The sequence below is a fragment of the Cibotium barometz genome, chromosome 33 (genome assembly GCF_041138505.1).
Source record: "Cibotium barometz isolate CiBa-2024 chromosome 33, ASM4113850v1, whole genome shotgun sequence".
Classification (NCBI taxonomy): Eukaryota; Viridiplantae; Streptophyta; class Polypodiopsida; order Cyatheales; family Cibotiaceae; genus Cibotium; species Cibotium barometz.
Window position 1 is genome coordinate 25,981,703 of NC_141078.1, and position 72,089 is coordinate 26,053,791.

A 72,089-nucleotide genomic window follows, 5' to 3' on the forward strand; every position below is an offset into this window, starting at 1 on the left:
TAAACAAGATCAAGAGAGCCTGAACCAAAGGACCACATTTGTTACCAATGGCATCCTATGGGTAACAAAGATCAAGAGGCTGTAAACCCAAAGAACAATCTGGATAACATATTTCTTTGCTTGAGAATGCATACCGTTGTATAGTTAAAGGCCACTCAAGTGTCAAATTAATTGCATTTCAAGGAGGGATTTAGCCTAGATAAAGACAAAGACTCTTACACATGGGCAAAGTGAGGCATGAAAATTGAGGTCTATGTGATACTTAGATTTGCACAAGCACCAAATTAATTGGATTTCAAAGAGGGATTTAGCCTAAATAGAGACAAAAACTTACACATGGGCAAATTTCAAAGAGGGATTTAGCCTAAATAGAGACAAAAACTTACACATGGGCAAATTGAGGCATGACATAAGACTAAACTAAGCTAATGTTAAAATTTTTCATTAAATTAAAATTTTAGAGAACTCCTTCTTTTGGGGAGATTTTATAACAAAGTTAATGCTAGGATTAGTCATATTGAATAGGGAAAAAAAGTTCTAATGGCTTAATACTGCACATAAAAACCACTAACCATCACCTATAGGTGCACATTATTAAGCACATGGTTGCCAATACCAACTAGCAAAGGCAAACACATCAATACCAAGAGCAGCAACAAGGAGATAGATTATGGCATCCATGGATGGTGGACACCTGTGTGATAGTCAAAGTGTTGCTTTCGCATTTCCTACTTCAAGAGAATGTGGCAACAAGCTTGTAGAGATTCCTAGTGAAGTTTCTTCATGAATGTATTATGAGAATTGGCATTGTAATCATACAAAGCCATAAATGAGTTAAAACTATATATCATGAGCACCCACGATGGACACACTTTAAATGTGTAAACACTTGTGGCCTTGTATATATGTAAATTTCTCTCATAATATAGAGGAGCCTCCATGAGTGTAATTAAGCCTTGCTCTTGTGCTTAACCATCTCTTGTTAGTCACTTTCTTAAACCTTGCTAGTGTGCATGTGAGAGAGAGTATGTGTGTGACAGGTGAGGAGAGAGCATTACCAATGGAGATGGAGTATTGCACAATAGATACAAGGAATGAAGAAAGGATCTCTTCACATGTGAGGGTGGCATCCCTTGATCTTGGCTCAGGAGATCAACTTATCAACAACCAATGTCCATATGACACTAAGGGATTAGAGGAGAGGAGTGAACCTTTTGTAGATGCCTCTTGTAGATGATTCCACTGGCATCAACTCTCTCACAGCTACCAAGAGGATGAAGAGAAGAAGATGAAGAGGGAGTCTGCCAAGGACTAGTCTCTGTGCTATTCAACTAGGGCTACCTTGATATCCACATCTATCATGATATCTATTACAAGAAAGATCTTCTGTTCTAGAGTCCATCGGGATGGGGGAAATAGTGCTCAACAAAGATCTCTCCTCACCTTGGGAAAGGGAGGGGGATGTGTGAGCCTTGAGTAGCCTACCCTAGGGTGGCCATGCATGTTAGGAGTGCACACATGGCCGTCGATGGACTTGGTAGCAATCGGAGAAGTCAGAGGGCAGAGGTGAGGAACGCGTAGAGAGCTTGGAAAGCATCAGCGATCATGATGACCAATGAGGTTAGAGAGCATTGGCGATGATACGGTTGGTAAGGTCGAGAGCTCAGTGAAGATGGCAAAGACAAGAGGATTGAGTGTCAAGAATGTGGCTAACCATCTACATCTCTTTTTTTCTAAACATGCACGGCCAGTAGGCTTCTTTTCCTTTGTTCTTTCATCTTCTTGGATATTTTCATATCTTGGTGTTGTAAACTAGAATGCTTGGGTACCCTTATCCTCTTGATTGCTTGCACTTGTTCGTTTTTGTCAACATACTTTGTGTGTCCTTCTGTTCATGTATAAACATCTTGAAGCGCTTGAATGAAGATGGACACTGTAACCCATACCGTTTCTGCAGCACATCTTCTTCGTATGCGTGTCTTTCTCAAGTCTATATGAATAGCTTATAGAGCTCGAATGAGCATGAACATCAGGCCTATGATTATATTCGACGTGAGGAATCAATGGACATTGACAGAGATTTTAAAGTACATTGCAAGGAAGATAATTCCAAATTCATTTACCACATTTGAATTTGAGTTACACGTCATTCATCAAGTTATAGGATTTTTGTGCTCGTTTGTGTGAGTGAAGTTAAAAAAACCATACATAAAGTATGGTAGGGGGTTGGCACAGTCCTCCCCAAAATTTAATAAACATAGGAGAATGTGCCCTTCTTCTGTTTCCCAAATAGCACTTTCGATATTGAAAGTGGATTAAAACACCTTAAGTGTTGAAGGCGGCCATTAGTCTTACGTATTGATTCATGATACAAAACTCATTTTCAAATGTGGTAATGAATTTGTAATTTTTTAATTTGCCGAGGTACTTTTGAATCCCCATCGAACATAAGAATAAGCTTCAAGCTCATCAATTGGCGGATGTCAGTCTAGCATTGCTTCCAAGTATGCTTTCAAATTCATGTTTATTTGAGCATTTCAAATATGCTTTACACTACACGAAGTATGCTATCCAAGCACTCACACAAAACACGGTAAAAGAAGGTTTAAAAAAAAATCTTATTTTGCAAGCTTCAGAGCATGGAGTGCACCTAGTTTTGATGTGTGTGTGTGAGTGAGAGAGAGAGAGAGAGGGAGAGAGAGGGAGAGAGAGAGTGCATTGCAAGCGTGCTTTAGGCCAGGCTGCGAGTGCCCTTTGATGCATCCACTTGCCTTTGTTAATGGGTGCCTCTCCAACTTGCTTGTAGCAGTAGAGCAGACGGCAATTGGAGTCTTTCTTTCCACTCCCTTCTCGCCATTGTGTAGCAGCAGACGGTAGACGACAGTCCTCTCTCTTTGCATTAGAGTTTGTTTTCTTTGTTTTTGATCAATTTTTGCTTATAGATGTGTATTTTTTTTTAAATTATGAAATAAAAGACTTGTTTAGAGCTGCATTTTGCATTAGAATACCATAAAAATGATGCACTTAGTGATTTGTTTCATTTCTTTTTCATGTTAAAGCGTTTACGTAGAATTCATATGCTTATTTTTTTGTGTTTTAATCACGTTTATGGTGTTTTTAAGTATATAGAAAAGTTAACAATCTATTAAACAACTATAATCCCCAAAAAATCCAAAAAACATTAAAACTCTTAATTTTCACTAATCTCTCCTAATCTTCTTGTGTTTTCATTAGTAGAGCAATAAGGGAGGCTAGAGAACAGAAAATCCATTAAAAAAGAGCTTCAATCAAGAGTGAAATTGTGGTAGTTAAAGCATTTAGAGCACTGTGATGAGAACAAATCCACGAAAAACCCAAAAATGTATCTCGAATTAACTAATTTTAGTGACTTTTTAAACCCAAATATAGTTGCTTTTGGGAGTTAATTAAGGGTGCATTAATCAAGTGTTTAGTGATGGTAATTGCTAACAAGCAACAAGATTAGTAATTAGATTGCTAAATCTTCCAAATTGGTGGCATTAACTGATTAAATTTTTATTAATTGATTAGTTGCCCAAAACCTCTTAATTTGTAGCTTGTTAGCAAAAGCACTTAATTCTTTGCTAAACTTGGAGAAATCTTTGATTTATTAGGCACCCCTAACTTTAGTGGGAGCCCCATGATTGAAGATGCAACCCCACCCTTCTTCTAAGGTTCCCCCATTTTCCCTCTTTTTCTAACTACCTAGTACCATAACCTATCCCACTATCTCTTTCTAGTTTTAAAATAACCCCCCTTTTTTCATTTTTCAATTGCACCTTTTTCTTCCTTAAATAAAACAAATCACCCAAAAAAAGGATCTTGTGTATATTTCTCAATTTGAAAAGCATATTTTTCAAAAAAAGAGCACACATGTTTTTTACATTTTAATTGTTCTTTATATATGGTTACCTTCTTTTTTATTCAAATTGAAAAAGGATAAAAACTGAAAAATATAATAGAAAAATAGAAAATCCCCTTAGAAACTACAAAAAGAGAAAAAGCACAAAAATAAAAACCTAAAAGCCCAAAAGAAAAAAACTAGAAAAACAAATCAGAAAACCAAAACGACCCCCTAAAGGTTGCAACCTACCCTCGAACCCCCTAGGTGTAGCCACTACACCCCCCCCTAAATCCACACACATATTGACATTATACAGAAAACGACCCCCTTGCACCATGCACTTCCTGTGATGATGTCCTCTCGGCATGCCCAATTTTCGATTAGCCAACCCTTCACCTTCATATTGGTCCATGCCCCACTGACCTGGGACACCACCTACTCCATCTCTCTCCAGGAACCACCTCGGTCCTCCACTCCTTCATTGTCTATTGTTGGTAGGCTACCCATGTCATCCTTGCACATGTGATTTCATAGCTCTTGTCCCACCTCTTGATCTCCAGATGGAACTTTTGTTGGTTCATTCCCCACATAGGAAATCTCGTCCAAAATTGTGAATTTTTTGAGATTTCATAGTTAAGAGGGATGACATTTTTTATGACATAAGTAGGGAATGGAGTTTCTTAGCATTATTTAGAGAAAATCTTTTGAACTAGTGAATTTTTTAATGGAGAATCCAACACCTACCTAGAGAAATAAAATTTACTATGTAGAGAATCCAAAAGGTACACCTAGAGAATTAAAATTTACTATGTAGAGAATACACTTTACTTATGTAGAGAATCCAAAAGGTACACCTAGAGAATTAAAATTTACTATGTAGAGAATCCATTTTACTATGTAGAGATTATGGTAATGGAGCATCTATTGTGATTTAATTTGGAGCATTATACTTCTAAATATTCAATATACTTTTGTATATTAAGAAAATAATGCCCTAGCTTATGTTGATTAAGGGGAAATTGCAGAGGGGGGAGTTTAACACCAAAGATCTACTCTCCATTAAGTGGGAAACTGTAGGGTGGTGACTTTAATAGCAGCAGCTAAGATCTATTCTCCATTAAGGGGGAATTATAGAGAGAGGATTTTAACACCTAAGCTGTATTCTCCATTAAGGGTAATTGCAGAGTGGGGGAGTTTAACGCCTAAGATATACTCTCCATTCTCGATAAATACCATGATAGGGCCTTTTTTATAAGGCATAGAGCTGTCTATGTCAAGCCTAAATTAGCTCAACTAGCAAATCAACGGAATTCAAATTGCACTTAACTAATCTAGATTTAAAAGCAAAGATACTTCCATTTTCATATTGTAAGAATAAGAGCTTTTGTCTCTTCAATGTGCACGTGTGTGCAGACATACTAATGCTCACATATTTTCTAGCACACACACTGTTGGCGGACAACCAACCCGTTTGGCCCACTGCCCACATCACTGTTGGACTGACCATTGTGCAACAAACCAAGCCTTCTTGTTTTGTAACAAACTTGTAACAGCTTCTTGGATAAACGAGTAGTACACGTGGTTGTAATGAAATAAAGGGGATTAGTTGGATAAGGGGATAGAAGAGTGAGAGTGGATCTAGTCTACCCAGGTTGAGATTATAGAAGTAAGTGCATTATTGTCTGGATAGAGAGATTCATGTTAGGTCTACTCATGCCTCTTGCCTTGAGGAGAGGAACAGTACCGAATAGGACATAGGAGAGTTGAGTGAGTAGTTCATGAGTAGAGTTCTTCTAAGGAATTGTACTATAATACTCAAGAATGGATTGGACCTTTTCTTATTGTTACTTTCTATCTATTCATCTCTATTTATTTTGTGTTCAATCTTGTGTTAAGTCATTCCTGTTTTGATGTGGAAGACTATTTGGAATTGGATAGCTATAGGAACTAACCCACTTGCACTCATGCTCAAGCTCCACACACTTAGGTTGGTAGCTCAACGTCCTGGCATTGGCTTATTACATTGGGTGCAGTTGCATTAGTTGCTACTCTTCCGAAAGAGCTGCCTAGGTGGTCTGGAACCACGTAAGTGCCAGGTCTTGACCATACACTGACACTCTTGGCGATCTTACTAGGGAACTAGTACGCTAGGTTGGGGAGGTCAGTCTAGCATAGTTAGTCAGGAGAGTTAAGCTAGTTGAAATAAATTGGGAAGGGGAGTGTGCACACATTGGTGTTAGGAATCTTCAAGAGAGAGTTATAAGAGTACACTAGAGTATGCATGGAGAATGAAGGTAGCTCAAATAGAGCAATGTGGCACCGCTGCCCGCAAACAGGCCGAAGCTGTGGAACACGAAGGACAACTACATCGTCCAAGAAGACTCATAGAAGGGATTCCATGCCAGCTGGAAAGAAAAATTTAAGAACCACTGAGAAATCAAGAAGGAGATCACTAGGGGCCACCAAACAAGAAGCAGGAAGCTCAAGAAGAATAATAACTGGTAGTCATGGGAAGGATGTCTCTTGAGTACCCTAAGTTCAAGGGCAAGAGTGAGGAGGATCCAGATGCCCACATCTTTGCCTTTAAAACCACACTCCTGGCCACACCAGAGCTCCGTTGGCTGCAAAAGATAGAGAATTTTTTGACAACGTTGGGTGGAAAGGCCACCAGCTGTATGCACAATATGGCCTAGAGCACTTCCAGACATTTGAAGAATTGAAGAAGGTCTTCCTAAAAAGGTTCAAGAAAGACAAGACCATAAAAGAAGTGCTGGAAAAGCTGCAGAGGTTAACTCAAAAGAAGAGGCCAACAGAAGACTATGCAGCTGAATTTCGAGCAATGTTAATGCGTCTGGATCAGCCCACCGACCTACTCCAGCCATGTTGAGCCAATGATTTGTGAGAGGACTGAGGGAAAAGCTCCTAATAGCAGTAGCCTTATATGACTTGGATGCGGTGGTGGTAGGAGCTACCAGAGCTGAAGGGATCTCAAGCAAGAAAAGACCCTAAGAAGAAGAAGAAGGACAAAAGGAAGAAGAAGGAGGAAGAAATTTTAGAATTGGATTTCGGAGAAGACACCTTAGAATCAAAGTCCAGTTAAGAGTCGGATTATGCCGAAGATCGAAAGCCTCAAAAAAAGAAAGGTAAGAAGCAGGCAGTAAATGTTTATGAAGAACTAAAGACCGTCCTAGCCAAGATTTCCAAAGGACATGTAGGATCTGGACTCAGATTAGACGTCTGGTGCACAAGGCGCAACAATCAAGGTCACATGAAGGAGGAGTGCCAGTTAAGGAACAGGAAGGGGATTGATCCTAGCTTCTACCAATATAAGATCAACTCAAAAGAGGATGCAACTCCTATCTGACAGAGCATATATAGAATGAACCCCAATTATGTCAAATAAGTGAAGGAGGAGATTGACAAGCTGCTAAGAGTTGGGTTCATCTATCTAGTGGTGGATAGGGTGCAGTGGCCTTCACAAATAGTCATCGTCCCGAAGAAGAACGGGAAGCTGAGAGTCTGCATCGACTACCGTAAGCTGAACAACTCCACCATATCAGATCCGTTCTTGCTACCATTCATAGATTCCTTGATGCTAGATGCGATAGTCGGGCATAAGACGTACTCCTTCTTGGATGGGTTCAACGGGGGTACAACTAGGTATGGATGGCCCCAAAAGATAAAGAAAAAATAGCATTCATGAAAGAATGGGGGGCTTTTTTCTCCAATGTAATGACGTTCGGGCCGAAAAATGCTCTTACTACATTCCAAAGGATGGTTCAGGAAATATTCTAGGAATATATGAGCACCTTCATGAGGGTGTTTGTGGATGATTTTAGTGTGTTCAGAAAGAAAGAAGACCACATAACACACCTCACAATGTGCCTGGAGAAGTGCAGGAAGGCCCGACTGAGCTTGAATCCAGCTAAGTGTGCCTTTGTTGTAACAAGTGGATCCCTCTTAGGGCACATAGTATGTGCAAAAGGGCTAGCAGTGGATTCAACGCCTTGGAAGCAGCAACACCAAGGCAAGAGGGAAAGGAGGCCAAAGCCAGTGGGGGGAAGTACCAACAAGGAATAACAGCTTTGCAGAAGGAAAACGAGCAGCTAAAAAACAAAGTAGAAGTCTGGAAAAGGAGATTCGCTCTCTTGAAAGGGGACAAAGAAGGTATCTGCATAGACAAACGGGAAGGGGAAAGAACTCGTAATATACAAAGGATCATCGATGGACCTAATCCCCACGAGGAGCTAAAAGAGCATGCATGGGTAACACACGAAGAAGCTGGAGGAGAAGGATAATGATGAAACTGCACTCAAGGCACAAATCAAAGAGCTGGAGGCCTTGATGGAGGAGTTTAAAGAGGAGCAGAGGCAGGACAGGTTGACAAGAGAAAGAGGAGGAAAAATGACAATCAAAGAGCAAAATGTTGCTTTGAAAATAGCCCAAACTGATCTCCAGAAGAGACAAGAGCAATTGGACACCATGAGAAGGGCGCATGTAGAAGAGGCACAGAAGAGACAAGAGAAGATGGACGCTATGAGGAGGGTGCACACCAAGGAAGTCAGAGCCAAAGATAAGATGATTGAGGACGCGCCTGCATGACCATTTGACATTTACATCATTGGCGGGTTTGGTAGTAGCTGGCACCAACATATCTTCGCCAGAGATTCTACAGCTAGACTACACCAACTAGTCCACACCTACCCACTCCACTTAGCGTATTCACATTATGGACCGCTTGTATATACTCTATTATGTGTGTTAGTCACTTTATCTTCTTGGTAGATCTCTTTCATTGTGTGAAGAAGAAGAAGAATTTTTAGCCTCTCACCTTGTGTGCTCTCTTCTAGGGTTTGTGTGAGTGTGTGTTTGTGCTTGCAAGAGCTCAATCTCTCTTCTTCCCTGCATCTTTTCACTATAGAGAAGGGTCCATGAGGAATTGGGCCAAAAGAGCATGGGAGTCTGGAAGGACACTGCCCTTAAATGTATGCATACTTTAATTCAGACAACCCAATAGGTAGGTGCCCTAAGACCTTCCAACTGGGAGGAGATTGTAAAATTTATGAACCAATTGGAAGCGTTAAAGATAGAAAGATAGGTCCAAGGTAGCTCCCAAGAAAGGGCATCAAGATAAGGAAGAAGCCCCTCCCCCGGGATCCAGAGCAGTACATGTTACCATATTATAGTAGTGATGTGTGTGAACACACTTAGGACCGCCGGGGCACTTTTTCCCTCACTAGGAGGTTTTTTCCCCCGTGCATTGTATATACGCCTATTATCTTCTAGGGCTGGTTATCTTTCATTTTTGGCACTCATAATACACTACTGTGTTGTGCTCAAGCTTCCTCATCTTCTTGAAGTTGTGTGTGCATTCCTGCAACCCTAATTCCAACAATTGGTATCAGAGCAGGCTTCCTCCTCCCGGGCAGCATCACCGGCACCTGCCGCTTCATCTCCTCCGATTGCAACGAGGTTTCACGAGCGTCTGCAGGTTAGTATATGCCGTGGGATAGCCCGTAGGGCTAGTTCGTTTCAGAATTTTGATCTGAAGTCATTTCGCCCTCCGTTTTTGCATTCCAAGTACTGCGCAGGCAAAATCGTCCTACTGTGCAGATTTTCTGTCAAGATTAAAATCTGCAGGACAGGTGCCCATTCGTCTGTTTTGGGCTGTGCTATATAGCACAGGTCGATTTTATACAGGTTTACCTCTTACAGACAGCATTTACATCTAGTAGTACAGTCATTGGCCATGGCTGACAACAATGATGTATTCCGCATGTTGGCTGCTGAGGATAAGTTGGATGGCACCAACTATCCATTGTGGGCATATATGATGCGACATGTATTGGTAGCAAAGGGGTTATGGAACATTGTGCAGGGTATTGATGCACGTCCTATTGTGGCTGGGAATGCTGCAAACACATCAGAAACAGGTACTGTTGATGATGGTGCAGGCACAAGTGCTGTAGCAGCTGTTTGAGAACCACCACTTTCAGCAGAGCAGATTCGTTGGGATGGTAGAGATGCGCAGGCTCATGCCTTGATTGCGCTGTCTGTCAAACGTACCATTATCCCACATATTCGCTCCTGCAGGACTTCTAAGGATGCTTGGGATGTACTTGCCACATTGTATCAGGCAAGAAATGAGGCTCGTGTTGCTTATCTCCGAAAATAGTTGGAGAGTGAGCATATGAACGAAGGTGATTCTATGGATAGCTTTTTGACAAAGATCAAGGATTTCAAAGAGCAGCTCATTTCTGCAGATGAAATCCTGTCAGACAGTTCACTTGTGCAGACTGTTTTGAATGGTCTACCAGATTCTTATCAGGGTTTTGCTTCCACTCTTCGCTTGATGATGAAAGGCAATCCCAATGCCTTATCATTTGAGGAGTTAGTTTCTGTTTTGCTGCAAGAAGACCAGTCAAGGCAAAACAGGAATATTATGCGTGTCGCAGATCAAGCTTTCGTTGCTAGTCAGAGAAGCGGGAAAGGTAAAGCTGGCTTTTCTTCTAGTAAGCAGAAATCTGCAAATGCTGCGCAACCAAAGAAGGAAGACAAAGATGAGAAGAAGGGTGACAAACAGAAGACATTTTGCAAGTACTATAAGGGAAATGATCATGTCATCAAAGCGTGTCCTAAGCTGGCTGCGAAAGAGGCTAAGAAGAAAGAGGCTGGTATGGCTGTTGCAGATGCCTCTCCTTCTAACAATGAATCTGCTAATGTTGTGCTAGATACAGAATGGGCATTCAATGCGCAGTGCAGTTATGACCCATCTTTGCATGACACATGTATGTCTGCAGTAGATTCAGATGTATGGTACTTTGACAGTGGTGCCACTAAGCATATCACCTCGCAGCGCAGTTTATTCACTTTCCTTGAGTCTGCTCCCACAGGGAATACTGTCACTTGTGCCAATAACTCCTCTTATCCCGTTGAAGGAGTTGGACAGATTGTGCTGAATGTTGCAAATGGCAACACCTTTACACTTTTTGATGCATTGTATGTGCTAGGGATCAAAAAGAATCTGCTGTCAGTCTCCGCATTTGCCAAAACAGGTTTGGTTGTAAAATTTGTGGATGACAGATGTACTGTTCATGATCTCTCTTGTGGTGACATCATTGTAGCATCTAGTTCACTATGTCGAGGGCTGTATAAGCTCAATATGGATGGCAAATGTGTAGAGGATTCAGCATGTGCTGTTATGGATACGCAGGCTATTTCAAATGCAAAACTGTGGCATGCACGTTTTGGTCATCTGAATTTTGCAAGTTTGCTGCGCCTGCAGAAATCTGAAATGGTGTCTTCTTTGCCTAAGCTTGAGGCACCTGTCAAGCATGTTTGTGAGGGCTGCATATTGGGTAAAATGCAGCGTGCTTCCTTTCCCAAAGATGGATCAGTGAGAGCTGAACGCAGATTGCAGCTTGTTCACAGTGATGTTTGTGGTCCCATGCAAACTCCATCATTTGGAAACTACCTTTACTTCGTGACTTTCATTGATGATTTTACCAGGCATGCATGGGTATATCCTTTGAAGGCAAAGTCCGAAGTGTTTTTGTGCTTCAAACAGTTTTTGGTTATGGCTGAAAATGTGTCAGAAAGTAAGATGGGCACCCTCCGTTCAGATCGAGGGGGGGAGTATATGTCTTCAGAATTTAATGCATTTCTGGCTGAGCGTGGGATAAAACACCAATGTACAGTGCCGTATACACCACAGCAAAATGGTGTGGCTGAGAGAAAAAACAGGTCTCTCATGGAAATGGCAAGATGTATGGTTAAGAGTCAAAGTCTACCACATGGTTTTTGGCTTGAGGCTGTCATGTGTGCCACTTATGTACTAAACAGGTGTCCCACCAAAGCATTACAGGTTGTCACTCCATATGAGGCTTGGCATAGCCGCAAGCCATCTGTTGGCCATTTACGTGTTTTTGGTTGCCTGGCATATGCATTAGTGCCTGTGCAACATCGCAGAAAATTGGATGACAAAGCTGTCAAATGTATTTTTGTTGGATATAGTGCTGAGAGCAAAGGCTATCGTTTGTATCATCCACAGACAAAGCGCATTTTGGTTAGCCGTGATGTTGTATTTGTGGAAGATGCAGTTCAGCCCTTGGTTTCATGTACTAAGGAGACAAATATCAGCTCACGTGATGTCTATGATACATTGTTGCCTCTTTTCAGTGGTGCACAGTCAAGTGCAATACCTCATGAGGCAGTTTTTCAGCCTATGCAGGTTTTAAATGATGGCACAGATCAGCCTATATCTGATGCAGATGTGCATGATGCACTTGAGGATGAGAGACAAGAGATTGAGGGCTCTAGGAACATGCCTAGATGGCTGGTGCAGACTTTGCGTGACAGCAAGTTGGATGCCCCTTTGTCTAGTCGCACTCGTTCTGGCTCTCATGGTGCCTCTTATGCGTCAGATTGTTATGCATTGGCTGTTTCTAGTATGTGCGATGAAAGTGAGCCTGTTTCATTTGATGAGGCACAAAGTTCAGAAAATTGGATGGCTGCTATGCAAGCAGAATACGATGCTATTATGAAGAATGGTACATGGTCTTTATGTGACTTGCCCCCTGGCAAGAAGGCCATTGGCACTAAGTGGGTATACAAATTGAAGCGTAAGCCTGATGGCACAGTGGATCGCCATAAGGCTAGGCTTGTTGCAAAAGGTTATGCTCAAGAGAAGGGCATTGATTTTGATGAGACTTTTGCTCCCACATGTCGTATGACCACTATTCGTAGCATCTGTGCATTAGCAGCTCATAATGGTTGGAATGTACATCAGCTGGACATAAAGACTGCGTTCTTAAATGGAGATTTGCATGAGGAGGTGTATGTATCGCAGCCTCGTGGTTTTGTTCAAAGAGGGCAGGAAAACAAAGTGTGCAGGTTAAAAAAGGCTTTATATGGTTTAAAGCAAGCTCCACGAGCTTGGTATGAAAAAATACATGCATATTTGACTGCACATGGGTTTCAGAATAGTCCAACAGAAAGCACTTTGTATGTTAAACGTGTGGATGGTGTACATCTAATCATTGCTCTCTATGTCGATGACATGCTGCTCACAGGACCAAATGAGAGTCATATTGCTGATTTTAAGGCTGATTTGAATGCCTCTTTTGAGATGTCAGATTTGGGGCATTTGCATCATTATTTGGGGATACAATTTAAGCAGTGTGATGGAGGTATTGCTTTGTGTCAGACAAAGTATATTGAAACATTGTTGCGGAGATTTGGCCTTGAAGACTGCAAGCCTATTGCTACTCCAATGGAGACAGGTTTGAAGTTGAGTCTTCATGATGCTGGAGATCACTTTGATGTCACACTCTATCAGACAGCTGTTGGTTGCCTCATTTATGTATGCATTACGAGGCCAGACATTCAGTTTGCAGTCTCACAGGTGAGCAGATTTATGCATAGCCCAGGCATTAAGCATTGGCAGGCAGTGAAGCGTATCTTTCGCTATTTGAGTGGTACTCGACATCTTGGGTTGTTTTATCCCAAGGGGGGATCATTGCCGCCAGATTTACATGCTTTTTCAGATTCTGACTGGGCTGGTTGTTATGACACACGCGTGTCCACGAGTGGTTTTTGCTTCATGCTTGGAAGCTCATGCATATCATGGTTGAGCAAGAAGCAGCCTACTGTGGCCACTTCTAGTTGTGAAGCTGAGTACAGGGCAGCTTTCACAGCTACGGCTGAGTGTGTGTGGCTCAGACGCCTTATGGCTGATTTGGGTGTTGGGCAGCCATCTGCCACCACCATCTTCACTGACAGTCAGAGCGCATTGGCAGTTGCGCGGAACCCAGTGTTCCATGCTCGTACGAAGCACATTGAGGTGCACTACCATTATGTCAGGGAGAGACTCTCTGCAGGAGAGATCAGTTTGGCTTATGTGCCAACACAGGATAACCTTGCAGACCTTTTCACAAAGGCTCTGCCTCGTGAGAAGTTCGAAGCTTTTCGCAAAGCTTTGGGCTTACTCCCTTTTGTGGATTCGTCCACATAGCTAGACACTTCCCTATACATGAGTGCTAGCTCTTGTTCACCGCATCACTCCAGGGGGGATTTGTTACCATATTATAGTAGTGATGTGTGTGAACACACTTAGGACCGCCGGGGCACTTTTTCCCTCACTAGGAGGTTTTTTCCCCCGTGCATTGTATATACGCCTATTATCTTCTAGGGCTGGTTATCTTTCATTTTTGGCACTCATAATACACTACTGTGTTGTGCTCAAGCTTCCTCATCTTCTTGAAGTTGTGTGTGCATTCCTGCAACCCTAATTCCAACAGTACATGGAAGTAGCACTCTCTTATTATGACTTCGTGGATCCATGTGAGGAGGCAACAACTCATTTAAAGAGTGACCCTGCTAAAGCCCCTTGCCAATGGAGCCAACAAGCAAAAAGGAAAAGGGAGGTTCTTAAGCTTGAACCTACGGGAACACCACCTATGTGTGGAAATGGAGTTGGGGTGGGCAGAGAAGGCCAAAGGAACCAGAGTAGATCGTGTTTGAAGAAGACTGCATCACCCCAGAACAAATAGAGCCCCACGCCTTCGCAATAGGCATGGTTGTCAAAGCAATGCATAGGGCAAGGGCAAAGCATCCGGAGGCACGGCCCATTGACGTGTAGTTCTGGAAGGCCGACATGTTGAGATATCGAGCTCATCTAGTGAGGCGGTGGACACTGATGACCCACCTAGGGGATATGCCCCACACTTACACCACTGGCATGGTTGGTGAGAGCATGGGTGATATGCGGTAAGTGGGATGACAGGCTGTGTGACAGCCATTCTTCATACTGTGGAGAAAAAGAGTATGTCTGGTGAATGACTATGCAATGAAGAGAAAGGGTATTGTGGAATCCCTTGCATCTATTGGTGTTTCAGTAGATGATGATGACAAGGTGGAAGTCTGTCTACGTGGTCTCGGGCCACAATACAAGGCGTTTCAAGATGTCTATTTAGACTCGAGAAAACATTTCCAATTTTACAGATTTGGTGTCTATGTTGATAATAGAAGAGAAGAGCTTGGGTGAAGACCAACAGTCTTCACAAAACAAAAACAGTTCAGAGCAACAGGCCTTCTACACAAGTTCAGGAAGAGGGCGAGGTAGAGGAGGCCATGGACGCAGTCAAGGAGGTGGCCGAACAGGTAATCATAATTATGGCTAGTAGCAGCAACAACAATAGTACCAGAATTCACAACAACAATAACAACAACACGCAGGTGGAAGAGGCCAATTCAGAGGCAGGGGGAGTTAAAGAGGTCGTGGAAATTAGCAAAGGCAGTATAATGATACACGTGGATGCTTTTACTGTGGTAAGCCTAGACATGTGCATGCAGATTGTTATAAGAAGCAGGCTGACATGCAAAATAGAAAATTGCAGCAAAACAACTATGCATCCTCGAGCAAAAACAATGAGGATAATGAAAGGTTGTTTGTTATGTAGAAACAATGCTAAACATAGGATTTGGCCAAGGGGAAAAACCCAATGGGAAAAAGTGTCCTGGCTTCTAGTTCTTATTAAGAGAGTACAAGTGCTAGTCTTGCATTGGGGGTGGATGTATGTCTGCATTCTCAGGTGGGTGGACATCAATAGCTTCAGGATGTAAAGATAACCCAGAACGTAATCCTACCCATGGAGAAGATGGCAAGGGAAGAAGTGCATCTTCACTAACATATGGTATGGGCACAGTAGGAAGGCTAAAGAGGCACCTATGGTTTTGAAACCGTTCTAAAGACTCACTCACATTGAGCCAAAACTGACATGTAGATTCATGGGGAAGAAGAACCTGCAAAATGGGAGGGGTTAGCAAATGAAGGGTGTCCTCGCGCCATGTTTGAGGTCTTTCCTCTTCTGGGAGTCTTTGTTGGTTGGGTCCACTGCGGCATCATAATTGCCCAGAGATTATGACGTTGAGGTGTGACCCCCATGATCTGCTGCAACATACCAGTGCCATAGCGAGACGGAAATATGTGCGACATTGCCAACATATATGGGAAGCATTCCCCAATACCATACGAGCACAATCGCGACAGTGTGGAAACGGATGATGTTGCTGGTAGTATAACTCCACAAATTGTCTTCCACAGCAATCCTCACCCACTGGGGCATAAAAATATCGGGAGTACGTCTGAAAAGGTGCAATGCTGTAGCCCCCTTGATGGTCAGGGCTATCTAGGTCCAAAGATGGACTGCATGTGTCCAGCCAAGTCTCCATTTGGTTATTCTACACAACACATAAGTAAGTGTTCAGATTTTTTTTTTAATGCAAGTTGAACAAAGAATGCTAGTATGTACAGGCATGACGAAAATAGAGCTAATAGATTCGATAGATGAATTGCCAAAAAGTAGCTTTTGTAGCATGATAGCTCTTTCAAGAATGAGTTTGCTATTGGATGTAACATTATGCAAATTGTTTGTGGGGTGTTGACGTATGGCACAGGTTCCTTTTTGTTGGACTCTTTTTGGTACCCATTTCAGAGTACGTGCAAGAGATTGAAGTTTAGTCAGTGGTGAGATTTTAGCGATAGGCATAGGAAATGCATTGGGACAAATAGGAGGAGGTGTGAATGGAGATGTTTGAACACTACTGAGCTTTGGCAACCATATGGCAGCTGTGTTCTTGCCATCCCATTGGGCTTTCAAAATTTTCTTGGGTCTTCAGAGTGCCCAACTCTAACACCTATGCCTGTAGACTTATGGTTGGTAATGTAATTTGATTAGGGAAAGAGTAGAATACCGACGACATTCCAAATAGTTGGAGTTGTAGGAAGAACGCTCTTTCCTTGATAGTCAGGGAGTCTACTTGTGTAGGAGCCTGATTGAAAGTTGTCGGCTTTGTAAGACAAACTTTGACATTGCTTGTGTTTTGAGGAATAGACTCTGAACTTGATTCGATTGCAATATCCTCCTTCTGATGTGTTGCCTCTGAGATAGAAGTGAGTAAAGGTACCCACTTGTCTTTTTCTTCCCATGTCAGTTTGGAGTATCCCTTCCTATCCGAGACCTTCTGATGATGTCCGATTGACGCGTCAGCTTGTGTTTCCACCTGGACTCTTTCAGGCTTGGTAAGGCGTGGTTTCCAGTATTGATTTGGTTTTTGTAAGTGAGGTGGTATTGACTGCTTTTGTTCTTGACTAGATTCAGGAACATAATTATGTTTTGCTGCAGTAGTCCCTGCATTCTTCTTTGGTAGCCACAAGGTAGTAGCACCCTCGTAGTAGCCTTGTGCTTGCAGAACCTTCTTTGGGATCCACCGTTGTTGAGTGGTCTTGTTGGAGGTGAAATTGTTGGTTCTGGTGAACCTCCTCTTTAGCTTTGTATTCCTTGGATGTTCCTTGGCAGCATTGGGTCTTGGCTTGCGAGCTGCTTTAGGTAACCAGATTTGAATTCTAAGTGCTTCCCCCCTTCCGTAGCCTTGTGCATATAAGAGAGATGTTGGCACATGCCATCCTTGAGTATTGTCATTGTCATTATTCACCCAAATCATTGGATCTTTTGAGGTTGTCTCTATCACAGTAGTGATGGTTTCCACCTTTTGAAAAGATAGGAGTGCCGAAGCACTTGATCCTGTAAGGTGAGTAGAATTTACCAACAAGGTGTATTGTCGTGAGTTCCAGTCCATACCGCATCTGGTGGTTCTAATCCATGATCTGCCTAAAACAACATCCACCACTGCTTGGCTCTTGTTAGCAACATAAAAAGTCACGTGCATAGATTGATCCTGAATGGACATATTAATACAGCACTTGCCTAGGGCTGGGGTTTCATCACCAGAGAAACTTTGGAAGTTCAATGATGCATTGGTGAGCAAAGGTTGGCCTAATGATGTCCACGCTTCATAAGACAAAATATTGCAATCGACTCCCGAATCTATAAGTGCAGACACTGCAAAGATTGCTCTTTGAGTAGGGATCCTTATGTCAATATGAAAGGGATCTACAAAGTCTTAATCATCATTCAAGTGGATGGCCATGATAGCTGCCTTGCGGCGCTCTCGTGCTAGTGCTACTCTAGCCTTAGCTTCTTCTTTTTCTTGACTTTGTAACAAAGCTTGAGTTTTTTTACGTGTCTGACTAGCATGTATGCGTATCAGCATATCATCTGTTAGAGGTTCTTCATAGCGCTTCAAGCGGCTACCATTGATGAAGTTAGTCATTGGCTCTCCATCTAAGGTTTCCAACCTTACTGCACCACTCGCACTATCGTTGATCACAAATGGACCAAGTCCTCACATTTTCAGCTTGCGTTTTTGTTTCTTCAATGTGTAAAGCAACACTAGATCACCTCTCCTGAAGCGACCTTTCTTCACATGCGTATCATGCCAACGCTTTTGGCGTCATTTTTCAGCATACATGCCAATGACTGCCAATAGCCTGTCTTCATCTAGCCTCTCCAATTCATCGATCCGTGTAGAGAATTCATGATCCGTCCACTCAAGTTGTTCTGCAACTCGAAGTGTAGGTACAATAAATTCTATCGGAAGGATAGCGTCCAATCCAAAAACTAGATTGAAAGGTGTTGTGCCTATGGACGTTTTGTAAGCAATTCGATAAGCCCATAGAATTGAGTGAAGTTTTTGTTTGTGCTCTCAGCTTGACCATTTGCTTGCGACGGGTGATAAGGCGCTGACCTCTTATGGATGACCATAAAGTCTTCCAAAAGAAAGGTAATGACTTCATTGATAAAATGCACACCTTGGTCACTCACAATCTCGATAGGTAAACCGTAGCGTGTAAGCACATGTTCGTATAAAAACTTTGCAGTGGTCCTAGCATCGTTTTTTACTGTGGCTTTTGCTTCTACCCACTTCGTAAGATAATCTGTGGCTACAATGATATACTCAGTATGTGTATGGTGTGCTGGTGGTTTAATCGGTCCCACAAAATCAATTCCCCATTTGGCAAAAGCTCTAACCCCCATAATTGGTCTCAATGGCATGTCCTCATACTTGGTAGGAGGTTTGGCTCTTTGACATTGGTCACATCGTTTGACATACTCTGTTGCATCATGAAAAAGTGTAGGCCACCATAGTCCTAACCATAGTATAAGTTTGGCAGTTGTTTCTCCACAGAAATGTCCACCCCCAACTCTACATCTTCCGCTTCAGTACCGCAACTGACAGTCATACAATTAAGTGCAAACAATTCTTCACCAACCAGTGCTTTAACAGAAACAGGTGAACTCATGCCAATCTCTAATGTTTTTTGTATTTTTCTTGTTGCTTGATTGTTTATAAATTTCACTTTACTAAGCATGGCAATATGCATCTCCTTTGGTCTAGAGTAGGGATAGCATTTTAGTGGCTTTAGACTTGATAGTGTAAGTTTGACCGTAATTGTTTTTACCCGTTTAGCAATACAAAGTAATTAGTGTTTTGTGCTAAAGGTAGAGTTCTAGACCTAGGACAAAGAGACTAAATTAATCATAGGACTGTCAGTGGATATCTTGCCCTTACTAGGACATTGCTTAGGGACAATCTAATAAACCTTCCATAACAAAAATTGGCATGACAAAAAAAAAAAGAGTGTATATGTTTGTGGCCTATTGCCTTGTTATTCATGGTAGGCGAGGGAGATCTATACCTTTCCCAGACCAATGCCTTGTGTAGTAAGGAATAGCCATACCGCGGGTGCGCAAACATACTCTTGAAGAGAGCCCTATCAAAAAAAAAAAAGGACAGAAAGGCACCAAGAGAAATGCTTGTCTAATCCAGGATGGTCGCCGTTGTGCTTAAAATATTAAACCAAAACACTAAGCAATATCAAGAGTCTGCCACTACATAATTATGTTAGATTTATTAGTGTTGAACCGACATCTTTGACTTAGCATATGCTCAGTATACCACTTAATAGTCCCTCGATTAACTGTTGTCTTTTGCCTTCTAGGAAAAGAACAATACATTTGGCATAAAATATTCTTTACTTTAGTTAGCTGCAGGTAGTAATTATTAAGGCTTGAACTAACCTAATCAATCTCTACACTGCTTCAATGTTTCCTTCCTCTAGCTAATTGGACGTTTATTGCCATGTCTTATTCAGTAAAATTGCTTGTTTTGTTATTGTCTGTCAGTACTTTTGCTTTCAAAAAAAAAAGAAAAAAAAAGAACACACAAACCACCTATCGTTTTGCTTGCAGGTACACACTGGAGATGCTACTCTTCCTTGGCATCTTTGGCATCTACGCGCTCGAGGACATGCACAAAATAGGAAGGGGGGAATGTTGCGTGACGAGTGGTGATCAATGCAAGGATGCAACACAAAGATGGAAGCAGGAAAACAAGAGACTTGACATTCTTATTTAGGGCTCTTGTAGAGAGTTCCAAGTTGTAGGTGAGTGTGGGAGTGGGCTTGAGAATAATCTCACATGGGAAGTTTTGGGAGTTTTAGGAGTTTTAGTGTAAATAGTGGCTCATTTGAGAGCTCACGGATACATTGGGCTGAACTCATGCTTGAGCTCTCTTGAGACTAGCTCTCCCTCTTGTTCATAGAGGTGCAAGCTCTTCTCTCTCCCCATCTACACTATTGTATGAGCAATGCTCTTCTAATTCAATGTAATGAGATGATGTTTTTCTCTCTTCTCATCTCTATTCTCTAGTGTGCATGCTTCTTTGTTTATGCTTGTGGGTTCTCTATTAGGCTTTGTGTGCTAGTGGATTCAAGCTTAAGCTTCTCCATAGCTTGTAGCTTATCCATGGGCAAGGCATTGCTTGAGTAGTGAATGAGAATGCATGTTTATTTCAAGTTCCATTAAGTTTCAAGGTGTGTGTGCATGCTAGGGAAGTAGGTGCTTAAGAATGAAGTGTGCTTTGAGCTTGTGTGCTTATGAGTGAGCTTGTGTGTGCATTAGCTTAGCTTTCTTCTTGTATTGGATGCATGAATGAGTGGGTTGATGAGTGAATGAGCTATGGCAAGATTGAGCTTGTGTGTGTAAAGTCTATGTCAAGGTAGTGGTGTTCATAGCATTCTCTCCCGAAAGGGATAAGCTTCCATGCACCTAATCGGGTTGAGTCCCCTAGCAATGAAAGGAGTGTTTATCATTTCATTGGTGAGCTAGGAGCGTAGTCTACTTGCCCATATTGCATACGTAGGGAGACGACCGTCTTTCCAATGTATGAATGTGGATGTGGATGTGAATGTATGAATGTGGATGTGAAAATGGATGTATGGATGTAGATGTGAATGTGGATGTACGAATATGGATGTGTATATGGAATAATGAATGCAAATATGTATGTGAATGGATATAAAGTCGATATGAGCGAATGGATGAGATGAGATGTTATGTGAATCAGAATGTGAATGAATAATATAAGATGTGAACGAATGAGATGTAATGAGAAATGGATGTGATGAGCCGTAATGTAAATTAAGAAAGATAGGAATGGATGTTATGTGAAGTGAATGAATCTGATGTATCTGGTCAAGAATGGAAATACATATGATTTGGATTTGGGTTAAGTAATATGGATTGATGTGGAACAATCTGGAAAGACGTGAGTTCATTATAGAAACTGTATTTGTGAACTGTTTGTAAATGACTGTTTATGTCAAGAATGCTGGGGAAGCATTTTGACTGTCTTGAGAATGTGGTCGTGGAGACCTACTTGATAAAGTTGCAACAGCTGACGGAGAGTCAACGGAGGACGTCTGGCGTAGCAAGGTCGGGGTCTTGACCAGCCTCGATTTAAATGGTGAGCTTCCGGTACGGTGGAGGAGGGACCAAGGAAGCGGCCTATGAGTGAAGCGCTAGGTGACCTGCGAAGGATCCTAGAGGGTGCTGACCATACGGTGCTTGGGCTCTGGGTCGCCGATGATACCCACACGTGCGTCGTGGAAGATATTGGAACAAGGAGTAAGTTGTTTTCTGAAATCGGGCATGGATCTAGTTGACCTTGCTGGTCCTCATGACCTCCTTGTGGATAGAACCTCAATCTCCTCCATGCCAAAATGGAAGTATTCATCAATGTTACGCACTGGAAGTATCACATCAAAGGAGGGGCCCAAATAGCTTAATGGTTCAACATTGGATCAATATAGTTCTAGATAAGTAGGTTCCTTCATCACCCTTTCTATCCTTTCCCTACTTTTAGCTTGGTTTTGAGTGCTTTGTGCATTGAGCCTTGTGCCACGTGAATGAGTGACCTCTATCAACTCTGTGATCTTTATCACTCAGGGGAGGGATTTCCAAAATACTCTGTGTGCATAAGCAACTAGAAGGTAGCTATCCTAGAAATACTTGATAAGCCAATCCTCAGGAGCCTCCAAGCAACCCAAGGCAGATCATAGATGGATTTGACCAGATGTTGAAATGTGAGCTTTGGAATTGAGCTTTACATGTGCCTCCTTTCGTAGTTCCTGGTGGAGAACGTATCTATGTTGCTCATACCTCTGAGTTCTTATTAACCAAAGTGTGGGTATGTTTTTATACTGTCGTACCTTCTTAGCTATCTGAGGATATTTGGATGATGAGACCCTTGCGGATTGCTTTGTATGCGCGCCGTACCTTCTTAGCTATCTGAGGATATTTTGATGATGAGACCCTTGCGGATTGCTTTGTATGCGCGCCATCTATAAAAAAATCCGGACGGATAGATGTTCAGTCTTCTCAATATAGTATCTAGGAAAACTTATTAAATAAAAATCACTACAATGCAATAAACAGTCATCGCATGCAATTAATTTCCCTCCTTGTGTGTTATAGACAAAGAGCTATACTACACATAATAACTGATCTACACTTTTAAAAGACCTATCACTATGTAACATGCACCACAAATCAATACAAAGTGACCCAAAAATGTGCAAGGCAACCACCTCACATTGTGCTATTCCTACCCGCGCTGTGAAGGAGTTTATTCATGACTTATGATAATTTGACATGCTAAATATTGAAGTATAAAACATGCTTAATGTAGACATGATCCGATTTAATACACCACGGTGATGGAGTCTCCAATAAATTGTATAGCCTAGCATGCGTTGTATTGATTTCGCACCATAGGGTCTATGCAAAGGTCCTCCTGCTTTGTTATGAATCAGACCATGTCTACTAGCTAAAGTGAATGCAAAGATCATCCTGCATTGTTTTGTGAATTGGATGCTTGAGTTTCAAAGCATGCATTTAGGACATGAAAACTTACCCACCATAGCAGTAGAGTTGGCATCAAGGCAGGCACGTGCAGAAGACAATCACGAGAGCTCATGCGTGCCATGTGTATGGATGGTTTCACACATCATAGTACTCCCACATGCATTATTTCTAGTGTGATTTTTAGAAACCCTTGCTCTTTTGTAACCGATCATGATTTACAGACACTTATTGGAGAAAAATCACTATAATGTGATTAGAGCAGGCATCGCGCACAAATAAGTCCCCTCCTATGTTGTACTGATTTCTCAAACAAAGAGCTATAGATCACATAATAACTCATCTACACATGTAAAAGACCCATCACTATGTAACGTGCATTAAATCAGTACAAAACTTAGTACAAGGGGGTAACCCAAAAATGTGAATGGCACTTGCCTCGTGGCCGTGATCCTACCCATGGGGGAGATTTTTCACGATACATTTGACATGTTAAATAATGAGGTATACATGCTTCAAGCAAATAGGTTTACTGTCTGTCCCTCTCGTAATCTAACCTAAATCGTTCGGTTTAGTTCTAACAAGGATTTTCTTCATATAAACATCTATTTTTGGATAAATACCAATTTAGTGATTTAACCAAATAAAATATCCAGAGATATTCTTTCTACCATTTAATTTCACAACCTTAATTCCCTAGGTGGAATATGGTGAAAATTCCTTTTTTGTCATTAAAAATTAATTCAAATCTTTCTCTACTTAAATATCATAAAAATTCTTCTTTTAATTAAATATAATTATCCATTTTTTTAAATAAGCTTTAAATTCCTCTTTTTCTCATTTAATGAGTGCAATCCAAATGTCACACGAATTCCTCTTTTATCATAAAATAGATCTATCTAAAATTTCTCTTTAAATTAAATAAAATATTCAATATTTCAAATATACCAAGAACTCCTCTTTTTCCATTTAAATGATTGAATTCCAAATATGATGGGAATTCCTCTTTTATCATTTAATTTTTTCTTATGCATAAAAATAAATTTAACTAAAATTTCTCTTAAAATAAAATAAAAATATCCATTAACTCCATTATACAAAGAATTCCACTTTTCTCATTTAAATTATTGAATTCCAAATATGATGGGAATTTCTCTTTCATCATTTAAATTTATTCATGCATAAAATAATTTATCTAAAATTCTTTTTTAATTTTAAATAAAATAACCATTATTTTAATATTCCAAAATTTATCTTTCTCCATTGGAATACATGGATCTCCATTATCATGGGAATTCCTCTTTTATCCCATAAAAATGAAATTACTAAAAATTCATCTTTTTCTCTAATTAACTATTTATGCATGAACATTAAAAATAAATTTTCCATGGATATGATGAGAATTATTCATTTAACATAGGATGACTAATCCTAGAATATGGTAGGAAGTCCTCTTTTCATAATATGCATAAAAATGATTTATGTGTTGATTTCTAAAAATTTTACCATAGCTCCGTTACTATTACTGATAATTTTTAATAATTTTGAAAAGCATAAGACTTAGTAATACACTTATGATAGATTAACTATATCAAATAGATCTAAATCTAATTTATGGATCTAAATCATAATTTTATCATAATTTATGTAACTTCCATCGGCTGTATATTTTAGGGCCTCCACTAGTCATCTTCTTTGACGAATGAGGATTATTCTCTGGTGTTGGTGAAGATAGAAACCTTCTTGCTTTAAAAACCCTATTGTAAGGTTTCTTTGGGATATCCCTTCCATCCTTAGACCTTTTTTCTTCTTTTTCAATATTTGCATGTTCACCATGCAAACCAATGTCTGATAGAACTTTCTCTAGTGCTTTGATGGATTTAATCATTGCTATATTGGGCTATAATGTCCACGCAAAACATATGTATAAGAACAAAAATTTTTCAATGATTCTGTAGAGAGAATGCATTGTACAATTGTGGACTCTCGACAATGGAATATTGAGAATTGGCTTGAAGTTTGGGTCTCTCATGTGCCTATCGGTGCCTTCTTCCAATACCTTTATCAAGAACCTTTGCACTACACATGCAATATAAGTAGGGCCTTTTTGAATTGGCACCATTTGACACATTGTACATACATTGTACATACATTTCAGAGTTTTAAGATCACCTGCCATATTCCACTCCACCTTGTATTGTCCCTTGTCTTCCATATCTAAGATTTTGCCATTTCTTTGCTCGTTGTGTGATGATCTTGGTTATATATGTCCTATGAAAAACTCAAAATGGAGAGAAAATATACCAAACTCATTTTCATCTTATTTTTTAGACTTTTTGGATTCTCTCTCTAAGTTGAGTAGTTAGCACTTCTATGGGCCCAAACTTGAGTGTAAAATTTTCCTATGCATGGCTGGAATAGGCACCCAAAGCATGGCCAAACAAGATTGGGGAGTATCTTGTTACCATTTGACTTTACAAATTTTTCACTTTATGTGAAAAAGACGGATAGAGAGATCATGCTATTAGTCATTTATGTGGATGTCTTGAATATTACCAAGATGATAGTGATACTAACATACATGATGTTAGGAGGCTTTTGAAGTAGAAGTTTGAGATAAAGGATTTGGGTGAGCTACGGTATTTCTTAGGTTGTGAGATCACCTCATAGAATTTTATTATTAGAAATGCAGTATGGACACGTTATCCAAGTATGGTATGACATGTGTAAGCCTATTTTAGTGCCATTGGAGAAAAACAAATACAAGTGAGCTTTTGGAGGACCCTAAGTTATGTACAGGCGCATAGTGGGTACCTTGATCTACATAACCATTACTAGGCCAAATTTGAGCTATGCTATTGGAATTATGAGTCAGTTTATGCAAGCCCCTAGGAAGCCACACTTGGATGTGGCTAGACGGATTCTCAAGTACATATTGTCCACATTATAGATTATGGATTTTTCTAGGAGCCTAGCATAGAGATATAGCTACATGGGTACATAGATGCTAATTGAGTTGGTAGTGTCATAGACAAGAGATCTACCAACAGATTTATATTTTCTTTGGGAGTGTTGTTGTGAGTTGGAGCAGCAAGAAATAGTCGATAGTTGAAATATAAAGGCAGAGTACAGGGACGCTGCTATGGTAGCTTGGTTTCAAAAGCTACTTGGTTGTATGGGTGAGCCCCTAGGTAGGGCAGTTATCATTAATTATGACAACATTAGTAGCATACAATTGGCCAATAACCCAGTCTATCATGCTAGGACAAAGCACATTGAGGTGCATTATCACTTTATAAGGGATAAGGTTCTATAGCAAGTGATGTAGATTTGGTATATGTCAGCACAGCGGAACATATGGCTGATATCTTCATGAAGGCACTTGTTATAGAGAATCTCCATAGGTTTAGGAACTTACTTCTTATAGAGAATCTCAAGGGGGAGTGTTGAGATATCAAGCTGAACTACCAAAATGCATGATCAGAATCAAGCATATTACTTCGATTGGAACGAGACTGCTCTTCCTGAAGCAGGAGAGCCACCAACTCATAAAAAGTACACAACTCTAAATTGCTCTTGATTATAGGAGGTGGAGTGTGGTAGAAAATCCTTGATATGATTCAGATAGGCCATTGAGAACGGTAGAGATAAGAGAACTATCCGGAATAACCTCATCCCAATACTGATCAGTTGTTCTCGCTGCCGCAAATCCTTGGCACGGGTCAAAAATGTATCCATAGATTCACTCTCTCTCAGATGCTCCAAGTCGAGCTTTTTTCAAAGATAGGTAACTCGGGCTTCATTGAAGATCTGACATTAGAGAGGCAAGGACATCCCATGCACTCTTAGTAGAGGAACATGATTGGATGTGAGGAATAACTTGTCATTTATAGGAGAGAGAAATAAGTGCATACGCATATGCATCTTTGGTATCCCATCTGAGTTGTTCCGGTGTAGAAGGAACGAGTGTAGGCTATACACTGCCACTAGAACCAAATTCAGTGGTTCCAATAGTAGATCCAAAGGATGTGCTGACAGTAGACGTAAGCCTAGAAGGCCGGATGTCAACACCAGATATATATACCCACAGGTCCTTTGCCACACCAGAAAATGACACATCATATATACCCACATGGGATAGTTGGTTCCATCCAATTTGTCCTCAATGAAGAGCATGCCAAACAATTCATTGGTGTTTTTGGACATGCTGCATAGAAAAGGAATTTACACAATGAAGTGTAGAGCTGACACACAGGAAGGACCTACAAGGGAGTCAAAGTACTTCAAATGTCTGTAGGGGAATGTGCAAACTTACCAAAAATAGGTTTTGGAATCAATAGGTGTGGAGTCAGATTGGAAAGTGCAGTAGGTTAGAATCAGCTAACCGAAAGCTGACATAAAAGCAACAGGTCTGATGATGATGTAGAGACAATAAGTTTAAAGGTGATGTGGCATCAACATATTCAAAGATGACATGGAGTCAGTAGGTCTGATGTGCTCATGTGGAGTCAGCAGGTCCAAAGGTGATGTGACATCAATAGATCCAAAGCTAATGTGGAGTCAGTAGGTCTAATGTTGACATGGAGTCAACAATTTTGAAGCTGACATGTCGTCAATAGATCCAAAGCTGACATGGAGTCAGTAGTCTGATGCTAATGTGGCATTAGCATATTTGAAGTTGACACGAAATCAACAGATCTAATGTTGACTTGGTGTGACAACAGATCGGAGTCGGTAGATGTGTAATTTGACTCTGTTGGCCAAAAAAGTAAACCTGGCTAGAAAAGTAAACCTAGCCAATTGCTAAATTTGGAATACAAAGTGGCGACTCTACTGAAGATAGAAAATCAAAGACAGAAAAACAAACTTCTAAATGTACACCAAATTGTTGAATGCTAAAAGCCGAGAGCCATGTGCTAAAAGCGGATAGCGAAGTGCTGAATGCTAAAGACTAAAAGACAAACACTGAATGTGGAAAGTGATGAGTGTTAAATGCAAGAATCAACATCATTAGCAAAGTGATTAGATGATGATTAAGATAAGATTAGTGAGCAATTAACTAATAGCTTAATGTAGGCATGGATACTCAAAAACCAGCAAATTACTCATTAGGCCAATGCCTCAATTTATACAAGTTTGTTGTCCATGATCTACTCCACTGATTTGTTCCTTGATTTGTGCCACCTCCCCTACATCTGGGCGGGGGGACACCTTATCCTTGATTCACTCCACCTCTTTTGCTTGATTCTCTTCACCTCTTCACTTTTCCCAGAATATCTCCACACATCCTAGAACTTCTCATGCTACCCTTTATTCTCTCCTAGTAGATACCTCTCACCTTTTCACTACTACTCACTCATTTACAAACTCTCTTTTACAGCCTCTTGCTAAGGGCTTGTTCCTGCACACACCCATTCACTTGTACATTTCAACACCTCCCCTCAAGTGAATAATCCTAGCACACCTAGACCCTATACAAAGTTTTCCTCTTACTTGGTAGCCTGCGACTAGTGCCTCAAGTCCCTAACTCATAGTCCTTGACACACACTCTCTCTCTCTATGGTGGGGCAAGTGAAGGTCCTTCCTCCTCCCCTGCCTCTTCCTCATCCTTGTCCTCAACATGAGAATCCTCCTTGGGTGAAGAATGCTTTTTCCTCCTCAGCTGTTGAGTCCACCCCTTTCTTCTCTTTGACCTTGGTCTCTTGCTCTAGTAGAGCTCCTTCTATCTCATGTAGCTTCAATTCAGGTACATTCTTTAAGGTTGCCACCATGATATTTTCATATTCACCTTTGTCCACACTCTTTAGAAGCACTGCTAGTGCCTCATCATCCTCTACCTTCTTACCAATGGCTGCCAGTTGTTGCTTAATGCTTTTGTATCTGTTCAAGTGTGTGATTAGAGGTTCACTTTCCTTTATGTCAAGTTTGTAGAATTGCATTAACAGATTTATCTTTGAATTTTTTGCTTGAGTGCCAAACAATTTATTGAGTTCATCCCATGCATCTTTTGCCCATTGTATCCCTGTGATGTGATGAATGATTTTATCATTTAAACTGAGTGCAATGAGTCCTAATGCTTTCTCATTCCTGCTCTTCCACTCATTTTCCCCAATTACCTCTGGGCATTCATCTCTTCCCTCAACTAGCCCCCACATATTTTTCCTTCATGAGCAAATACATGGTTTTTGTTTGCCATATATAAAACTGCTCCCCATTAAATTTAGCTATTTCTTGTGCCGTGCTCATGATGATGTGAAGGGGGTCTTACCTCTTGATCCAATTCAAGATTCATGGGCAGTGTCTACCCTTTTACAACTCAAATCTGGTGTTTCAATGATGTTTACAACAAATTTATCAGCATAAATTCACCAAAAATTACATAAAGCCAGGGGTAACAAATCTGTACTGAGAATGGTTGGAGTATCAAACCATCTCCGAATTGTAATCTGAAGTTATAGGGATCTCTATCAGACACCAATGGTAAATTTGAACCCTCGATTGTGAAAAGATGCAGGGGAGAAGAGAGCTTGAGCTCTTGCAAGCACACACACACTCACAAAACCCTAAAAGAGAACACACAAGGTGAGAGGCTGAAAATATTCTTCTTCTTTACACAACACTCAACACACCATATATAAAGATAAGAGTACACATGATATGAAAAGGTACTCAACCAAAATACATACTAGAGTTCTCTATAGTGTGAACCCAACTAAATGAGGTGGCGCTATAACTATGCCAGTCTCTAGAATGGCTGTCACATAGCCTGTCATCCCACTGGCCGCATATCACCCATGATCTCACCAACCATGCCAGTGGTGTAAGTGTGGGGCCTATCCCCCAGGCGGGTCATCAGTGTCCACCACCTCTCACTAGATGAGCTCGATATCTCAACACTCCCCCCTCGAGCAGCTCAACTCCATCTCATGTACACCAAGAGAAGCCCTGAATGTGTGGAGCTTCTCTGTACCCAATGCTTTGGTGAAGATGTCAGCGACCTGATCCTGTGTGCTCACATAAACAAGGTCACTATCTCCTGCCAAAACCTTCTCTCTGACAAAATGGTAGTGGACCTCTATATGCTATGTGCGAGCATGAAAAACTGGGTTCTTGGCCAACTGTATACTACTAATGTTGTCACAGAAAATTACAACTTGTCTATCCACTGATAGACCCAAATCTGCAAGTAGCTTTCTCAACCAAGCTACCTCATATGCTGCCATAGGCACCTCTGTACTCGGCCTCCTCTGTGTACTAGATAGAGCAACCGTAGGCTGCTTCTTGCTGCTCCAAGTCACAGCAGCACTCCCCAAAGAAAACATGAATCCACTAGTAGATCTTCTATCTGAGATCTTCTATCTGAGATACTACCAGCCCAATCAGCATCTGTGTAGACATGTACACATATCTCTGTCCCGGTTTCATAAAATAGTCCACAATGCAAAGTAGACCTCACATACCTCAGTATGCATCTCAATGCATCCAAATGCGGCTTCCGTGGAACCTGCATAAAAAACTGACTCACCAACCCAACAACATAGCTCAAATTCGACCTGGTGATCGTCATGTAGATCAAGCTTCCTACTATGCGCCTATACATAGTAGGATCCTCCAAAATCTCTCCTGAATCTGCACTCAACTTGCCATTCTGATCCAATGGCACTGAGATAGGCTTACAGCCTGTCATACCATACTTGGACAACATGTCCCTCCAAGCCATACTGTCTCTAAAGTAATCCAATACCATGTGGTGACCTAATCACCTCAATGCCCAAGAAATATCTGAGCTCCCCCAGATCCCTCATCTCAAACTTCTGTCTAAGCAAGATCTTTACATCAAAGATCTCTGCATCATGGTCCCCCGTAATGATCAGGTCATCCACATAGATGACAACAAACAACCCCTCTATCACTGTGTCTCACATACAGCGAGAAATCTGCATTGGCTACATGAAAGCCAATAGTGACAAGATATTCAAAAATCTTGTCAGACCATGCTCTTGGTGCTTGTTTTAAGCCATACAAGGCTTTCTTCAACCTACAAACATGCTCGGGGTGACTCACATCCTCATAACCAGGTGGCTACAACATATATACCTCTTCCTGCTGCAAATCCCCATGCAAGAATGCATTCTTTACATCCATCTGATGTAAAGACCATTGCTTTGATGTAGCCACTACTATCACGACTCTCACTGTTGTCATCTTGGCAACTGGGCTGAAAGTTTCCTCATAATCAATGCCATATGCCTACGCATATCCTTTGGCTACCAATCTAGCCTTGTACTTGCTTATGCTTCCATCACTGTTATGTTTTACTTTGTACACCCACTTGTACACCCACTTGCATCTAATGGCTTTCTTGCCTTCAGGCAATTGCACTAAATCCCAAGTCTCATTTCCATATAGTGCATCCATCTCCTCATCCATAGCTTTCTCCCAACACACATTTTCAATAGCCTCATCAATGCATGTGGGCTCTACAACCTGTACAACTTTTGCCATGTATGCATAGTGATGTACCACATAACCATCATAGGTAAACCTTTGCACAAGATTCTTCACTCTCCAAGATCTTCGCAGCTTTGCATTCATGGCTTCCATAGCCTTCTTTACACAAGGTGTTCTCATAGATGGTATCCCTGAGCCACTAGACTCTCCATCAACATGAGAATGCCCTGTAGAAATGTCAGGCATATTGAGGGACTCAACCACTTTCTCTTTGCCTTTATGTGATGTACTAATCACATTTGTAGGACTAGTATTATGACGCAGCCTACCACTCCATGGTATATCAACTGAACCACTAGATGAGGACTCTCCTGGTCCACTCAAAGACTGTGATTGCTGACTTGCATTTTGGGCAACCTTATTTCCACTCACATCACTCCATTTCAGCAGCATACCAGCTACTCATCTCATCAAAAACAACATCCCTGCTTACTCTCAACTCATGTATAGCAGGGTTATAACACCTGTATCCCTTTTGCTCAAGGGAATATCCAATAAACACACATTTTTTCAGCTTTTGGATCCAGCTTAGTTCTTAGCTCATCTGGTGCATGCACATATGCAATGCATCCAAAGACTTTCAGATGAGACAAATCAGGCTTTCTGCCAGTAAACCTCTCCTCTGGAGTTACATCATGTATGGCTGCAGTTGGAGTCCTGTTCATGATGTAAACTACTGTAGAAATAGCCTCAGCCCAATAGCTATACGGCATATTCTTCTCTCCCATCAATGCTTGTGCAATCTCAGTAATGTGCGTGTTTTTCCACTCAGCAACTCCATTTTGCTACGGAGTGTATCTGCATGTAAACTGTCTCCGAGAATACCATTCTTCTTCAAAAATTTAGAGAATTCATTGGAGAAGTACTCTCCCCCTCCATCTGACCTTAGGCACTTTACATATTTCCCTGTTTGCTTTTCAACCATAACTCTGAAATTTTGAAAATGAGTGAACACCTCACTCTTCTCCTTCATGAAGTATACCCACACTTTCCTTGTGTGGGTCATCAATAAATGTCACATAATACCTGCAGCCTCCCATAAACATGGTCTTCGTAGGACCCCATACATCTGAATGCACAACATCTAGTGCATTTCTGCTCACATTTCTGTTACGTGGAAATACATGCTTTGTTTGCTTTCCAAATTGGCATGCTTCACATATTTTCAGCATACCTTCAACTTTAAACTTTGGCAGCCCTGTCACAATTCCTTTAGTCTGCATAGACTTCATTCTCTGCATATTCACATGCCCGACAAGGGTGTAGTCGCCAACACAAATAGGGAAGAGTAGATGAAGCCCTTACCCTTGTACCGCTTCCTGTGCTTCTCTTGCTTGCAGCTCAGCCCTTAGCATGAACCAGGCTCTGATACCATGAAAAGATGCAGGAAAGAAGAGAGCTTGAGCTCTTGCAAGCACACACACACTCACAAAACCCTAAAAGAGAACACATAAGGTGAGAGGCTAAATATCTTCTTCTTTACACAATACTCAACACACTATATACAAAGATAAGAGTACACATGATATGAAAAGGTACTCAACCAAATATATACTAGGGTTCTCTATAGTGTGAACCCAACTAAATGAGCTGGTGCTATAACTATGCCAGTCTCTAGAATGGTTGTCACACAACCTGTCATCCCACTGGCCACATATCACCCATGATCTCACCAACTATGCAAGTGTAAGTGTGGGGCCTATCCCCTAGGCGGGTCATCAGTGTCCACTGCCTCACTAGATGAGCTTGATATCTCAACAAATTACACCAAAATACAGTGATTAGTATTGATTAATCATTGATTAATAAAATAATCACTGATTAGTATTGATTAATCACTGATTAGTAAAATAATCCCTTGTTTTGTGTGCAAACAACAGTGTGCGGGGAGGCCAGATATGGGGCCTTAGAGTTCAAATGAGCTCAACTCCTTTCAAAGGCATCAATAGCAGTTAGTCTAGTAGAGGATCAAGCCAAGAAACAAAAGATTTGACCAAACATTGAGTGCTTAATCTCTGTTTTACCAAAGTCACCTGCAGATTTGATGCAAAGCTTAATGCCACTTTTCCTTGACAAATCTGACATCACCAACATGTAGAGCACCCTTGAAAACCCCTAGGCCTAAGAGAAATTAGACCAATTGCTTCTGTGTAAGTGTAGATATGAGGTTTTCTTCAGAAAGGAGGCACCTGCAAATTCGCAAAAATCAGGAGCAGTCGGCGGCGGTTTGATGATTTGACACGATGGGCTAAAGCGTGGGGATGTAGCTAGATGTGGCTAGTAGCTTGTTGCCTAATGTTAAGCCTGGAGGGAGATCAAGCCCCTCCACTAGCTGGGGATGTAGAAGGCTTGTTGAAAAAGACTAAAAAGTGATTATCTCTTAATCCTAATTAATAGGGTGATTAGCAAGATAATAAGCTCATAAATTGGATGGATCCTAAGCTAGGCTCTGATACCATGTTAAAATGCAAGCAAAGTGATGAGCTATGGTGGATCAAATGCAAGAATCAACATCATTAGCAAAGTGATTAGATGATGATTAAGACAAGATTAGTGAGCAATTAGCTGATAGCTTAGTGTAGGCATGGATACTACTCAAAAACTAGCAAATTACTCATTAGGCCAATGCTTCAATTTATACAAGTTTGTCCATCATCTGCTCCACTGATTTGTTCCTTGATTTGTGCCACCTCCCCTACATCTAGGGGGACAACTCATCCTTGATTCACTCCACCTCTTTTGCTTGATTCTTTCCACCTCTTCACTTTTCCTAGAATATCTCCACACATCCTAGAACTTCTCATGCTACCCTTTATTCTCTCCTAGTAGATACCTCTCACCTTTTCACTGCTGCTGCTAATCACTCATTTACAGACTCTCTTTTATAGCCTCTTGCTAAGGGCTTGTTCCCGCACACACCCATTCACTTGTATATTTCAACAATGAGCTGAGCTACATATAAGACAATACTGACTTACGTAGTTAAATGGGCTAACAAAAAAAATCAACTAATGCAAAAGTAAAATGCTCAAGAAGAATGCTAAGAAGCTGACAATTCAAAGCCGACGAACGTAGAAGTCCAATGTCAAAAGAAAGTTGAATGATTGAATAATAGCATCAAGAGTAGTACCAGTTGAAAACCTCTGTTAAAAGCTGAGTGAAGAGCTAGTGTGGGGGTGAGTTTTGAATGTACGATAATATTAACAAAAATAACACCAATGTACAATCCATCTAAGTTATGCTTGACTTTATATACCTACTTATATCCAATTGTCTCCTTTTCCTTATAGGTAAAGGTACTAACTCCCATGTTGCATTTGCATTCAATATGCTACCATCTCCTCATTCATAACATGTTCCCACTTTTTATTTCTAAGTGCCTGCTCAAAACAAGTGGGCTCTAACTCCTAGATTACTTTAACCAAGTAAGCATAGTGATAGGCTCTATATCCACCATTATATCTCAATCTATTAATAGAGTATCTAACCCTCATAGACACTCATACACCCAGATTACTGCCAAAACAGCCTTGGTTCTCCTTGCACCAAAGAGCAACCACTAATGGAATTCCAATCTCCTCATCAAGGCTATACTTAGAGCCACTAGAGTCACCATCTACATATGAATGACCTGCTAATAGATCAAGCACAAAAAGGTTGACCTATCTTTTCCTGCTTCCCTTTATGTGAGCCAAAGAGGCTGAGGTGGTTGGTAAAGAAATCAAAATGAAAATAGCACAGTGTGCTATTACTATGGCAAACTAGGGCATAGGGCAAAGGATTGCTATAAATAGCAATATGATACCAAAAGTGAAAAGTTTCCAACAAGGCAACTATGCATCATCAAGTAAATAGGGTGATGGCAGAAGTGAGCAGTTGTTGATGCTGCAGCACATGCTCAGTTTCTTAATTAGAGATGTCTCAGGATCATGAGATATTTTCTATGTGGCTTCTGGCATCTCTAATCACATGGGTAGTCATAGAAGAGTGGTTTATAGACATGCGAAAATGAAAAAACCAAGTTATGTAAATACATGTGATGATATTGTGCAGCCCATTGTGCATGTAAAGTGCCATTGTCTATGCAAAATGGCAAAATAAAGTACTTGAAAAATATACTTTATGTTTCAAAAATTATAAACTTTGTTTCTATTAGACAGATGGTTAATCAGGGTTTGTAAGTGAGGTTTAATCCTTAAGAATGTTTTGTGGTGGAAGATTTCAAAAATGAGTGATGCTTGGTTACAAAGGTAGTAGAAATGGCATAATGTTTACTTCGGACATAAACATGCTTGAGATTAAGGTAACCATGTTTGCGCATGAAATATGTATCAGATATTGACGTATGGAACAAGCACATTGCTTATGTGAATATATATAATGGAAAATTGAAGTCTATGTAAGCCCAAAATATTGTTGCACGTGTGTGGACGTTTAAGGTTAATAATATGCATAAAGTATGTGAAGCATGCCAGCTTGGTAAGTAGGCCAAACATGCTTTCCCACATGAAAAGCACATCAGTACAAGGCCATTAGACATTATACATTTAGACATATGGGGATCGACCAAGACTATAACAATTACATATTGCAACAAGTATTATGTTATATTCATTGATGATCACTTTAGAAAAGTGTGGGCTTATTTTATAAAGGAGAAAAGTGAGGTGTTTGCTCACTTTTAGACTTTTAAAGCCTTGGTTGAGAAGGAAAAAGGCATGTAAATAAAATGTCTGAGATCAAATTGTGGGGGAGAGCATTTCTCCAATATGAGTTTATAGATTTTTCTTAAGAAAGCAGGGAATCAAGGGACAATTCACTCCATAACAGAATGGCATTGGAGAAATGAAAAATAGGTACATTGTAAAAGTGACATGTGCATTGATTTCTTAAAAGAATATGCCAGGTTATTTTTGGATAAAAGTTTACATTATGAATAAGACCCCCACTACACTATTCATGGTATGACAGCTAAATAGAAGTTTACATGCATAAAACCAGATGTGTCTCACTTGAAATTGTTTGGGTGTATTGTATATGTACATTCCCGATGAAGTGAGAATGAAGTTAAATCCAAGGGTAGAGAAATGTATCTTCTTTGGTTATGCTTTGGAGCCGAAAGGTTATAGATCTTATAACCCTACCACTCATGAGATGCGAGGAAGAAGAGATGTTTTCTTTGATGAGATGAGTAGCTGGTATGCACCAATGAAGGAAACATAAGATGCAGATATAAGAAGAAATGATACTGCTTCGCATGTAGAGTAGCCAATCATAGGTGCTTAGTAGACCTAAAGAATCCTCTAATAGTGGTTCCAGTGTTAGTCCATGGTCATGCAGGTTGAGGATAGATGTAGGTACACATGTATGTGGTGTAATGAAAATGAATGTGGATGAGATGTGAAGTAAATGGATGTGGATGTGAATGATGAGATGAGAATGAGAAGAGAGGATATGTGAAAGGGTGAGATGGGAACTAAATGGATGTGGATGTGTATGTGATGAAAATGGATGTGAATGTGTATGTGAAGAATGGATGTGGATGTGTACGTGAAAGAATGGATGTGGATGTATGTGAAAGAATGGATGTGGATGTGTATGTGTATGTGATGAAGATGGATGTGGATGTGTATGTAAAGAATGGATGTGGATGTATGTGAAAGAATGGATGTGGATGTGTATGTGAAAGAATGTGATGTGATGTAAAGAGATGTGATGTGACATGAATATATGTGGATGTGAAGTGATAGATATGAATGTATGGATAGATGTGGGTAGTCGTACATATGAACGATTGGATGGATGTGGATGAATGAGACATGATATGGATGTGATGTAATGTGGATGGGATGAATGAGATATGATGTGGATAGATGTGATGTGATGTAATGTGGATATAATGTATGTGATGGGATGGTGATGAGAATGAATGTGATGGATATGAATGAATGTGATGTGATGGATGTGAATGGATGGAGGTGATGTGATGCGAAATGGATAGATGTGAGTGAATGAGATGTGATGTGAATCGGGATGTGAATGAATGAGATGTGATGCCATGTGAATTGGGATATGAATGAATGATATGAGATGTGAATGGATGAGATGTGATGTGATGTGAATCGAGATGTGAATGAATGAGATGTGATGTGAAATGGATGTGATGTAAATTGGGATAGATGTGAATGGATGTGATGTGATGTGAATGAATGAGATGTGATGTGAAATGGATGTGATGAGATGTGATGTAAATTGGGATAGATGTGAATGGATGATATGTGATGTGAATGAATGTGATGTGATGTGATGTGAAACGGGATAGATGTGAATGAATGAGATGTGATGTGAATGGATGAGATGTGATGGGATGTGAATCGAGATAGATGTGAATGAATGAGATGTGAGGTGAAATGGATGTGATGTGAATGAATGAGATGTGATGTGAGGTGAAATGGATGTGATGTGAATGAATGAGATGTGAGGTGAAATGGATGTGATGTGATGTGATGTGGATCGGGGTAGATATGAATGGATGAGATGGGAATGAATGTGATGTGATGAGATGAGGATATGGGTGGATGCGAGTGGATGCGAGTGGATGAGATCTGATGAGGATAAATGAGGAAAGATGTGATGAGATGGAAAATGATGTGATTGGATGAGAATGGGAATACATATAAAATGGATGTGGATTAAATAATGTGGATTGATGTGGAACAATGTGGAAAGATGAGAGTTCGTTATAGAAACTATATTTTTGACCTGTTTTTAAATGACTGTTTTATGTCAAGAATGCTGGGGAAGCATTTTGACCGTCTTGTGAATGAGGTCGTGGAGACCTAACTCATAAAGTTGCAGTAGCTGACGGAGAGTCAATGGAGGACGTCTCGCGTAGCAAGGTCAGCTGAGGTCTTGACTAGCCTTGGTTGAATTCAAATGGCGAGCTTCCGGTACGGTGGATGAGGGACCAAGGAAGCAGCCTATGAGTGAAGCGCTAGGTGACCTGCGAAGGATCTAGAGGGTGCTGACCATACGGTGCTAGGGCTCTGGGTCACCAAAGATACCCACACGTGCGTCGTGGAAGATATTGGAACAAGGAGTAAGAGTTGTTCTTTGAAATCGGGCATGGAACAAGGAGTAAGAGTTGTTTTTTGAAATCGGGCATGGATCTTGTTGGTCCTCAACGGACGAGTCCAACCCTTTTTTATATAGATCTGTTGGTTGATCTTGCTGATCTTCAACGGAGATTCCATTTTTATTTTTATAAGTGAATGTATTGCCGGGTACTATGAGCTAGGAACTATCAAAAAGGCCCCTGAGTGGATAGGTGGTGAGCGTTCTGGTTGCCAATGATGCCATAGGTACACCGATGAAGGAATGATTGGAAATTAGGATTGAACCAGATATTTTGGAGCATTATGATTGGAAATTAGGATTGAACCAGATATTTTGGAGCATTATGATCAGTGACACTATGGTTTCATTAAATGATTATTTTAAAGATAGTTGAATCTGTGAAAAAGGCAATTTCATATTGGGTGTGTACGTGGTGTGACTAGTTTTAAGTTTGCATGAATATCTGGCTAAGGGGCCTGGGAAGTCTTTTCCCTGGTAACCGGGACAAAACCTAACCAAATTCCTAATTGGATCCCATCACTACTATAATGGTTGGGCGGTTGGCTAACCCATAGGACTGGATGGGGTTAGGTTGGACTGATGGATCCCTAAAATAAGACTCAATTCTGTTATGGTACAATAGATGAAGCAAATCCCGAATAAAAATTATTCTATGGTGGAAAAGAATCAACGGCTGTGCCTCTTAATGAGGAAAAAAGCGTTGGTCTCTATGATTCAAGTGCAAGTTTCTTCCTTGATCTGACCAAGTGTCTTTATAGGTTTGGTCGGATTAGTTTGGTTAGTGATGACCTTGACTACGTTAGAGTAAAAATATCCTGGAGGAATCACCCGTGCTTTTCGAGCGAGAAAAGTTTTTCTAGGTTCGGTTTTAGAAGAACCGAGGGATTAGTCTCTTGTCCGGATATCCGTGGTGGGCGAGGCCCCGAGTGAGGGACCCTGCCCCGCGCAAGAAGTGCTACTTCCACTGCTAGCACCCTAGAATTCGTTGCGCGGAGGGGACAGGGATCTTTCAGCTGCTGCTGGTATCAGAGCGAATTGGCTAAAGTGGATCAAACGAGAAGCAAAAAATGTCAAAAATTTATGAAGTAACAGTAAAAAGTTGAAAATGTGTGATTAAATTCATACAAATTGATATTCAGACTAAAATTCATAAATTAGTAATTGGGTCTTCAGATGGAGCTACCGCAATTGCATGGAATCCCTAACTTGCTTGAGGCCTAGACATGATGGTATTTACCTTATAATTCCAAGGACCATGACTACCCGTATATACCGAGGGGGTATAACTGCAGCTCTTTACTGGCAGTATATAAGTAAATCTAAAATCTTGAAATTATAAGCGAAAATGCTATCTAGATGATGAATTCGAATGTGGTTGATATGATTTTGAAACTCTGGTTGAGAATTGATGAGTTGATTTGGATTCTGATTGAAAAATGATGATTCTTGAATTTTGGTTGAAAAGCGATAAGCTGAGCAAAACCACAATGAGGATGAATGGGACGAGTCCCTGTGATGATGTTCGTAACTAGAATGACGATAATGACTTCAGCAAATCACGATGAGATTAGTGGATTGTGCTGACAGATTGCTACTGCTAGCACTTGACCCAGTGGATCAAGTCAAGGGATGACAAATTAAAAATCTGTATAATTGAAATTCCCATGGAGGACTGTTCAAATGGAAATTTCGGTCTAATGGACCATTATTGTGTTAAAGATATGAATGATACGATTTGAATGAATTGTTATCTGATGATGAGTTCTATACAAGGGATCTTTATCCCAGGATTCTGTTGGGTTGACCAGACTATAAGGAACCCCAGAATCAGTTGGATCTTAAGGGAAAGAGTTATCCTCTAGTTTGCGCGAGGAGATGAGGATATCTCGCGTTTTTTGAGTGGGGTAGGATGTAAGATTCCTCCCTGTAGCTTTTGACATGTACAGGTGTAAGAACCTCCCCTTCTGATCTTATAATTATTCCCCTCTCTGAAATAAAAGAAAGATCCTGTTTTACCCTGTTTTGGCCTAGAGAGAGAAAATGTCTAGAGGGAGGTAATCCAAAATTGAGATATTTTTGGATATAAAAATCCTCCTAGTGTCTAAAATGGTTTCCCCTAAAACAAAAATTCAAAAATAACTTTCCAATGTGCAATTGGAATTAATTGAAAATAGGTATAAAAGACCTTAGCCTAAGGGTCTAGATTTTTAGAAATTTTTGGATTATGGTTCAATTAAGGTTCCTATGGACCAATAGGATCAATCCAAGTGTGGGGAGGAGATAAATCCAATTTATAAAAGAAAAATACCCAAAAATGAGTAAATGCCCACATAAGATGAAGAGTTGACTGAGTACAAGGTTTATTAGTAAAAAACTATGAATATTACTTAAAAAATGAGATATTTTGGGTATAATGATACATTTTTGACACCTTGGTAAGGAGAAGGGGGCTCTTCAAGGAGGCGCCTATTTCACATGTATGGAAGAGTTTTAAACTCAAAAATAATAAGATATTTTTTTCTCTCCTCTTTCCTAGATCAAACCAAATAAAAAGGGAGCCAAACTAGGTCCAAATCTTGTCCAAATTGAGCCAAACTGAACTTGGAAAATTCTAGAAACTAGTTGGACTTGGTTAGAGGCCTCCCTCACCTATAAATAGATCCTTTGCCCTTTGTAAAAAAAATGTGTGAACTATATCATGCAAGTATTATACTGAAATAATGATATTTTATATTATCCTCTAAAAATCCTCTACAATTTGGAGAGAATGGAGTTTCTCTCTCTCTTCAACCTTCTTAGGAGTCTTCATCAACATACTAAACCAATTGATTGGTTGGGGGCCTCTCCTTAGACTGAAGAATGAAGCAAAATAAGAGGTAAAGTGTGATTTATGGTCTTTTTCTTAATCTCCAAATGTTTCTCACTTCTCAACCCCTCTCAAGCTTGAGAAGTATTCAATTGAATTAATGCAATTGAAGGTCTCTAACGGATTTTAGTGATTAAACACATAAATTTTTCATTTATGCTTAAATTAAAATGTTTTTTTAAAGCATATATCTCTCTCCCCCCCCAAAGAATGGTCATTCCTATGACCTATTCTATATTCAATTAATGCTTCTCATGGAGAAATTCTCTATTCACAAATCAAACTCTAGGCTTGTGAAGCTAGAGGTTTTCTTATACTTATATGCTTGAAAAATATGGTAATATTATGGGATAAATCAATAAATTAGATTTAATGCTAAAAGATAGTTATACTATCATAATTATTTTGCTATGTCTTATTCTTTTCATAAAAATTAAAAATTGCCAATAATACCAGTGGAGCTATGGTTAAATTTTTAAGAAATTGATGCATAATTCATTCTTATGCGTAACGTGAAAAAAAGGACTTCCTATCATATTCTAGGATTGAATATCCTTGGCTAAAAGAATGGTTTTTGTCACATTCAATGGAAAACTAATTTTTAAGTTTATGTGTAATTAAATAATTAAGAAATGAGAAAATTATGGTAATTATATTTAATGATAAAAGAATAATTCTTATGACAATTGGAATTCAATCATTTAGATGGAAAAAGGAAATTCCTAGCATATTGGAATTATTGGATATTTTATTTAAATTCAAAGATGAATTTTAGATAAATTTATTTTATCTATGAGAAATAATTAAATGATAAAAGAGAAATTCCTATGACATTTGGAATTCAATCCTTTAGATGGGAAAAGAGAAATTCCTAGCATATTGAAATTATTGGATATTTTATTTAAATTCAAAGATGAATTTTAGATAAATTTATTTTATCTATGAGAAATATTTAAATGGTAAAAGAGGAATTCCTATGACAATTGGAATTCAATCATTTAGATGGGAAAAGAGAAATACCTAGCATATTGAATTAATGGTTATTTCAATTTAGATGAATTTATTTTATGAGAAATATTTGATGATAAAAGAGGAATTCATGCAAAAAAAGAGGAATTCCCATGGTATTTGAGAACCGTGAAATCAAATGGAAAGAAGAGGAATTTTTAGTATAATTCAATTTATGATTATTCATCAAAAGTGAAAATATGGGTAAATTTGATTTTTATAAATCCCAATTCTTTTATTTAAAAGAGGAATATTGAATATAATTCAATTGAGGAATTGAGAAGGAATATGAAAATAGTCATCGAGAAAAAGAATCTTTATCTAAGCCAAGCAATTGGCAAAAATTTAGAAAAAGTCCCATTATCGGTATCAGAGTAGAAAAAGCTACTAAATGGGAATAGGATGTGATAAGATGTAAACGGGATGTGATAGGATGTGAATGGATGTGATAATATGTAAATGAGATGTGATAAGATGTAAATGGGATGTGAGATAGGATGTGGTGTAATGAAAATGAATGTGGATGAGATGTGAAGTAAATGGATGTGGATGAGATGTGAAGTAAATGGATGTGGATGTGAGTGATGAGATGAGAAGAGAGGATATGTGATGAGATGAGAATGAGAAGAGAGGATATGTGAAAGGGTGAGATGGGAAGTAAATGGATGTGGATGTGAATGTGAAGAATGGATGTGAATGTGTATGTGAAGAATGGATGTGGATGTGTATGTGAAAGAATGGATGTGGATGTGTATGTGATGAAAATGGACATGAATGTGCATGTGAAGAATGGATGTGGATGTGTATGTGAAAGAATGGATGTGGATGTGTATGTGATGAAAATGGATGTGGATGTGTATGTGAAGAATGGATGTGGATGTGTATGTGAAAGAATGGATGTGGATGTGTAAGTGAAGAATGGATGTGGATGTGTACGTGAAAGAATGGATGTGGATGTATGTGAAAGAATGGATGTGGATGTATGTGAAAGAATGGATGTGGATGTGTATGTAAAAAAATGGATGTGGATGTGTATGTGAAAGAATGTGATATGATGTAAAGAGATGTGATGTGACATGAATATATGTGAATGATGTGAAGTGATAGATATGAATGTATGGATAGATGTGGGTAGTCATACGTGTGAACGATTGGATGGATGTGGATGAATGAGATGAGATGTGTATGAATGAGACATGATGTGGATGGGATGAATGAGATATGATTTGGATAGATGTGATGTGATGTAATGTGGATAGAATGTATGTGATGGGATGGTGATAAGAATGAATGTGATGGATATGAATTAATGTGTTGTGATGGATGTGAATGGATGGAGGTGATGTGATGTGAAATGGATAGATGTGAGTGAATGAGATATGATGTAATGTCATGTGAATCGGGATTGAATGAATGAGATGTGATGTCATGTGAATCGGGATGTGAATGAATGATATGGGATGTGAATGGATGAGATGTGATGTGATGTGAATCGGGATGTGAATGAATGAGATGTGATGTGATGTGAAATGGATGTGATGTAAATTGGGATAGATGTGAATGGATGATATGTGATGTGAATGAATGTGAGTGATGTGATGTAAATTGGGATAGATGTGAATGGATGATATGTGATGTGAATGAATGTGATGTGATGTGATGTGAAACGGGATAGATGTGAATGAATGAGATGTGATGTGAATGGAGATGAGATGTGATGGGATGTGAATCTGGATAGATGTGAATGAATGAGATGTGAGGTGAAATGGATGTGATGTGGATCGGGGTAGATATGAATGGATGAGATGTGAATGAATGTGATGTGATGAGATGAGGATATGGGTAGATGCGAGTGGATGAGATATGATGAGGATAAATGAGGAAAGATGTGATGAGATGGAAAATGATGTGATTGGATGAGAATGGGAATACATATGAAATGGATGTGGATTGACCTTGCTGGTCCTCAACAACGGATGAGTCCATGGCTCTTTTATATGGATCTGTTGGTTGATCTTGCTGATCTTCAATGGAGATTCTGTTTTGATTTTTATAAGTGAATATATTGCTGGGTACTATGAGCTAGGAACTATCGAAAAGGCCCCTGATAGGTGGTTTGCGTTTTGGTTTTGCCAATGATGCCATAGGTACACCGATGAAGGAATGATTGGAAATTAGGATTCAACCGGATATTTTGGAGGATTATGGTCAGTGACACTATGGTTTCATTAAATGATTGTTTTAAAGACAGCTAAATATGTGAAAAAGGCAATTTCATATTGGGTGTGTAAGTGGTGTGACTAGTTTTAAGTTTGTCCCATGGTATTTGAGATCCTTGAAATCAAATGGGAAGAAGAGGAATTTTTAGTATAATTCAATTTATGATTATTCATCAAAAGTGGAAATATGGGTAAAGTTGATTTTTGTAAATCCCATGAATTCTTTTATTCAAAAGAGGAATATTGAATATAATTCAATTGAGGAATTGAGAAGGAATATGAAAATAGTCATCGAGAAAAAGAATCTTTATCTAAGCCAAGCAATTGGCAGAAATTTGGAAAAAGTACCATTATCGGTATCGAAGTAGAAAGAGCTACTAAATGGGAATAGGATGTAAACGGGATGCGATAGGATGTGAATGGATGTGATAAGATGTGATAAGATGTAAATGAGATGTGATAAGATGTGAATGGGATGTGATAAGATGTAAATGGGATGTGGTGTAATGAAAATGAATGTGGATGAGATGTGAAGTAAATGGATGTGGATGTGAATGATGAGATGAGAATCAGAAGAGAGGATATGTGAAAGCGTGAGATGGGAAGTAAATGGATGTGGATGTGTATGTGATGAAAATGGATGTGAATGTGTATGTGAAGAATGGATGTGGATGTGTATGTGAAAGAATGGATGTGGATGTATGTGAAAGAATGGATGTGGATGTGTATGTGATGAAAATGGACGTGAATGTGTATGTGAAGAATGGATGTGGATGTGTATGTGAAAGAATGGATGTGGATGTATGTGAAAGAATGGATGTGGATAAGTATGTGATGAAAATGGAATTTATGTGTATGTGAAGAATGGATGTGGATGTGTATATGAAAGAATGGATGTGGATGTATGTGAAGAATGGATGTGATGTGTATGTGAAAGAATGGATGTGGATGTATGTGAAAGAATGGATGTGGATGTGTATGTGAAAGAATGGATGTGGATGTATGTGAAAGAATGGATGTGGATGTGTATGTGAAAGAACGGATGTAGATGTACGTGAAAGAATGGATGTGGATGTGTATGTAAAAGAATGGATATGGATGTATATGTGAAAGAATGTGATATGATGTAAAGAGATGTGATGTGACATGAATATATGTGGATGTGAAGTGAGAGATATGAATGTATAGATATATGTGAGTAGTCATATATGTGAATGATTGGATGGATGTGGATGAATGAGATGAGATGTGTATGAATGAGACATGATGTGGATGTGATGTAATGTGGATGGGATGAATGAGATATGATGTGGATAGATATGATGTGATGTAATGTGGATAGAATGTATGTGATTGGATTCATAAAAGTTGATATTCAAACTGAAATTCATAAATTAGTAATTGGGTCTTCAGATGGAAGCACCGCAATTGCATGGAATCCCTGACTTGCTTGAGGCCTAGACATGATGGTATTTACCTTATAATTCCAAGGACCATGACTACCCGTATATACCGAGGGTATAACTGCAGCTCTTTACTTGCAGTATATATGAGTAAATCGAAGACCTTGAAATTATAAGCAAAAATGCCATATCCAGATGATGAATTCGAATGTGGTTGATATGATTTTGAAACTCTGGTTGAGAACTGATGAGTTGATTTGGATTCTGATTGAAAAATGATGATTCCTAAATTTTGGTTGAGAAGCGATAAGCTAAGCAAAACCACAATGAGGATGAATGGGATGAGTCCCTGTGATGATGTTCGTAACTAGAATGATGATAATGACTTCAGCAAATCACTATGAGATTAGTGGATTGTGCTAACAGATTGCTACTATTAACACTTGACCCAGTGGATCAAGTTAAGGGATGACAAATTAAAAATCTGTATAATTGAAATTCCCATGGAGGACTATTCAGATGGAAATTTCAGTCTAATGGACCATTATTGTGTTAAAGATATGAATGATATGATCTGAATGAATTGTTATCTGATGATGAGTTCTATATAAGGGATCTTTATCCCAGGATTCTGTTGGGTTGACCAGACTATAAGGAACCCCAGAATCAGTTGGATCTTAAGGGAAAGAGTTGTCCTCTAGTTTGCGAGATGAGGACATCTCGCGTTTTTTAAGTGGGGTAGGATGTAAGATTCCTCCCTCCAGCTTTTGAGGTGTACAGGTGTAAGAACCTCCCCTTCTGATCTTATAATTATTCCCCTCTCTAAATAAAAGAAAGATCCTATTTTACCTCGCCTAGAGAGAGAAAATGTCTAGAGGGAGGTAATCCAAAATTGAGATATTTTTGGATATAAAAATCGTCCTAGTGTCTAAAATGGTTTTCCCTAAAACAAAAATTCAAAAAGAACTTTTCAATGTGCAATTGAAATTAATTGAAAATAGGTATAAAGGACCTTAGCCTAAGGGTCGAGATTTAAAAAAAAATTGGATTGTGGTTCAATTAAGGTTCCTATGGACCAATAGGATCAATCCAAGTGTGGGGAGGAGAGAAATCCAATTTATAAAAGAAAAATACCCAAAAATGAGTAAATACCCACATAACATGAAGAGTTGACTGAGTACAAGGTTTATTAGTAAAAAACTATGAATATTACTTAAAAAATGAGATATTTTGGGTATAATGATACATTTTTGACACCTTGGTAAGGAGAAGGGGGCTCTTCAAGGAGGCGCCTATTTCACATATGTGGAGGAGTTTTAAACTAAAAAATAATAAGATATTTTTATCTCTCCTCTCTCCCAGATCAAACCAAATCAAAAGGGAGCCAAATCTTATCCAAATTCAGCCAAACTGAACCTAGAAAATTCTAGAAACTAGTTGGACTTGGTTAGAGGCCTCCCTCACCTATAAATAGATCCTTAGCCCTTTGTAAAAAAATGTGTGAACTATACCATGCCAGTATTATACTAAAATAATGATATTTTCTATTATCCTCTAAAATTCCTCTACAATTTGGAGAGAATGGAGTTTCCTCTCTCTCTTCAACCTTCTTTGGAGTCTTCATCAACATACTAAACTAATTGATTGGTTGGGGGCCTCTCCTTAGACTGAAGAATGAAGCAAAATAAGAGGTAAAGTGTGATTTATGGTCTTTTTCTTAATCTCTAAACGTTTCTCACTTCTCAACCCCTCTCAAGCTTGAGAAGTATTCAATTGAATGGCTCTTTAATGCAATTAAAACTCTCTAATGGATTTTAGTGATTAAACACATAAAGTTTTCATTTATGCTTAAATAAAAATATTTTTTAAGCATATCTCTCTCTCTCCCCCAAAGAATGGTCATTCCTATGACCTATTCTATATTCAATTAATGCATCTCATGGAGAAATTCTCTATTCACAAATCAAGCTCTAGGCTTGTGAAGCTAGAGGTTTACGAAAATGGTTTTTATACTTATATGCTTGAAAAATATGGTAATATTATGGGATAAATCCATAAATTGGATTTAATGCTAAAAGATAGTTATACTATCATAATAATTTTGCTATGTCTTATTCTTTTCATAAAAATTAACAATTGCCAATAATAGCAGTGGAGCTATGGTAAAATTTTTAAGAAATTGATGCATAATTCATTGTTATGCATAACGTGAAAAGAGGACTTGCTATCATATTCTAGGACTGAATATCCTAGGTTAAAAGAATGGTTTTTGTCACATTCAATGGAAAACTATTTTTTAAGTTTATGTGTAATTAAATAATTAAGAAATGAGAAAATTATGGTAATTATATTTAATGATAAAAGAAGAATTCCTATGACAATTGGAATTCAATCATTTAGATGGGAAAAGAGAAATTTCTAGCATATTGGAATTATTGGATATTTTATTTAAATTCAAAGATGAATTTTAGATAAATTTATTTTATCTATGAGAAATAATTAAATGGTAAAAGAGGAACTCCTATGACATTTGGAATTCAATCATTTAGATGGGAAAAGAGAAATTCCTAGCATATTGGAATTATTGGATATTTCATTTAAATTCAAAGATGAATTTTAGATAAATTTATTTTATCTATGAGAAATATTTAAATGGTAAAAGAGGAATTCCTATGACAATTGGAATTCAATCATTTAGATGGGAAAAGAGAAATTCCTAGCATATTGAATTAATGGGTATTTTAATTTAGATGAATTTATTTTATGAGAAATATTTGATGATAAAAGAGGAATTCACATGACATTGGAATGCAAATAATTAAATGCAAAAAGAGGAATTCCCATGGTATTTGAGAACCATGAAATCAAATGGGAAGAAGAGGAATTTTTAGTATAATTCAATTTATGATTATTCATCAAAAGTGGAAATATGGGTAAAATTGATTTTTGTAAATCCCATGAATACTTTTATTCAAAAGAGGAACATTGAATATAATTCAATTGAGGAATTGAGAAGGAATATGAAAATAGTCTTTGAGAAAAAGAATCTTTAACTAAGCCAAGCAATTGGCAGAAATTTAGAAAAAGTTCCATTATCGGTATCAAAGTAGAAAAAGCTACTAAATGGGAATAGGATGTGATAAGATGTAAATGGGATGCGATAGGATGTGATAAGATGTATATGAGATGTAAATGGGATGTGATAAGATGTAAATGGGATGTGGTGTAATGAAAATGAATGTGGATGAGATGTGAAGTAAATGGATGTGGATGTGAATGAGAAGAGAGGATATGTGAAAGGGTGAGATGGGAAGTAAATGGATGTGGATGTGTATGTGTGATGAAAATGGATTTGAATGTGTATGTGAAGAATGGATGTGGATGTGTATGTGAAAGAATGGATGTTAATGTGTATGTGAAAGAATGGATGTGCATGTTTGTGAAAGAATGGATGTGAATGTGTGTGATAAAAATGGACATGAATGTGTATGTGGTGAAGAATGGATGTGGATGTGTATGTGAAAGAATGGATTTGGATATATGTGAAAGAATGGATGTGGATGTGTATGTGATGAAAATGGATGTGGATGTGGATGTGTATGTGAAGAATGGATGTGGATGTGTATGTGAAAGAATGGATGTGGATATATGTGAAAGAATGGATGCGGATGTGTATGTGAAAGAATGGATGTGGATGTGTACGTGAAAGAATGGATGTGGATGTATGTGAAAAAATGGATGTGGATGTATGTGAAAGAATGGATGTGGATGTGTATGTAAAAGAATGGATGTGGATGTGTATGTGAAAGAATATGATATGATGTAAAGAGATGTGATGTGACATGAATATATGTGGATGTGAAGTGATAGATATGAATGTATGGATAGATGTGGGTAGTCGTACATGTGAACGATTGGATGGATGTGGATGAATGAGATGAGATGTGTATGAATGAGACATGATGTGGATGTGATGTAATGTGGGTGGGATGAATGAGATATGCTTTGGATAGATGTGATGTGATGTAATGTGGATAGAATGTATGTGATGGGATGGTGATGAGAATGAATGTGATGGATATGAATGAATGTGATGTGATGGATGTGAATGGATGGAGGCGATGTGATGTGAAATGGATAGATATGAGTGAATGAGATGTGATGTAATGTGATGTGAATCGGGATGTGAATGAATGATATGGGATGTCATGTGAATGAATGAGATGTGATGTCATGTCAATCGGGATGTGAATGAATGATATGGGATGTGAATGAATGAGATGTGATGTCATGTGAATCGGGATGTGAATGAATGAGATGTGATGTCATGTGAATCGGGATGTGAATGAATGATATGGGATGTGAATGGATGAGATGTGATGTGATGTGAATTGGGATGTGAATGAATGAGATGTGATGTGAAATGGATGTGATGAGATGTGATGTAAATTGGGATAGATGTGAATGGATGATATATGATGTGAAACGGGATAGATGTGAATGAATGAGATGTGATGTGAATGCATGAGTTGTGATGGGATGTGAATCGGGATAGATGTGAATGAGATGTGAGGTGAAATGGATGTGAATGAATGAGATGTGAGATGAAATGGATGTGATGTGGATCGGGGTAGATATGAATGGATAAGATGTGAATGAATGTGATGTGAGTGATGAGATGAGGATATGGGTAGATGCGAGTGGATGATATTTAATGAGGATAAATGAGGAAAGATGTGATGAGATGGAAAATAATGTGATTGGATGAGAATGGAAAAGATGTGATTGGATGAGAATGGAAAAGATGTGATTGGATGAGAATGGGAATACATATGAAATGGATGTGGATTGACCTTGCTGGTGCTCAACGGATGAGTCCATGGCTCTTTTATATGGATCTGTTGGTTGATCTTGCTGATCTTCATCAATGGAGATTCCATTTTGATTTTTATAAGTGGAACTATCGAAAAGGCCCCTGAGTGGATAGGTGGTGAGCGTTCTCGTTGCCAATTATGCCATAGGTACACTGATGAAGGAATCATTGGAAATTAGGATTCAACCGGATATTTTGGAGGATTATGATCAGTGACACTATGGTTTCATTAAATGATTGTTTTAAAGACAGGTAAATCTGTAAAAAAGACAATTTCATATTGGGTGTGTAAGTGGTGTGACTAGTTTTAAGTTTGCATGAATATCCGGCTAGGGGGCCTGGGAACTCTTTTCCCTGGTACCCATCGGGACAAAACCTAACCAAATTTCTAATTGGATCCCATCACTACAGTGGTTGGGCGGTTGGCTAACCCATGGGACTAGATGGTGTTAGGCTGGACTGATGGATCCCTAAAATAAGGCTCAATTCTGTTATGGTACAATAGATGAAGTAAATCCCGGATAAAAATTGTTCTATGGAAAAGAATCAACGACTGTTTCTCTCAATGAGGAAAAAAGCATTGGTCTCTATGATCCAAGTGTAAGTTTCTTCCTTGATCTGATTGAGTGTCTTTAGAGGTTCGATCGGATCAGCTTGGTTAGTGATGACCTTGACTACGTTAGAGTAAAAATATCTTGGAGGAATCGCCCGTGCTTTTTGGGCGAGGGAAGTTTTTCCGGGTTCAGTTTTGGAAGAACCGAGGGATTAGTCTCTTGTCCGCATATACGTGGGTGAGGCCTCGAGTGAGGGACCCTACCCTGCACAAGAAGTGCTACTTTCGCTGCTAGCACCCCAGAATTCATTGCGCAGAGGGGACAGGGATCTTTCAGCTGGTATCAGAGCGAATTGGCTAAAGCGGATCAACCGAGAAGCCAAAAATGTTAAAAATTTATGAAGTAACAGTGAAAAGTTGGAAATGTGTGATTAAATTCATACAAATTGATATTCAGACTAAAATTCATAAATTAGTAATTGGGTTTTCAGATGGAAGTACCGCAATTGCATGGAATCCCTGACTTGCTTGAGGCCTAGACATGATGGTATTTACCTTATAATTCCAAGGACCATGACTACCTGTATATACCGAGGGTATAACTACAGCTCTTTACTTGCAGTATATATGAGTAAATCTAAGACCTTGAAATTATAAGCAAAAATGCTATCCATATGATGAATTCGAATGTGGTTGATATGATTTTGAAACTCTGGTTGAGAGAACTGATGAGTTGATTCTGATTGAAAAATGATGATTCCTGAATTTTGAAACTTTGGTTGAGAACTGATGAGTTGATTTGGATTCTGATTGAAAAATGATGATTCCTAAATTTTGGTTGAAAAGTGATAAGCTAAGCAAAACCACAATGAGAATGAATCGGACGAGTCCCTGTGATGATGTTCGTAATGACGATAATGACTTCAGCAAATCACTATGAGATTAGTGGATTGTGCTGAGAGACAGATTGCTACTGTTAACACTTGACCCAGTGGATCAAGTTAAGGGATGACAAATTAAAAATCTGTATAATTGAAATTCCCATGGAGGACTGTTCAGATGGAAATTTCTGTCTAATGGACCATTATTGTGTTAAAGATATGAATGATATGATCTGAATGAATTGTTATCTGATGATGAGTTCTATATAAGGAATCTTTATCCCAGGATTCTGTTGGGTTGACCTTGGTAAGGAGAAGGGGGCTCTTCAAGGAGGTGCCTATTTCACATGTGTGGAGGAGTTTCAAACTAAAAAATAATAAGATATTTTTATCTCTCCTCTGTCCTAGATCAAACCAAATCAAACTAGATCTAAATCTTGTCCAAGTTCAGCCAAACTGAACCTGGAAAATTCTAGAAACTAGTTGGACTTGGTTAGAGGCCTCCCTCATCTATAAATAGATCCTTAGCCCTTTGTAAAAAATGTGTGAACTATACCATGCCAGTATTATACTGAAATAATGATATTTTCTATTATCCTCTATCCTCTACAATTTGGAGAGAATGGAGTTTCTCTCTCTCTTCAACCTTCTTTGGAGTCTTCATCAACATACTAAACCAATTGATTGGTTGGGGGCCTCTCCTCCTTAGACTACAGAATCAAGCAAAATAAGAGATAAAGTGTGATTTATGGTCTTTTTCTTAATCTCTAAATGTTTCTCACTTCTCAACCCCTCTCAAGCTTGAGAAGTATTCAATTGAATGGCTATTTAATGCAATTGAAACTCTCTAATGGATTTTAGTGATTAAACACATAAAGTTTTCATATATGCTTAAATTAAAATGTTTTTTTAAGCATATCTCTCTCTCTCCCCCGAATAATGGTCATTCCTATGACCTATTCTATATTCAATTAATGCATCTCATGGATAAATTCTCTATTCACAAATCAAACTCTAGGCTTGTCAAGCTAGAGGTTTAAGAAAATGGTTTTTATACTTATATGCTTGAAAAATATGGTAATATTATGGGATAAATCCATAAATTGGATTTAATGCTAAAAGATAATTATACTATCATAATTATTTTGCTATGTCTTATTCATAAAAATTAAAAATTGCCAGTAATAGCAGTGGAGCTATGGTAAAATTTTTAAGAAATTGATGCATAATTCATTCTTATACATAATGTGAAAAGAGGACTTCCTATCATATTCTAGGACTGAATATCCTAGGTTAAAAGAATGGTTTTTGTCACATTCAATGGAAAACTAATTTTTAAGTTTATGTGTAATTAAATAATTAAGAAATGAGAAATTTATGGTAATTATATTTAATGATAAAAGAAGAATTCCTATGACAATTGGAATTCAATCATTTAGATGGGAAAAGAGAAATTCCTAGCATATTGGAATTATTGGATATTTTATTTAAATTTAAAGATGAATTTTAGATAATTTTTTTTATCTATGAGAAATAATTAAATGGTAAAAGAGGAACTCCTATGACATTTGGAATTCAATCATTTAGATGGGAAAAGAGAAATTCCTAGCATATTGGAATTACTGGATATTTATTTAAATTCAAAGATGAATTTTAGATAAATTTATTTTATCTATCAGAAATATTTAAATGGTAAAAGAGGAATTCCTATGACAATTGGAATTCAATCATTTAGATGGGAAAAGAGAAATTCCTAACATATTGAATTAATGGGTATTTTAATTTAGATGAATTTATTTTATGAGAAATATTTGATGTGATAAAAGAGGAATTCCCATGACATTGGAATGCAAATAATTAAATGCAAAAAGAGGAATTCCCATGGTATTTGAGATCCATGAAATCAAATGGAAAGAAGAGGAATTCTTAGTATAATTCAATTTATGATTATTCATCAAAAGTAAAAATATGGGTAAATTTGATTTTTATAAATCCCATGAATTCTTGTATTTAAAAGAGGAATATTGAATATAATTCAATTGGGAAATTGAGAAGGAATATGAAAATAGTCATCGAGAAAAAGAATCTTTATCTAAGCCAAGCAATTAGCAAAAATTTAGAAAAAGTCCCATTATCGGTATCAAAGTAGAAAAAGCTACTAAATGGGATGTAAACGGGATGCGATAGGATGTGAATGGATGCGATAGGATGTAAACGGGATGCGATAGGATGTGAATGGATGTGATAAGATGTAAATGAGATGTGATAAGATATGTAAATGAGATGTGATAAGATGTAAATGGGATGTGAAAGGATGTGGTGTAATGAAATGAATGTGGTGTACAGGTGTAAGAACCTCCCCTTCTGATCTTATAATTATTCCCCTCTCTGAAATAAAAGAAAGATCTTGTTTTAAAAGAAAGATCCTATTTTACCCTGTTTTGGCCTAGAGAGAGAAAATGTCTAGAGGGAGGTAATCCGAAATTGAGATATTTTTTTATATAAAAATCCTCCTAGTGTGTCTAAAATGGTTTCCCCTGAAACAGAAATTCAAAAAGAACTTTCTTATGTGCAATTGGAATTAATTGAAAATAGGTATAAAGGACCTTAGCCTAAGGATCTAGATTTTCAGAAATTTTTGGATTATGGTCCAATTAAGGTTCCTATGGGCCAATAGGATCAATCCAAGTGTGGGGAGGAGATAAATCCAATTTATAAAAGAAAAATACCCAAAATGAGTAAATGCCCACATAAGATGAAAATGAGTAAAAAACTATGAATATTACTAAAAAAATGAGATATTTTGGGTATAATGATACATTTTTGATACCTTGGTAAAGAGAAGGGTGCTCTTCAAGGAGGTTCCTATTTCACATGTATGGAGGATATTTAAACTAAAAAATAATAAGATATTTTTTTCTCTCCTCTTTCCTAGATCAAACCAAATAAAAAGGGAGCCAAACTGAACTTGGAAAATTCTAGAAACTAGTTGGACTTGATTAGAGGCCTCCCTCACCTATAAATAGATCCTTTGCCCTTTGTAAAAAAAATGTGTGAACTATATCATGCAAGTATTATACTGGAATAATGATATTTTATATTATCCTCTAAAAATCCTCTACAATTTGGAGAGAATGGAGTTTCTCTCTCTCTTCAACCTTCTTTGGAGTCTTCATCAACATATTAAACCAATTGATTGGTTCTCCTTAGACTAAAGAATGAAGCAAAATAAGAGGTAAAGTGTGATTTATGGTCTTTTTCTTAATCTCCAAATGTTTCTCACTTCTCAACCCCTCTCAAGCTTGAGAAGTATTCAATTGAATGGCTATTTAATGCAATTGAAGCTCTCTAACGGATTTTAGTGATTACACACATAAAGTTTTCATTTATGCCTAAATTAAAATGTTTTTTTAAAGCATATCTCTCTCTCTCTCCCCCCCAAAGAATGGTCATTCCTATGACCTATTCTATATTCAATTAATGCTTCTCATGGAGAAATTCTTTATTCACAAATCAAACTCTAGGCTTGTGAAGCTAGAGGTTTAAGAAAATGGTTGGTATTTGAGATCCATGAAATCAAATGGGAAGAAGAGGAATTTTTAGTATAATTCAATTTATGATTATTCATCAAAAGTGGAAATATGGGTAAATTTGATTTTTGTAAATCCCATCAATTCTTTTATTCAAAAGAGGAATATTGAATATAATTCAATTGAAGAATTGAGAAGGAATATGAAAATAGTCATCGTTAAAAAGAATCTTTATCTAAGCCAAGCAATTGGCAAAAATTGAGAAAAAGTCCCATTATTGGTATCAAAGTAGAAAAAGCTACTAAATGGGAATAGGATGTGATAAGATGTAAACGGGATGCGATAGGATGTGAATGGATGTGATAAGATGTAAATCAGATGAGATAAGATGTAAATGAGATGTGATAAGATGTAAATCAGATGAGATAAGATGTAAATGAGATGTGATAAGATGTAATGGGATGTGATAAGATAAAAATGGGATGTGATAGGATGTAAATAAGATGTGATAAGATGTAAATAGGATGTGATAAGCTAAAAATGGGATGTGATAGGATGTGGTCTAATGAAAATGAATGTGGATGAGATGTGAAGTAAATGGATATGGATGTGGATGTGAATGATGAGATGAGAATGAGAAGAGAGGATATGTGAAAGGGTGAGATGGGAAGTAAATGGATGTGGATGTGTATGTGATGAAAATGGATGTGAATGTGTGTGAAGAATGGATGTGGATGTGTATGTGATGAAAATGGATGTGAATGTGTATGTGAAGAATGGATGTGGATGTGTATGTGAAGAATCGATGTTTATGTGTATGTGAAAGAATGGATATGGATGTATGTGAAAGAATGGATCTGGATGTGTATGTGATGGAAATGGATGTGGATGTGTATGTGAAAGAATGGATGTGGATGTATGTGAAAGAATGGATGTGGATGTGTATGTGAAGAATGGATGTGGATGTGTATGTGAAAGAATGGATGTGGATGTGTATGTGAAAGAATGGATGTGGATGCGTATGTGAAAGAATGTGATGTGATGTAAAGAGATGTGATGTGACATGAATATTTATGGATGTGAAGTGATAGATATGAATGTATGGATAGATGAGGGTAGTCATACATGTGAACGATTGGATGGATGTGGATGAATGAGATGAGATGTGAATGAATGAGACATGATGTGGATGTGATGTAATGTAGATGGGATGAATGAGATATGATGTGGATAGATGTGATGTGATGTAATGTGGATAGAATGTATGTGATGGGATGGTGATGAGAATGAATGTGATGGATATGAATAAATGTGATGTGATGGATGTGAATGGATGGAGGTGGTGTGATGTGAATGGATGGAGGTGATGTGATGTGAAATGGATAGATGTGAGTGAATGAGATGTGATGTGATGTAATGTGAGTGAATGAGAGGTGATGTAATGTGATGTGAATCGGGATGTGAATGAATGAGATGTGATGTCATGTGAATCGGGATGTGAATGAATGATATGGGATGTGAATGGATGAGATATGATGTGATGTGAATCGGGATGTGAATGAATGAGATGTGATGTGAAATGGATGTGATGAGATGTGATGTAGATTGGGATAGATGTGAATGGATGATACGTGATGTGAATGATTGTGATGTGATGTGATGTGAAACGAGATAGATTTGAATGAATGAGATGTGATGTGAATGGATGAGATGTGATGGGATGTGAATCGGGATAGATGTGAATGAATGAGATGTGAGGTAAAATGGATGTGATGTGGATCGGGGTAGATATGAATAGATGAGATGTGAAGGTGAAATGGATGTGATGTGGATCGGGGTCGATGTGAATGAATGTGATGAGATGAGATGAGGATATGGGTAGATGCGAGTGGATGAGATCTAATGAGGATAAATGAGGAAAGATGTGATGAGATGGAAAATGATGTGATTGGATGAGAATGGGAATACATATGTGAAAAGATGCAGGGGGAAGAGAGCTTGAGCTCTTGCAAGCACACACACACACTCACAAAACCCTAATAGAGAACACACAAGGTGAGAGGCTGAAAATCTTCTTCTTCTTCACTCAACACTCAACACACCATATACAAGATAAGAGTACACATAATATGAAAGGTACTCAACCAATACATACACGGGTTCTCTATAGTGTGAACCCAACTAAATGAGCTGGCGCTATAACTATGCCAGTCTCTAGAATGGCTGTCACACAGCCTGTCATCCCACTGGCCGCATATCACCCATGATCTCACTAACCATGCCAGTGGTGTAAGTGTGGGGCCTATCCCGTCATCAGTGTCCACCGCCTCACTAGACGAGCTCGATATCTCAACACTCCCCCTCGAGCTCAACTCCATCTCATGTACACCAAGCGAAACCCTGAATCTGCGAAGCTTCTCTGTACCCAATGCTTTGGTAAAGATGTCATCTACCTGATCCTCTATGCTGACATAAACAAGGTCAAGGTCTCCTGCCAAGACCTTCTCTCTGAAAAAATGGTAGTGGACCTCTATATGCTTCGTGCAAGCATGAAAGACTGGATTCCTGGCCAACTGTATACTGCTAATGTTGTCACAGAAAATGACAACTTGTCTATCTCCCACTGATAGACCCAAATCTGCAAGTAGCTTTCTCAACCAAGCTACCTCACATGCTGCCATAGTAGCTCCTCTGTACTCGGCCTCTGTACTGGATAGAGCAACCGTAGGCTGCTTCTTGCTGCTCCAAGTCACAGCAGCACTCCCCAAAGAAAACATGAATCCACTGGTAGATCTTCTATCTGAGATACTACCAGCCCAATCAGCATCTGTGTACCCATGTACACATATCTCTGTCCCATGTACACATGTCTCTATCCCAATCTCATAGAATAGTCCACAATGCAAAGTAAACCTCACATACCTCAGTATGCGTCTCAATGCATCCAAATGCGGTTTCCGTGGAGCCTGCATAAACTGACTCACCAACCCAACAGCATAGCTCAAATCTGGTCTCGTGATCGTCATGTAGATTGAGCTTCCTACTATGCGCCTATACATAGTAGGGTCCTCCAAAATCTCTCCTCAATCTGCACTCAACTTGCCATTCTGATCCAATGGCACAAAAATAGGCTTACAGCCTGTCATACCATACTTGGACAACATGTCCAAGCCATACTGTCTCTGCAGTAATCCAATACCATGTGGTGACCTAATCACCTCAATGCCCAAGAAATATCTGAGCTCCCCTAGATCCTTCATCTCAAACTTCTGTCTAAGCAAGATCTTTACATCAAAGATCTCTGCATCATGGTCCCCCGTAATGATCAAGTCATCTACATAGATTACAACAAGCACAACCCCTCTATCACCATGTCTCACATACAGCGAGAAATCTGCATTGGCTACATGAAAGCCAATAGTGACAAGATATTCTGAAATCTTGTCAGACCATGCTCTTGGTGCTTGCTTTAAGCCATACAAGGTTTTCTTCAACCTGCAAACATGCTCGGGGTGACTCACATCCTCATAACCAGGTGGCTGCAACATATACACCTCTTCTTGCAAATCCCCATGCAAGAATGCATTCTTTACATCCATCTGATGTAAAAACCATTGCTTGACGCAGCCACTGCTATCACAACTCTCACTGTTGCCATCTTGGCAACTGGGCTGAAAGTTTCCTCATAATCAATGCCATATGTCTGCGCATATCCTTTGGCTACCAATCTAGCCTTGTACATGTTTATGCTTCCATCACTGTTATGTTTTACTTTGTACACCCACTTGCATCCAATGGCTTTCTTGCCTTCAGGCAATTTCACTAAATCCCAAGTCTCATTTCCATATAGTGCATTCATCTCCTCATCCATAGCTTTCTCCCAACACACATTTCCAACAGCCTCATCAATGCATGTGGGCTCTACAACCTGCACAACCTTTGCCATATATGCATAGTGATGTGCCACATAACCATCATAGGTAAATCTCTGCATAGGATTTTTCACTCTCCCAGATCTTCGCAGCTTTTCATTCATGGCTTCCATAGCCTTCTTTACACCAGGTGTTCTCATAGCTGGGATCCCAAGCTCCTCATCAAGGCTCATATCTGAGCCACTAGACTCTCCATCAACATGAGAATGCCCTGCAAAAATGTCAGGCATACCAAGGGGCTCAACCACTTTCCTTTTTCCTTTACGTGATGTACTAATCACATTTGCAGGACTGGTATTATGACGTAGCCTGCCACTCCATGGTCTATCAACAGACCCACTAGATGAGGACTCTCCTGGTCCACTCAAAGACTGTGATTGCTGACCTGCATTCTGTGCAACCACACTTCCACTCACATCAGCCCCAATAGGTTGTTTTTCAGCAGCATACCAACTGCTCATCTCATAAAAAACAACATCCCTGCTTACCCTCAACTCACGTGTAGCAGGGTTATAACACCTGTATCCCTTTTGCTCAAGGGAATATCCAATAAACACACATTTTTCAGCTTTCGGATCCAACTTAGTTCTCAGCTTATCTGGCACATGCACATATGCAATGCATCCAAAGACTTTCAGATGAGACAAATCTAGTTTTCTGCCAGTAAACCTCTCCTCTGGAGTTACATCATGTATGGTTGCAGTTGGAGTCCTGTTCATGATGTATACTGCTATAGAAACAACCTCAACCCAGCATATTCTTCTCTTCCATCAATGCTCGCGTAATCTCAACAATGTGTCTGTTTTTTCGCTCAGCAACTCCATTTTGCTGCGGAGTGTATCTACATGTAAACTGTCTCCAAATACCATTCTTCTTCAAAAATTCAGAGAACTCATTGGAGAAGTACTCTCCCCCTCCATCTGACCTTAGGCACTTTACATATTTTCCTGTTTGCTTTTCAACCAAAACTCTGAAATTCTGAAAGTGAGTGAACACCTCACTCTTCTCTTTCATGAAATATACCCACACTTTCCTTGTGTGGTCCTTGTGTGGTCATCATCAATGAAAGTCACATAATACATGCAGCCTCCCATAGACATGGTCTTCGTAGGACCCCATACATCTGAATGCACAACATCTAGTGCATTTCTGCTCATATATCTGTTACGTGGAAACACATGCTTTGTTTGCTTCCCAAATTGGCATGCTTCACATATTCCCAATTTGCTTCCCAAATTGGCATGCTTCACATATTCTCTGCATACCTTCCACTTTAAACTTTGGCAGCCCTGTCACAATTCCTTTGGTCTGCATAGACTTCATTCTCTGCACATTCATATGTCCAATTCTTTTATGCCAAATGTCTGTGTCTGCAACAATTCCTGAACCATTTGCAAACATCGCAGCACTCATTTCAGGCATGTCTACATTCAACGTAAACATTCTGCCCACTCTGTTGCCTTTTGCAACCAACCTGCACTTGTCTTTAAAGTCTTCAACATAACAACCATCAGGGTTAAACCGAACCTGCAAACCCTGCTCAATCATCTGGCCAACTGACACCAGATTCTTTGTTATGTTTGGAACGTGAAGTACATCTGCAAGGTACTTCACTTTGGCATTGGGCAATTGGATGAGCAGTGTCATCCCCTGTTTCCACAAAACCTGGTCTTTCAAGGTTTTTCATCTCCTTGAACCACTCCCCATGACTTGTCATGTGGTTCGAAGCACCTGAATCCACATACCATACATCATCTTTTTGTGCTGCTTCAACGTTTTCAGACATGGCATTCAGGACATGCTGCATAATAAACAACCTTTCATTATCCTCATTGTTTCTGCTTGAGGATGCATAGTTGTTCTGCTGCACTTTCCCATTTTGCATGTCAGCCTGCTTCTTATAACATTCTACCTGCACATGTCCAGGCTTACTACAATAATAGCATTCATGTGCATCATTATACTGCCTTTGCCAATTTCCACGGCCTCTTTGACTCTCCCTGCCTCTGAATCTGCCTCTTCCACTTGCGTGTTGTTGTTGTTGTTGTTGTGTATTATGGGACTGTTGTTGCTGCTGCTGCTGGCCATAATTTTGATTACTTGTTCGGCCACCTCCTTGACCGCGTCCACGGCCTTCTCTACCTTGTCCTCTTCCTGGACTTATGTAGAAGGCCTGTTGCTCTAAACTGTTTTTGCTTTGTGAAGACTGTTGGTCTTCACCCAGGCTCTTCTCTTCTATAATCAGCATAGACACCAAATCTGTAAAGTTGGGAATGTTTTCCTGAGTCTGAATAGACGTCTTGAACGCCTTGTATTGTGGCCCGAGACCACGTAGACAGACTTTCACCTTATCATCATCATACTGACACACCAATAGATGCAAGGGATTCAACAATACCCTTTATCTTCAATGCATAGTCATTCACTGACATGCTCTTTTTTTCCACAGTATGAAGTTCATTCTTCAACTGTATCTTACGTGCCTTGGTATTTGTTTCATAGAGCTTTACCAAGGTGTCCCATGCCTCCTTGGGGGACTTGGCATCCTGAATGTGCCCAATCATGGTGTCTTGTATACTAATGGAGAGCCAATACATAACTTTCCTGGCTCCTTGGTTCCAGTCTTTAAACTCTTTCACATCTGCACAGCAGTCCGGTATCTCTGGTGCCTCTTCATGCTCACCTTCTATGTAGTCCCAATAGCCCTTTCCCATCAGGAAATTCGTCAACCTGAACCTCCAAGCATGGAAGTTATTCTTATCAAGCTTCTCAGCCACAATCTGGGTTATCCCATCATTTGACATCTTGCCAAACACACAATTTTACCAGAAACAACACTCTGGTTTGTCCTGCACAAACTAATGTATTTTCTGCAGCGGTACTGTAGTACTCTCAAATGTCACAACCAATGACCTCAATGTGCATACATACACCCAATGGCAACTGTTGACCTCTTTGCAGCACACACTGTGTCTGCACAGCCAATCTGTCTTCCTGCAGTTCTTAAAACATAGTTCTGCAGAGAATTGATGACTTACCCGCAGTGCTTGAAATCGCCTGCTTTTTGAAAAACGAAGGTCCAGACGTGCCCGAAACGCATTTTCGGCCCACAAAATGTTATCCTAGGACATAATAGTTGTCCTATAGCTTCACTCCCGTGAAGAAAGCTCCTCAATCAGAGATCGTTTTGCCGGTGCCTCCCGTAGAGCTTCCCGACAAGGGTGTAGTCACCAACACAAATAGGGAAGAGTAGTTAAAGCTCTTACCCTCGTACCGCTTCCTGTGGTTCTCTTGCTTGCAGCTCAGCCCTTAGCACGAACCAGGCTCTGATACCATGAAAAGATGCAGGGGGGAAGAGAGCTTGAGCTCTTGCAAGCACACACACACTCACAAAACCCTAATAGAGAACACACAAGGTGAGAGGTTGAAAATCTTCTTCTTCTTCACTCAACACTCAACACACCATATACAAGATAAGAGTACACATAATATGAAAGGTACTCAACCAATACATACACGGGTTCTCTATAGTGTGAACCCAACTAAATGAGCTGGCGCTATAACTATGCCAGTCTCTAGAATGGCTGTCACACAGCCTGCCATCCCACTGGCCGCATATCACCCATGATCTCACCAACCATGCCAGTGGTGTAAGTGTGGGGCCTATCCCCCAGGGGGGTCATCAGTGTCCACCGCCTCACTAGACGAGCTCGATATCTCAACAATATGAAATGGATGTGGATTAAATAATGTGGATTGATGTGGAACAATGTGGAAAGACGAGAGTTCATTATAGGAACTGTATTTATGACTTGTTTTTAAATGACTGTTTTATGTCAAGAATGCTGGGGAAGCATTTTGACCGTCTTGTGAATGAGGTCGTGGAGACCTAACTGATAAAGTTGCAACAGCTGACAGAGAGTCAACGGAGGATGTCTCGCGTAGCAAGGTCGGCCGAGGTCTTGATGACCAGCCTCGGTTTGATTTAAATGGTGAGCTTCCAGTACGGTGGATGAGGGACCAAGGAAGCAGCTTATGAGTGAAGAGCTAGGTGACCTGCGAAGGATCCTAGAGGGTGCTGACCATACGGTGCTCGGGCTCTGGGTCGTCGAAGATACCCACACGTGCGTCGTGGAAGATATTGGAACAAGGAGTAAGAGTTGTTTTCTGAAACCGAGCATGGATCTGGTTGATTGACCTTGCTGGTCCTCAACGGATGAGTCCATGGCTCTTTTATATGGATCTGTTGGTTGATCTTGCTGAATCTTCAACGGAGATTCCATTTTGATTTTTATAAGTGAATATATTGCCGGGTACTATGAGCTAGGAACTATGGAAAAGGCCCCTGATAGGTGGTGAGCGTTCTGGTTGCCAATCATGCCATAGTTACACTCATGAAGGAATGATTGGAAATTAGAATTCAACCAGATATTTTGGAGGATTATGATTAGTGACACTATGGTTTCATTAAATGATTGTTTTAAAGGAATGATTGGAAATTAGGATTCAACCAGATATTTTGGAGGATTATGATTAGTGACACTATGGTTTCATTAAATGATTGTTTTAAAGACAACTGAATCTATGAAAAAGGCAATTTCATATTGGGTGTGTAAGTGGTGTGACTAGTTTTAAGTTTTCACAGCTGAATCTGTGAAAAAGGCAATTTCATATTGGGTGTGTAAGTGGTGTGACTAGTTTTAAGTTTTCATGAATATCCGGCTAGGGGGCCTGAAAACTCTTTTCCCTGGTACATGGGATAAAACCTAACCAAATTCCTAATTGGATCCCATCACTAAAGTGGTTGGGCAGTTGGCTAAACCCGTGGGACTGATGGGGTTAGGCTGGATTGATGGATCCCTAAAATAAGATTCAATTCTGTTATGGTACAATAGATGAAGTAAATCCCGGATAAAAATTGTTCTATGGAAAAGAATCAACGGCTGTGCCTCTCAATGAGGAAAAAAGCATTGGTCTCTATGATCCAAGTGTAAGTTTCTTCCTTGATCTAAGCAAGTGTCTTTACAGGTTCGGTCGGAACAGTTTGGTTAGTAATGACCTTGACTACATTAGAGTAAAAATATCCTGGAGGAATCGCCCGTGCTTTCTGGGTGAGGGAAGGTTTTTCGGGTTCGGTTTTGGAAGAACCAAGGGATTAGTCTCTTGTCCGGATATCCGTGGGGGTGAGGCCCCGAGTGAGGGACCCTGCCCCACACAAGAAGTGCTACTTCCGTTGCTAGCACCCCAGAATTCGTTGTGCGGAGGGGATAGGGATCTTTCACTAATAATCATTTATAGTCAGTTTTCCTTTGGTCACAAGTTGCATCTTTTGAGCTTGGGTGTTGTACATCTTTAACAAGTTGCATCTTTTGAGCTTGGGTGTTTGTGTGTTGTACATCTTTAACAAGGTAACCCAAGCCTCCTTTGGCATTTATACATCATGTATATGCTCAATGTTAGTGCCTGAGCTGTCAGTAATTACCCTTTACTTACTCTTTGGTAGCAATCAAGGTTGAAGCTTTGAACCTTAAAGGCGTGTTTACACAAGTGCCTTGGTAGTTATATGTACCCAAATGATCTCTTGGCAAAGGAGTAGTTTTTCACGCTACATGAGTAGTTAGTTGTTATCTTCTTGCTGTTGTACTGTGTGTTTTGGGACTTGTAGTTTGATGATGATGAATACAAGACGGCATAACCTTTGATTCTCTGTGTTGTGATGTTTATTGCTTCTATATTGTGCAGTTTCATGCTTATATGTGCAGTCTACTGTTGTGTTTTCCCCTGAATTGCATGTGTCTTGATTGAATAACTATTAGGGCAGTAAGTCCCTAACACTTTGGTGATCCTGTTGTTGTATCGAATTCAAACCGTATGGCATTTAGGAATATAGTAGGGTACTAACATGTTGGTTGACATAGACCACCTGAGGGAATTCTTGAATTGGGTAACCCCACAGGAAGAGGCTGAGGAGTATGCAACAAAGTTTTTGTTGCAACCTACCAGGAGAGTCAAGATTTCCATTGCTGACAGGGTAGTTACATCATTCTTACCTTTTGGTGCTTGCAATTTGCCTAATTGTTATAGCCTGTATGAGAAGAAAGTGCTAGTACAGTACTCAAGACAAAGAAGAAGAGGCCATGCATGAGTGAGTTGGGACGAGGGTTCAATGTACCACAGCATTCATATGGCACAAGGTTTAGATTCAGCTTCAGCACAAAAAGCAAGGCAAGAAGATGAGTCTGGTAGTGATGACCAAGAAGAACTATAAGGGGGGAAGGTACAGGAGTAGAAATTGTTGGGGAGGGGACTGAACTGCAAGAACCTGAACACAGGCTACAAGAGAACCCACCTGCAAACCAACAAGGCCAACAAATAACTCCTCTCATAGTAGCAGACCCACTCTTGGGGCAATTGCTCAATGTATTGTTAACTCGGACAGTCTTGAAGGCAAGAAGACAATTATAGTTTGCACCAATAGGGACATCTAATATACCTTTCAACCCACTTCCGGTAAGAACACTCAAACCACTTCCGATACCCCCAATGGCTGCACCAAATCCCAAAGTGGGCGTGGCAAAGTTCAGCGGGAAAAAGTCCCAAGATGCTAATAGCCATGTTGGTCAGTTTCAGACAAGGTGGTCTGCAAGTGGTTATGAGGTATTACATTCGGATGTAGTGAAGAAGGAACATTTTATAGCAACACTACAAGGAAAAGCCATGGATTGGTTCTTGCAGTATGGCATGGCAGCTTTTGCTGACTATAATGATTTGAAATAGAGATTTTTATTGAGGTTCAGGGAAGATAAAACACCTGAAGATATTTTGAAGAAGATGAGGAAATTGAAATAAAAGGATTTGTTGGTTGAAGATTATGCACAGAAGTTCAGAAACTTGAATAATAGGTTGGAAGTAGCACATCAGCCTTCCATGGAGCAGTTGGGAGATTACTTTTGTAAGGGTCTCAACAAGCAATATAGAAGTGCAGTAGTAGGGAGACCTCCATTAGCCAATGCATAGGACTTCACTGACTTGGTTGAAGCAGCTGCCAGAGCTGAAAGAAGGTATGGAGGTAAGGCAATTGTAAAAGGCAAAAAGAAGAAAAAGAAGAGCGAGGACTCAGACTCAGAATCAGAAGATTCAGAGTCAGAAGATGAGGATTCAAATCAGGATACTGAAGTGGAAACTGACACTAATGAAGATGAAGATGAAGATTGGTCAGAAAAGAAAAAGAAAAAGAAGAAGGATAAGGCAAAGAAGAAGCAGAAGGAGGATAAGGGTACTCCAAATAAGGAAAGGAAGCAAAAGGATGTGGTGACTGCAGACTCAGTCAACAAAATTATTTAGGATAAATTGTAGACAATTGGCATGAGCCAGTTTGGAATGTCAGAGAAACCATACTGTCAGGTATGTCAAAGATTTGGACATCAGTATGAGAATTGTTATTAAATCCAGACTTCAAGGGAAGAAGACCTGCACAAGTTGAGGAGTATAATGATGCTGTAATGCTGGATAATTTTCAGGGTGAACTTCAAATACAGTCAACTGAATATGCAGTAGCAGACACAGTGGCAGTGGCACCTTTGGTGGATGCAGGAGGACAAGGGAATGTTGAAGAACCAGAACTGAACACTGTTCGGGAAGTGTTGGATAAGGAGACTGAAGCAAGAACACTGGAGATAGTTGCAGGAGTGGTGGATGCAGACATTGGTGGGGAGTTTGATAGGTTTACTGACGTTGAAGTTGCAAAGGAGCAGCAGGCTGAAGCTGAAGACCATTTTGATATTGTTTCTGATCAAGGGATTAGGGGTCTCACAATGTTTTGCCCACCGGCAGGTGTGCTAGGTGTTAGTGCTTGAGCTGTCAGTAATTACCCTTTACGTACTCTTTGGTAGAAATCAAGGTTGAAGCTTTGAACCTTAAAGGCATGTTTACACAAGTGCCTTGGTAGTTATATGTACCCGAATGATCTCTTGGCGAAGGAGTAGTTTTTCACGCTGCATGAGCAGTTAGTTGTTATCTTCCTGCTGTTGTACTGTGTGTTTTGGGACTTGTAGTTTGATGATGATGAATACAAGATGACAGTATCTTTGATTCTCTATGTTGTGATGTTTATTGCTTCTATACTGTGCAGTTTCATGCTTATATGTGTAGTCTACTATTGTGATGTTTATTGCTTCTATACTGTGCAGTTTCATGCTTATGTGTGTAGTCTACTGTTGTGTTTTCCCCTGAACTGCATGTGTCTTGATTGAATAACTGTTAGGGCGGTAAGCCCCTGACACTCAATCATAGAGTCTGTTACACTGACAAACAACTAGTACATGATATTTTTAGCTCTTTCATGCTATGACTCTAGCTCCTTTTCATCACCTGTGTGGTGACAAACTCCCAATATTCTTTTTTCATAAGGAAATTGGTCATCCTGAACTTCCATGCTTGGAAGTTATTCTTAACTAGCTTTTCACCCACAATCTAGGATAGATTGTCAAACATGATTACCTACAATAACTTACCAAATGGTGCTTTCTAAAAACTTCTACACTTGTAGAGCAACAAACCTGTAATCCCAACATTGTGATACATCAACTTTTTTTACAACAACTTTATGTGAACCAGTCACAAAAACATACATCCACCAACACCGTAACACTTAGATTCTCTCCACAAACTATACTATAGCCATATTTCTACTTGCAACTTTGCACCAAACTATAAATTAGGCATATAAAATCAAAATTGACACTTTATAGTGCAAAAATGTTGTAGAGTTAAAAATAGGGTCCGAGTCGCGTCGAATCGTCGAATTGTGCAAAAATACAGTTAACATAATTAACTCCATATAATATGGTCTTCTTCCTTCACCCAAGAGGATGCCTTAATTTGAGACAATGACTTCCCTGTCTGCTTATAGCTCTCATAGATATCAAAAGTTTTGCTCCAAAGTCAAAGAGGGAAAGAGATGGAAATACACTTACTCGTATACTTCCTTGCTTCGATATCTAGCTCTCATAGCTATCAAAAGTGTTACTTAGAGGGAAAGAGATGGAAATATACTTACTTGTGTACTTCCTTGCTTACATTGTTCTTGCATCCTTAGGTCTCACACGAACTGGAGCTCTATTGATACCATACAAAGAAATGTAGAGGAGAGGGAGAGCTTGAGTTCCTTGCAAGCAAACACACACACACACACACACACAAGAGAGTGCAAAAAATAAGAGAGATAGATGGCTAATTTTTTTTCTATCTTTTTCTCTTCTCTAAAACTAAGAGATAAGAGTACATACTATAAGGGAAAGTACTCTCTTACTATAACATACAATGGTCGGTCCATAGTGTGAACCCGACTAGATGAGTTGGTGTTATAACTATGCCATACTCTAGTAATCCAAATATGGTTTACACAACTTGTCATCACTAGAGGCATATCAACCATAATCTCACTGACCATGCTAGTGGCATAAGTACGGAATCTATCACCCAGGCGAGTCATCACATCAATGTCCGCAACACTAGTGATCTCGATGTCTCAACACTGGCACCATTAAAACACTTTGCTATGTTAGGCTCGAATGTCAGATGGTGACTTAGGTTTAGGCATGGACAAATGATTTTGCTCGATAGTGTTGTAGATTAATCTTAAGTTGCAGGGGAGGACTATAGTGGTTTGTGTAAGGTCAAGTGGCTTCTAAATCTTCTAAAGCCCCCCCATGGTTCAATGTTAACCTCCCTACATTGGGCAATGAGGGCTACACCGCCTAGATATGAGCTATGGGCTTCAAAGATCTGCAAGCTAGAGAGAGAGAGAGAGAGAGAGAGAGAGAGAGAGAGAGAGAGAGAGAGAGAGAGAGAGAGTTCACTATTTAGGGAACAATTTAGTACCTTGCACAAGGAGAAGAAGTGAAAAATGAAACGGTGGATATGGGGATGCACTTCTAATCCACTAATGAGCCAACTCTTGGTCACTAGGAGGTTCAAACTTGGCACCCTTGGTGTTACTCCAAGGGTGCCATGCCTTAATGGGTGTGGAGCCAACTCTCCACTGTTACTAGGAGCTTCAAACTTGCCACCCCCTTGGTGTCACTCCCCAAGGATGCCATGCCTTAATGTGTGTGGAGAAATAAGGGAAGGAGTTATCACCATACCTCAATGCCTATGATGCTTGCAAGATGTGGGAAAGAGAGATCTAGACTTGCATGGTACCTACGAGCATCGCATAAAACTTCTCTTTCAAAGGACTATTCCCAATGTGAAAAAACTTAGTGCAAACCCTAAGGAATGTAATAGTGTGTTTGAATCAACTATTCTAATAGATTCCTTAGTTTATGTTAGTGGAGGGCTAACCCAATGAGTTTCAGGCTTTATGAGACATAAGATTATAAAAAGCTCTAGTATCAACCAAGGGTAGTTTCTTTCCAATTCCACTTTGTAATCATGCGCCTAGCCAAAATCTTGCTAGCCTTCCTTGCTAGTCTTTTAGTCTTCTTTCTCCAAGTCAACATCTTGGGCCATATCATAGAGTAATGATTTTTGAAGCTTCTCCCATCTCTCTTTGGCTTGGGATCTCAGTGGTTCCACATTCAGCATGGATGCAATGCCTAGCATCATGTAAACAAAGGTTATCTCCTTGCCATCTAATGTGGCAAATATGGTTCCACTCGTCTTTGGAAGAGTGTCCATAGTTTCCATAATATGCATCCAATCTGTGGGTTACTTGGCTCCATTCTTTGGAAGAATGTCAATTGTTTCCAAAATATGCATCCAATTCTCAAAGTCTTCCAACACTCAGAGTGGAGCAAAGTTCCAACTTTCACACTCTTCTTCTAGCATTTTGTTACATGTGTAGCACATATTGATTACACATATTGAAGACTAGTGTAGAGAACATGCATGCATATAACTGAATCTTCTGCATGGGATGGGGAATTTCTTTTTGCAAGCTTCCAAGAATATGTCGCGAGTTTTTGAATTTATAGAAGACATAGTAAGAAGAGATTTGTTCTCGCCAAAGTTGAAGGTTGTCGAGAACAAAAAATCAAAAACTCTGGCCTCCACATCCAAGTCTTCAAACTTGCGTGTGGCCGCTTCTTGTGCTCTTCTTTTGCTGATGCTTCCAACCCTTGAGCCTCTTCAATCCTCTTAAGCCTTTCTACTACCAATACTTGGTTATCCTTAAGGTTCTAAGTGAGTTGGTCCATTTTATGTTTATGTCTCTTGGACGTCTGATCCCTTTCCAACGACTTGGCATTGAGTATCTCATTTTAACGTTCTTACTTTTTCTGCATGTGCTTTGTTTGCTTGTTCCCTTTCAGCCTGAAGAAGAAGTATCTTTTGGTCAGCAGATGCGAGTGCTTCATTTATTGTAGCTATGATCTTTGTGAAATCCTCTGCCTTTTTGTTAGCTTCTTAAAGCTGTTGGACATGTTGCTGTGCTTGTTCCTTTGTGTGTGCTACTTCTCTTTAAAGTTATTCCTTGGCTTACTCCACCTGAGTCTTTAGTTCTATATTCTCCTTAATCCTATGTACAATTTTTTGGCTGAGGACTTGATTATTTCTCTCTAAGACCTGATACCTTGCTTCTTGCTCTTCTGCAGCCTTTAAACCCTTTAGGATAACATCCTTATCTGTTTGCAGCTACACAAAAAAAGAAAAAAATTTGATTTTATTGAGCGGCCATCAGCCTTGGCGGCTATCTTAATGAAGTATGCCACATGGCATTCTATGATTGGCAAAGGGAATGTGACTATTTCACGCCATGAAGGTGTAAGGCAATTCAAGACATGAACCATTTCAGACTAGTTCATGACGTGAAGTGCTAAGGGTCCCACGATGTGAACTGTTTATGATCATTTCACGGCGTGAAGGACTAAGGCATTTCACGACGTGAACTGTTTCTAATTCGTGCATGCAAGGTTGATACCCTATACTCCTTACATGCTCAAACCAATCATGCAATTAGAAAACAGTTGAATACACATGAAACTAATGATCATGTTTCATGGCATGAAGCTCAAAATTTTTTACCTTGTACCCATTGTTGAGAAATGGATACCTTTTGTACTTCATTTCTATTTATTGCCACGGAAACCAATGGGGTACCTTGGCACTTGTGGGAATTTGTTGTTGCAATCATTTAAGTTTAGTGTGGGAATTTGTTGTTGCAATCATTTAAGTTTAGTGTGGGAGTGCTTTATCTTTCCCTCCATCCAAT